At 38.2% G+C, this 57,098-nt stretch overlaps 1 protein-coding gene across 1 annotated transcript; it reads left to right on the top strand.

Annotated features, from left to right (window-relative positions):
- Positions 1–18,590: 18,590 nt before the first annotated feature.
- Positions 18,591–50,326, top strand: YAF2 (YY1 associated factor 2). The gene is made up of 4 exons (XM_036401724.2): positions 18,591–18,885; positions 19,022–19,147; positions 38,420–38,572; positions 41,152–50,326. Exons 1-4 carry the CDS (start codon positions 18,860–18,862, stop codon positions 41,387–41,389), a joined length of 543 nt encoding a protein of 180 aa, XP_036257617.1. The 5' UTR covers positions 18,591–18,859; the 3' UTR covers positions 41,390–50,326.
- Positions 50,327–57,098: the final 6,772 nt, after the last annotated feature.

Genomic DNA, 57,098 nt, shown 5'->3' with positions numbered 1-57,098 from the left:
ACAATTAAAAATTTTAATGCTGCTGATATTATGCACATGGTGCCTTCTGAAATTTACTTCAGACTCTGGAAGAAGAGAAAAAAAATAAAAGGAAAATTTAAAAAGCAAACAAAGAAAACAACAACAATAAAAAATCCTAAAGGAGTTAAGAGAGTTGGAAAATGGGCAGAATTAATACCAAAAGATGCCACTGTATGTGAGCTCTCCTCTCAGCTTTTTGCATCATCTCAGCTTTCTCAGTGTTGCATCTTCTAGAGTGCAGAAGTGGCACTTAGTGGCCTAAGCCATTCTCTTACCTTTCCACCTTTGGGACAATAACGGTTATTTGAAGGCAGCTGCCTAGATTTTCTCTCCATGTGACTGTTCACACAGTCATGTCAAGCTTGGTTATGTTTGTTTTGTATTTGCTATGATAAGTTGATGTACTGTTTTCTATATAAATTGTTCAACATGACCTTGAAAGTCTAAAGTTAACATGAATTATAGAAAGATATAAAGTCAAATTTCATCATAAATAATTTTTTTCTGTCTTTTTCAAGACATTTTTACTTTTCTTTCAGGTAAGAACTTTCTCCAAAGTATACATGTATGTTCACACATCATGTATGTACTGCATGTTACTCTCTGCATTACAGGAATGTTAATAAGGATATAAGAGCCAAGGTGAAGCTTTTGAATGTTAGAAAGTAGCAAGTTTAGGATCCCCTTGTTAATCTTTTTTCATCTGTATGCTGCACTGAAGCAGATGGAGATCCCGTGGAGGAACAATACATGCTGATCCTGCATAATGCACTTTGCACAGGGGACTGAGTCAAGGTCATGTAGTCACCTGGCATCTCATGACTTTTGGGTGGCTGACTTTGCTATCCACATAACAGACTTTCTGAGTAGGTTTCTTGCTTCTTAAAAAAAACCCCAAAAAACAACAAACATTTTAAAGAATACAACCATATATGTGTGTCCCACATTATGGACAGGTGTACTTTTCCAGATCCAGCTGTGCTGGGGTGAAGAGTAATTCTCCCTGCAGGTCATAGTCACCCACCCCTTCCCCAGGAAATGTTTGGCTGAGCCTGCTGTCCACCTCCAGGGTTGGAATGAAATCGCTCCAGGTTAGACAGGGTGAGCAGGAGGCTTCATTCACCTGCTTCATTCAGGTTGAAATGGTTAGAGGAAAGCAAGGCTTCCCAAGAGGTTCATAACTCTCTCATCAGACCCTGAGAAATGCTTCCCATGAACTGATTCTTCCTGACAGAGGAGGATAAAATTGTGCCAGTGCACTGTTTGCAGAGAGGCATTTCCAGAGTGCTCTTCTGCCAACACCTTAGCAGCCCAAACAGAAGGACAGTGGACATTTATTCTCTCCCTAAAGCTATATTAGATGCTCTTGTGACACAGAAAAGGCCTTTCCCTAGAAAATACAACAAACTTTATATAAATTGTGCATCTTCTCAAATAAAGAGAATGACTTTTGAGGGCAAGAAAGAACAAAAACCTAAACAAACCAATCTGAATTCTCTGCTTTGATCAAGAGATTGGACCAGAGACCTCTTGAGATCCTTCTAACCTGAATTATCCTGTGATTTTTAATTTTTTAAGTAAAAAATAATTAGCTATAGCTGGTCACTAATGCTATCAATTGAATGCAAATAATTAGTGCTTTGGGGGGACTTTGGGGTGGGTTCCCATTACAGCTGAGACAATAGGATGCCTAGTTGTTCACAGAAGGACGGTTTCCACTCTGTCAGTCTCTCTGGTTCTTCTAACTGCTCACATGATCCTAAAATTTTTGGGATCTGCTGGCTGAGCTGGTAGAAAACTACTTTGTGAGCTGACCTGGTTCATCCATGGATCAGACATTGAAAAAAATGGGAAAAGGTGGGGCCACCCAGCCAAAAAGAAAAACCTGCTAAAGCAGGGCCTTAGCTTCTAGCATTAGCAAGCTGTGAGTACAGTTTTATTCTTGTAAGTTAATGTGGATGTGTCTACTCACTGTCTGGGTCAGTTCTCCCATTATCATGTTTAATTATTTAATACAGCATCTGATCCTTTAGGACTGCAACCCCGTGATGTCAGCTGGTCTCTGTGCCTCTGTCTTGCAGTGTACAGGCTGAGAGCTTAGGTTATGAATGCCAGGAATCAAGTAATGTCTCTGTGAAGTACCACTTATGTCTCTGCTATTAAGTAAGTGATAAACTACAAAGAGCTTTTCACTTCCCAGTAAGTTGCCTGTTTGGAGACTTTTCTGTCTTTTGATCATAGATCAGATTCATCCTTTTTGTTGTTGGAACAATTTGGGTTTTTTGACTGATTTTCAGTGCAACCTCCAATGCTATCCTTTTGCTGAGGTTACCTATATTTATGTTGCTGACTTGTGTGCAATGAAGCCTAGAAAGAACTGAGAGCTGTTCTCTCTCCTCCCTGCCTCTGGTTGCAAGCTCCTGCTGTTTCCAATCAAGCAGCTGTGGACTGAGCTGGACTAGCTCACAGCTCAGAGCAGAGAAAATGAACTCTGCAGCAAACCCAGCAGAGGGTTTACAGTGAGCCCGGCAAGGTGATCCAGCTCCCCATGCCCTGCCCCGTCCCTAAGGCAGCCAATGCATGAGGGAGACAGGAACAGACTACTGGGCAGGGAAAGGGAATGCTCCCTTGGGCAGCAGCCTACAATTAACTTGCAAAAAGGGCTTGTGAAACAGCACGATTAGTTACCCTCTGCTCTTCAGAAGTACTTGCATTAAAATTTTTCTTCGGGTGATTTTGCACATAAAAATATTCTATGAGAAATTTCCTGTGAAGCTGCAGAGCTGGTAAGACACTCTATCATAACTTCTTCATCCAACAAATGTAACAAGAAAGAATGATTATTTAAAAATGTTATTTCATTTGGCAGAGAATAAAAGCAAGCCAGAGAATATTTTATACTTCATCAGTTAAATATTTACAATAGTAGAGTGAAGTGGTGATTTTCTTTTTAGCTTTCGGCAACAAGTGCAATGATTAGCTACACATGAAGTCAGTGTGAATGAATAACTGTTTTTAAGAAGCTGTCAGAGGCTTATCTCACAGCTGGCATCTATTAATACAGTGAGTGATTTCTAACATAGATAGACTCCAAATTTAACACTATCCATTAAGGAAGACTGTGGAGTGCTATAATTATGTCAGAATACTTTGGCTATCAATAAACAAGTCACTCTTAATGTATGTATTCATATCCATTAATACAGGTTTCTAGACAGAGAAGCTGTAAATTTGGGGAGTTTTGATACAACATAGTCTATACATCGTTTAACATAATCAAAAAAACCCCAATTTGTCTATTATATCCACATCAGCAATTTTTGTAGAAACTGACCAGTTCGATGTGGCTCTTTTTTCTAGAAAAGTTTTCATGTTAATATGTGCTTTCCCCATGACTCCTCAGGCTTCTCAGAAGTGGCACAGTTATTCCAGACTCAGCAGCAATAAATTCCAAATTATCCTCTACACACCCACAGAAAACAACTTCCCTGTGGTTATTGCCAGAAGACTTGAGATTCCATCTGCTTACTTTATTTCAGGTGGAAAAAGAAACCCAAAGAAGATAAAACTGACAAGTCTGCATCCATTTAAGTCTCTTCAAAATCCAGAGTGAGTGCTTGGATTTAAGCAGTCACTGAAGATTTACAGTGGCAGGCAGACAAGAACTCAGAGAACTCCAGGGTTGAGTTAGGAACACATGTAAACAGCCTCAAAGCAAGTTTAAAGAAGACTGAACTTGTGCCCACTCTTTATTTCAGTGTAAACACATAATGCTATCTTGAAATACAGTCTGTGGATCAATTCAGGCAGTAAATTTGACCCTGTCAGCTACCAAAAGAAGGGTTCTCAGCTGGCTCACTGAGGGAATATAGCAGACTAAGGTCCAGTGATCAGCTCCCACGTGAGTGTCAAACCAGGCTGGATGATTCTGAGAATTTATGTGTTGCAAGGACAGCTACAAAAAATTCGAACAACCTAGTGTGTTACTACTTTTACAGTTGCTCTGATTCTTACACCTCTATTTAATTTTAAACACAAAGAATGACTCTGTAATCACATCTGTCTGTATAAAATATTTCATGTGCAACAGGAAAAAAAATACAGTTGCTACCTTCTGTATAATATTCTTTGGTTTTTTTTTTTAAAGTAAGTATCTACTAAAGGAACTTAGAAGCTGGTACTTTTTTTCCAAGAAAATAAAACACTAAATTGATATACTTTGTACATAAAATATCTTTGATTATGGAAGACTTATGTAATCCCTTAATGTGTAGGATGTCTTAAACTGAGGACTCCAGTACTATAGGAGGCTGAGATTACAGACTTGTGAAGTAAGCAGTGTTGGCACAGTGCTGGGCTCTCCTTGATATGCCTTTTCCACTCCCACTGTCCCTGGAGGGGACATGAACCTATAACTCTAAACCTAAGGGAGACTTGGGGTGGAAACTGAGGTCCCAGCACCATGGGTGGCCGACATAAGAAAGATGTGGAGAGACCAATGTTAGTGCATTGCTGTGCTCCCCTTGCTATGCCTTTTACAGCCCCAGTGTCCATAGAGCCATAAACATTGAGTGTCTGTGAACCCAGACCCTACCCCTTGACCCTAATGATGGGTTTTGGTATAGGCTGAGACCCCACCTTCCGTGGATGACTGAATTAAGAAATGTGTAAGAAGCATCCATGTTGGTGCTGTCCTGTGCTCTCCTTGGCATGCCTTTTCAAGCCTCGCTGCCCCTGTTGTGGTAGGCTTTGTGGTTCTCTGAACCCTTATCCTACCTCTAATTGTGGCTTTTGGTTGAGACTGAGGTCTCAGGTGCCATGGCTGGCCCAGACCAGAAAGATACGGAGAGTAATGTTGGTGCAGTTTGTGTTCTCCTTGCCTTGACTATTTCTGACCTGGAATCCCTGGGACTGTTTTCTTTGTGGTTCTCTGAACCCTAACCCCTACCCTTTTACCCTAAAGGCAGCTTGGGGTTGAGGCCAATGTACCAGGTACTATGAGTGGTCCAGATTAGAAAATGTGGAAGGAGCAGTCTCGGTGCAGTGTCTTGGTATCGTGGTATCTCTTTTCAATTTCAGTGTCTGTGGAGCTGTATGCCTGCTGGTTGCCTGAACCCCAACCCTAAACCTAATTGTTGAGGTTAAATCTTGGAGTTTAGGATGAAGGTTCCAAGTTCCATGGGTGGCCCAAGTAAGAATGATTCCTTCAGGAAGAAGGAATATTGCTGTAATGCTGTGTTCTCCTTGGCATGCCTTTTCCAGACCCAATGTCCCTGGAGCTGTAGGCTCTGGGTCTTTCTGAACCTTCTTCATTGCTAATTAAAAATGAAACATACCATACAGTAAAAGTAAAGTTTCACCCAGACCATCTTATAGAACGTATTGTGTCTCTTGCTTTTAATTCTGTGGCTTTCCCACTGTCCAGGTACAGCTGTGACATGCTCATATGATCACTGATGTTCCTGCTGTTCATCTTTATATGGATAACATTAGCTTTACAATACTTCCCATCTTTGATAACACTGGAAACAGACATTTTAAGGTTGCTTCTGAACTCAGAGATTTTGTATAGCAATACCATTCATCAGCACATCTAAGATACTGTGATTCAACTGGCCAGAAATAATTCTTCCAAGCTTTTTACTGAGGACTTCATACTGAAATGGCAGCATGCTGTTAGAGATCATCCTAACTATGCCTACTATGACAACCCTTTCTTACAACTTTTGAACATCAGAGAAAGCTTATATAATCTGTAAAATCATCACCACAGGTGAATTTTTTTTTCTCCCAGTTCCAGACTTTCAATGTACTATAAGGAACATAGAGTACTGGTGTGATTCTAGTATGTGTCTTCATATAGAGATCTGAGAGAATGATTCAAAACTTCTTTGCTTTGTACATATCAAAGTTCAAGATCCTTTTGTATGGATTGTGGGATGCATCACCAAGGATGTGTCATAGGCTGCATCACCTATCCTTCAAGTACAGCACTGTTTCTGACAATTTGCTGACAAAATGTTTTAACTAATTTTTAATTTAATATAGAAAGCAAAAAACCTAAACCAGTTACTTCAGAAATTTGTCATTTGCCAGTCTTTTATCCCACATCTCTGCTAGAATCATACAATCATTAAGGTTGGAAAAGACGTCCAAGATCATCAAGTCCAACCATCACCTAGCACCAAAACAAATTGACCACTAACCCATGTCCTCAAGAGCTGTATCCACATGGGTTTTTTGAAAATTTTTAGGATGGTGATCCTACCACTTTCCTGAGCAGGCTGCTCCAATGCTTGACAACAACTTCTATGAAGAAATTTCTCCAAATATCTATTCTAAACCTTCCCCATTACAGGGGAGAAGTGGCTGGGCCCCTCCATATCACCACAGCCTCCTTTCAGCTAGCCGTAGAGAGCCATAAGGTTTCCCCTGAGCCTCCTTTTCTCCAGGATAAACACCCCCAGCTCCCACAGCTGCTCCTCATTTGAGTAGAGTTCCAGATTCTGCACCAGCTCCATGGACACGCTCCAGCCCCTCAATGTCCTTGTTCTAGTGAGGGGCCCAGAACTGGACACAGCGCTCAAGGTGTGACTTCACCAGTGCCAGGTACAAGGGGACAATCACTGCCCTGGTCCTGCTGGCTACACTATTCCTGATACAGGCCAGGTGCCATTGGCCTTCTTGGCCACCTGGGCACACACTGGCTCATGTTCAGCTGCTGTTGGCCAGCACTCCTAGGTCCTTTTCCAATGAGCAGCTTTCCACCCACTCTTCCCTCAGCTTGCAGCACTGTGTGAGGTTGTTGTGACCCAAGTGCAGGACCAAGCACTTTGCCTTCTGGAGTCTTATCCAGCTGGCCTTGGTCTGTTGGTCCAGCCTGTCCTGATCCCTTGGCAGGGCCTTCTTACCCTCCAGTAGATCAACACTCCCACCAAGCTTGGTGTCATCTGCAAACCGACTGAGAATGCATTTGATCCCCGTGTCCAGATCATCAACAAAGATATTAAACAGGACTGGCCAGTACTGAGCCCCGGGGAACCCCACTGGTGATTGGCCACCAGCTGGGTGTAACTCCACTCACCACCACTCTCTGGGCCCAGCCATCCAGCCAGTTTTTTTACCCAACCCCTATCCACACCATGGGAAGCCAGTTTCTCCAGGAGAATGCAGTGGAAAATGGGGTCAAATGCTTTACTAAAAGTTTAGGTAGACAACATCTGCAGCCCAAGACTTGGCTGCATATTTTTGTGGAGCTCTGTCTGGGTTGCCACATCCTTTCTGGTACATTTTGTTCAATAATAATCTGAAAACATAGGAGCATTCAAACTTTCCTTAGTGTTAAATCTCCTGAAATGTCACATGTAGGCTTCATATGGAGGACATACATTGATGGTATGGTATGGTATGATATTAACAACTGCTATGGAAGCTGCTATAAGCAATAAGCAGGTGCAGATCTATACCTTAGTGTATATATGCATCTCTATATAGATGTATCTATACACCTACACCTGGAGATAACAGTCAAGTGTCATGCTTCCTCACTCACTGATTTGCATGATGAGCTCAGCTGGGCAAAAGTAACTGGGGACACTGGCCTCATCTGTTAATAGCTCTTCCTGACAACACACATGATTACCACCTGGTCCCCATTGCCACTCTTGTAATGGTGTCTGTGCCTGCCTGCTGGTCAATTGATGATCTGTCTCTTTGACTGGTGTTCACCTAGTAATGCAAAGCAGCTGATCAGTAGACCTGGCCTAACTTCTCAAGGCCCTTTGCCTTGATATGTAGGAGCACAAAGCAGCCAGTGCCCAGTGATGAATCAAAACTTCAAGTGTTTTACAGCTGAGCCTAGATTCTGCATTTATATCTTCAGGTTTTGCAAGATATACCTTTATTGTGTCTTACTGGGTTTCCTCACAGGCTTTCTGGTTAAATATTCACATGTAAATTCTCAGACAAAAATCAATGTTAAATTGGAGGCAATATTAAGAATGTGTATCACTAATTTAACTGAAAGTAATCCTGGAAAAGATACTAGCTGCAGCTACTGATGGCTACTCTTATCAAAATCAGGCTCCAAATTTTCCCAGATTTGGTCGTATCTGCAACCAATGAACTGAATATCAGGTCCTCAATGAACCTGATTTACAAGTAAATGCATATTCTTGCACTGCAGTCTGCTAGATATTTTATTTTTTGTGAGTTGATATCTCAAATGTAAGAATGCTTTGAATTGTAAATTGAATGTAAGAATGCTTTGAATTTTATTTTTTGTAATTTGAATTTTATTTTTTGTAAATTGAATGTAAGAATGCTTTGAATTTTATTTTTTGTAACTTACAAGTAAATGCATATTCTTGCACTGCAGTCTGCTAGATATTTTATTTTTTGTGAGTTGATATCTCAAATGTAAGAATGCTTTGAATTGTAAACTGGATAGTCTGTTTTGTTTCTATACTATCCTTTGATCAATGGATTACAAAATTGTTAAGATATACAAATCTACAAACCTCTTAGATTGCATTTGTCTTTTTTATTGGTCTTAGTAAAGCAGGCAGTTTGTTGGCAATTAGAAACTGTTTATTTTAACTAAGCCTATATTCAGTCATGCACATCAAGGTAATCTGATGATTGAAGACTTCTGTATGTCCATCCCTTGTCCCAGTCAAGCCAACTGAAAAATCCCAGTGCTTTGTCCATTACCAGCATGCTAAATTGAACTTCAGCCTATGTCATACTACTCTTTGAAGTTATATCACCCTTTGATTACTACAGTGTCTAAAATAAAAATTGTAAGGATGATACTTACTGTGGAACCCAACCAATTCCATAGCTTCAAAGATTATAGATTATGTAGATTTGGTTTGGAAGATTGGCTTATCAGTAATGTTAGCATTAATGAAAATAATACCCTTCTGCCTTATAATGGGCTTTTTTCCATGTCGAGTCTGCTGTTCTTCTTCCTCATACCAAGGAAAAAGTCTCCAAACATCAAGAATTCCACATTCCAAATTCTATTTAAATAATTTATTATCAATGCTATTTTGAATGCTTGTCTTTGAAGCATTCCACATTTTCTCTGCCTTGAGTGTTACAGTGCTCTTTAGTCTTTAAGACTAGTCCAAAGAGCTCACTCAATATACTTAAGTTCTCTGCTCTGTCAGAATGATATCTCATCCTGGCAAATATGCAGCTGATATTTCATTTAAATTTACACAGCAGAAACCATTATGATTTGAACACCCTTCACTCAATTCTCATCACACAAACCCACGTTTGTACCCCAGTGCCAATACACAACCTTCTCACAACACTGTTTGAAATTAAGGGATAGTTAGCTTCAGGACATGCCATCAAACTGTAATCCATCTTAAAGCTACAACTTGAATAAAGCTCAGTTTGGCAGACCAGGGAAATTATGATTCATGCTTTAATTTTATCTGTCAGGTGCTGTTGCAGTGCTATTCTGGCTTGTGGCCCAGGCAGACTCCTAAGAAGACAGAACAAACAGCTCTTAGAATACACACAATTTTTAGACTTTGAAGCTTCACAACTTCTCTTGTATTTGACCTCCTGAAGTTACCAAATGAAGAAAAAATCAATCAATTTTTTCCTAACACTTTCTCATGGAACTGCTTCTTTCCTATGTCTGCTATACAGTTAGTTATCTTCTAGTTACACAGAGACAGTCTTACATGGAGTTACCTACAGTATTAATTACTCACATAAAGGTGTGATGCTTAACCTAAGCACAGTATCTACTGCATTCTACTGCACACACATGGCTGAAGAGTTTCAGATACGTGTCTCTCTTCTTAACCATGCAATAGCTTTTTTACAACAAATAAATCAAATTATAGGAGTTTCTTTTCTTTCAAACAATTCCAGTACATCTAAAATGCCTGAACTTGTTTAAAATCTTCTTACATGTGCAGCTAACAAATATTCTGTTGTTAATAGATGAGCTAGTATCTCACATTATTAATTACTTTATCTACTTAAGTACTTTCTCAAGGATAAGGGAAGTGCCTTTACTATATATTCTATGATATGATAAAAAGGACATTCAACTCCACATTCTTAGCAATCTTTATCATATAAGCCTTAATCTTTTAAGGCTTATATGAAAATGGTAGTTGCTATATAGATTTGGTGAGAACAAATTTGGACATTAGAGTTGTCTGGAATACTACAGAATTTGCAATTAATTAAAAATAGGAGATTCTACATAGTCTTTTCATAAATCCAATCTTCAGGAAAGAGCAGTTCTTCTCTGAAATTAATAGATTATGTATGAAGACTTTATTCTGGAAGAGATACATTAAGGCAATGAATGCCCCTATTTATTTTGCAAGTGGTAATGAACAAACTGAGACAGAGATCTGGTTGGTATGTTTGAAAATATAAATCAGAAACTGTAACTCAAAGCTGACTTAAACTTGTGCTAACACTGCCTTGATCTCAGGGTTTCTTTGAAGATTTCTTTGTAGGGCTGTAAGAGAGCATTCTGAGGGTTAGTCAAGTGTGTGCAACAGCTACAGAAGATGATAACTCTGACACAGAATTAATCATCGAATATGAGGGTTTGTAAGGGACCCATCAGGATGATTGAGTCCAACTCCTGGCCCAGCACAGGACACCCCAAGAATCACACTAGGTGTCTGAGAATGTTGCCCAAACACTTCTTGCACTCTGTCAGGCTGGTGCTGTGACCACTTCCCTGGGGAGCCTGTTCCAGTGCACGACCACCTTCTGGGTGAGAAACCTTTTCCTGATATCCAACACAAACCTACCCTGACTCAGCTTCCAGCCATTCCCTTGGGTTCTGTCGCTGGTCATGAGAGTGAAGAGATCAGTGCCTGCCCCTCCTCTTCCTCTCACGAGGAAGCTGTAATTGCAGTGAGGTCTCCCCTCAGTCTCCTCTACTCCAGGCTGAACAGACCAAGTGACCTCAGCCACTCCACAAAAGGCTTCCCCTCAAGGCCCTTTGCCATCTTTGTTGCCCTCCTTTGGACACTCTCAGATAGCTTTATATTTTTTTCACATTGTGACATCCAAAACTGCCCCCAGAACTCAAGGTGAGGCCTCCCCAGTGCAGAGCAGAGTGGGATAATCCCCTCCTTTGTCCTGACTGGTGGTGCTGCATCTCAGAACATTGTTGGCCCTCCTGGCTGCCAGGTTCCACTGTTGACTCATATTCAACTTGTAACAAAATTTGTTATTTTTCAAACTCCATTTTGTGTAATTATGTGACTTTTTTTTTTATAATAGCCAGAGGGCAGCAGTGTAGTTTGGGTGCAGAGTTTTTGCATAAATGATGTGCCTTTGTATCATTAGCCATGCAACCTCACAGTCATTTGCTGGCCTGACAGCCCTCATCAAACCCTGTGGAGTAGGGGTTTGTGAAGAAGTCATCTCATCTCAGTGTTCAGCTTCCAGTGATGGTGATCTGTGATGATCATCTTGATAATTGCAGTATTTTTTTCCATGGCATTTTTAAATGTTTGAGTCATCTTAAACATAGCAGCACTGCAAGGTTAAATAATCTTTTATTTTGATATGTTTTTCTTGAATTCTGAACAATTTGGAGAATCTTCTACTTGAGCAGTTACCTAACAGGAGGAATCAACACTGATCCGTGTCAAGTGACAGGTTCCTCTGGGAGCTTTCTGCTTCTTCCATCCCTGGATCACCTGTCAGCACAGTAGGCTCACTGTAAGCAGTGCTCTAAACCTACAGGAAAAGCCTGAGGGTACACTCCACATTAATTAAAGAACTTAATTTTTCTTTCTTTCTCTCACTAATATACTCATTTTGATATTAATATTTCAAATTTATTTTGAAAAGGAAGCTCTGTAAAACACTTTTATGCAATATTGAGTCTACACAGCTCAGCCCTGCACATGGCAACAGTACAAGTCCAAGCAAAAGGATGAGAAGAGAGGCAAAAGGATAGGAAGAGGGACAAAAGAGTGGTAAGATGCAGTGCATGGTTATTTAGGGATATTGGCATTGCAATAACCTTAGCACACTGGCAAGGAAATTGTCTTCTCCTCAGGGAAGAGGCTTCTCCACCTGGCCTTGATTTTGAAGGCCACATAGACATCTTCTATTGGCTGGATCTGATCCTTGTTATTTTTTATTCTTTTCCTTTTTTTTGATTCTGTATTTTGTATTCAATTTAATTAAAAGTTGGAGGAAAAAAAACCAACAAAGAATGGAAATGTAACACTGGAGTTGGAGGCAGAAGATACTGATAGAGATTATGTCATGAAGGGGATAAGCTTTGGCAAACTGAGACCAAGCAAATAATTCCAAGCCAAAAAAGAAAAGTGAGGTCTCTTACCAGCACTCCTGCATGCTGCACTTCTATGACATTCATCATTATCTTCCTTACCTAGAATAATATGGAAATTGGGAAAAAAGGGACTCATGAGGTTTCTCATGGAGATCTCTTACCTCAGAATATTTCATAATGAAAATGTAGTGAGCTGATATGGAATACCTTTCAAGAACAATTTGCAATTCTTCTGAATATTTAAGTACCTATGTCTCTTTGTTTGTATGTGTGTATATATAATTATAAGCAGTGAAATATGCTTTTTACTACACACAGAAAAGGTATTCTTCTCAGGGACTAATCATCTTTGTGTGTTTTTTTCCTGACAGAAGGTTGGTTTATTCATTCATTACTTCTATTGCATCTGAAAAAATCAGTACATCTGCAATATCTTTTCTTCCTACTGATCCCACAATGCAGACACATTCACCCTTTTCCCATTATTAGTCAAAGATAATGCCTGTAAGTCAAATTCTGATCTCAGAGTAAATCTGTAGGAATTCATAAAAGAGATTTACAGTGAGGAAGATTGAACAGCACATTTGATCCAAAGACAGCTTATGGCACTTGTGAATCCAGCCATTGCAGTAGGTGTTGGTGTGTTATCTTGAAACAATGTTGGAGCACTGAACTAAGCATGGAACTGGCTTAGAGGCTTTAGTTCCAGTAGTTCATTTTTTTCTGTGACAGCCTTTAAAAATGCTATGTAGGACCAAGAAGCTATGTGACTTTCAGCCATATTCCCTAATCAGATTCAGAATGCTTTAAATATTGCTGTAAACTGTGAAATCTCCTTTGGGCTGCTGCTCTTCCTTTGGCACTAATTCCGTGATAAGCCTGCCACCTGCATGACACAAAAATAGGAGAGTCAACCTCCTGTTAAACTTTAACACTTTAAAATGACTTCTAAAAGGGAGAGCATCAGTGAAACTGAAAATAAAGCAAGAGAAGAGTGAGACACAACAGAAAAGGAACCTGAAGGATGGAGCAGGCAGAATTAGTAATACAGAAGACCAGGTAGAAAGACAAATCTCAGACATAAAGACAAAGAGGAAAAGAAAACAGGAAGGAGAATGAAGGAATACATAAAGAGGAGGAGAAAAAACACAACCAGGAAGATGACAAATAGCAGAAAAGGAATGAGGGAACAGATTAAGAGGGATCAAGGCACATGATGAAATCAAGGAGCAGACATGAACAGATAGCATTGAGAGAGGGATTTTTTTCTCTCCCATAGCCCCAAGGGAGCTTGGCTTGCTAATTGAGCTATCTATGTGTTCACCCCTGTAACCAGCTAGATCTTATGCTGATGTCAGCAAGAAGTGGCAGCAGAGATTTTTTCTGTTTAAAGGAGCCTCAGCAATACATACCTCCTCAGGAAACTGGCTTTGCCCAAATAAATCCCCCCTTGGCAAGGGTGTACCCAACACTATCTCAGTTCACCTTGATGGGAGCAGATAGGGAAAGATTCAGCCCCAAATTTAAATAGTTGATAAGGGCAGCTTCACTCGAGTTTCTTTAACCCTGGAGATCCAAATTCACAGATGCTAGTGAGCCTTGTCTCCCTCTGCTTCCTTTATAGATGATTCAGAGCAAAATCTGGCTTTGCCACTTTGAACAATTATCCTGGAGGAGCCATTCTTTTACCATTTGCTGGGTTGAAAACTTCCACTGGTTCCTCAAGTCCAGACAAAGGGTGTGAACACCTTTCCAGTGTCTGAAGCAATCACCTGGCATATCTTCAATTTAGCATTCATGGGCAGTTTTTAGCAAACCCCTTCTGCATGAGGTATGATAGAATTAAGCATCAGCGTTATTTATTAACAATCTGACCTATCCAAAATAAATTTTCTTCAGTCTAAAATACTGCCATGTGTGCCACCAAATCCCAGTGAATGTTGAGAATGTTCTTTCATTCTTACCAGCGATCTTTCATATCTTGGATTACCTCAGGGAGGGAGGGGCTAAATGGAAAAAGTAGGGAAACTTCTTCTATAAGAGTTTTCTGTGATAAAGCAGAGGATTTAAAGAAACTATAAAGCAGAACAACTTTAAAACTAACTACAAAATCTGAAAGGATAAAGGCTGTGCCCAAACTAGGATGGTGAATGACAAGTAGGCAGTTACTGAAATAATTACTTGATAATTACCAAGTACCTGAAAGTAAGTGGTTTGATAATTTCATTCCAGTTCACAGAGGACAAATATAAAAAAGAAACCATTGTGATCAGATTTTTATTGATCTTACACACGCAGCTACTGCTGCTGTGCTGTAACCTGCAAGAACTCTGTGTACAATCTCCTGTTTTGTGAATTTGGAGCCAAAGTTGCATGAGCATACAGTCAAATTATGATCCTAGAAAGACTCCTGGACTTAATTACCACCATGTCACTCAAGGTTCATGACAGCATATCCCTGCTGATGTCAGGGCCACTCTGTGTGAAAGCTGAAGGATATGCTGATGAATCAACTCTCATAAGTGCTACAGTTCCCTAAAAAATATACAATATGTTTACCTCAGACTTGTACATGCAAGGAAGTGAAAACTCTTTTAAAAGAGCTTTTAGGCTCTCTGATGTTATGAAGTATTCTAGGTGTGGTCCCTCTCTGTTCTGGCCTTTTCTAAAGCAGAATTTCACTCTCCTGCCTCCACACAATAGTTAGGAGCATGAGTACTCAGTGGGCTGCTCCCGAGGCTGAGCAAACATAGGCTGGAGGGGCAGTGCTCGCTGTCACCAATCTTATTGTCTTTATTATAGAGTCTGCAAGCAGCTTTCATTTTTCACTATCTCTGAGTTTTAATTTTTCCTGACCCCAGTATTGCATAGAAATCCAGCCACGATTCAGGTCTTATTATACCTAACATGTCAAAAAAAACCCTTGCCAGTCAAATTGCCATTAATCGATTTAATTGTATTAATTTTTTTATACTGGTGCAACCCAAAAAAACCCCAGATACACTGTGCTGGAATAACATGCATTTATTCTAGTACAATTTTATACTTATGTAGTATTCATTTTCATGAATAGGGATAAAAATGTGGTTTATCTACAACATAATGATAATCATCTTTATGGAGAGTTTTTTAAGCTCAAGCAGTGACAAAGTGATTACTTAATTGCTCAAGATGCTAATAATGCAGCAACTGGCATAGGTTTGGTGTGCACAGTGATGGTTCAGGTATTGACTAAATGGCAAGTCTTTGTATGGATTTACACAGCACCAGCTTGTTCTTAATAACCTTGTATGTGAACACCTTTTTTTGGGAATAACTGTAATTTTCTCTGCAGTAAGAATTTTCACACAATAGATGCTTGAAAATTGCTACCATGCTCTTTCACATCCTCTTTATTATGAATAAACTTTTACCTCAGTAGTCATGAATGCCAGAACATTTATACCATACATTGAAATGTATAACTTCCACAAAGCTATCAGCATATATAATTTTCAATATCATAATCATACTATGAGCATTTCCTTTGTACAATGCTACAAAAAATGCCAATTTTAAGATAATAAGAGACCAAACACTAGCTAGAGAGTGATGCCTGATGTAAAAAGATACAATTATATTGCTCATCCCTTCTGTCTCAAATATGAGTTTACTTTAGCTCAGCTGAATTAAAACAGGGGGCAAATAATTGCTCTGGAACAACTGTACTAGACAAAGTCAAAATTTAAGAGTATTCAAAATGATGGTTCATTCATCCCTTTTCTTTCCCAGAAACATTTTTTAAAAGACTGCTAGTACTGATGCCATCAATTTGTCATTCAAACTTTCTAGATCATGTGCCATACAAATATTTAGCAAAGACAGGTGAGTTTTCTGGGTTCACATGAATACCACAAAATATCTGAGTATGGAATTCTTGACTTTTTCAGTTTATCAAAGTGCCTCTGGATCTCTTCAGTATCTGACTATTACACACACCTCTTACATGTGCTTTCCAGCATTGCTGCTAAATAATGCCTTCCATCACTGTTTCAGTTGCAGAGATGACATGGGATGGCTTGATGCTTTCAGTGGTCTCCTCTGGTGTTCTTATTTGAGGACAGAACAAGGATGCAAGGGAAATAGTCTTTCTTGCCTTTTCAGGATTACTGAAGAATAAGATTCGCACTTGCACTGACCCATGACCCACTCTGAGTTGCACCATCACCCATACACCTGAACTTTTGAATGGACCATCCAAATCCCATTTCAGCTCCCAAAATAAGGGTTAGTTAGAGCTCAGGGGAAAGAGGCTGAATGCTGCTGGGAAAACATGATAATTTTTAGGCATGGTCATTTAGGTGATGACCTTGAAGCAGAAGGTCTGGAATGCAACAGCCAGAAAGATTACTGTTCTGTTAGTGATAACATTTATGGCTGGCAGTTCATGTCCTCCTCCTGATTAGAAATGGTCCTCTTCAAGAATGGTTCCTGAGGGATTACAACATATCTCGGTGCTTTGTAACCATCAGTGGAAGTTCTGTTTCCCACAATCAGTTTGGAGAAAGTAGGCTGTAACAGAGGAAAGGTCAAGAGAATGCAGTAGTTTCAAAATAATTACTTTCCAAAAGTGGGAAATTAATGTTTATTTATACAGTAGAAAGAGTGTGCACACTCTTTCTCATCTTCATATGACTGCAAAATCCAGAAAAGGGCACAAGGAGACGGGTTTCTCCACTGCTTCCCATCAAGAGATTTCTACATAATGTCAGGTTCAAGCACAGGTGGGACACCTCATATAATTCTGTAATTTTAAACATCCACTTCTGGACTACTGGTGCAAAGCACTCTTTATAGTCAATGGAAAGAAATAGTGTCCATAAGTGAGAGAATTGTCTTCCTGTCTTAGCATCAGATCAATCACCTTCAGCATGAGCTTGTTTCTCCTGCTGAGAGCTGGGTCTGGGCTCCTAGTCCATGTAGATGTCTAACTAAATGCAAATGAGCCCAGGCCAGTCTGTGTGTGGCATGCCTCACCCTCAGATGTGAAATCCGTACATTTTATTCATAATTTACAGAAGACTGCATGAGAAGCATAAAGAGATAAAGAAGAAAGAAATTGCAATAGAGAAGGAAAGGGAAAGGTGAGGAAAATACAGAAAGAGAACCATAAGGTGAAGAAAATGACAATAGTGGAAGCTGAATGTGAATGCAGAAGGAATTCAGGATAAAAGGCCAGACACAAGTAAATCCTACACAGGTTTCCAATTGCTGACACACAGCATTCCTAGAGAGACAGAAAAAACTTCGAGTCTTGTAAAAGTGTTAGTTCTTTTGCATAAATACATCCCAATTAAGGGGTCTTTAATTGCTTCCCTAATGTGTCAAGTACTTTACCCACATTTTCCCTCTCTATCCCAGTATTTCTAGCTGAAATTTGTTTTGACAACTTTGCCTTCAGAATCAGAAAGTTTCTCTGTTGTCCACTTGCTTAATTTTTAAACTCGTCTATGCCTTCACACACTTCAGTAAAACTCCCCTTGGGCATATTTTGTTCTCGAAATCCCATAATTTCTTGGCAATACATCAGTAATAGCTTTGGCCACTGAGATGCTGACCGGTATAATTTCATTGTCTGCTTGCATTCTGCTCTCTACCTGTGTCTAACTGCTGTCTTTGTTATGTTCTTAGGACATGTGCTCTTTGTTCTGTTTGCACAGCATCCTGCAAAATGGCATCCTCGTCTGTGAGTAGGCTCTGGTGCACTCTGATAATAGAGGTGATAAACACCCGTGTCCTGTCTGAGGTTGCTATGATGCATGAGAAACACGCTGTACTTGCAAGCTTTTAAGTGCAAAAGTAGCACCGTGCACACAGGGACAAGGTAACACCTGGTTTTGTATTGGTACCCATTGCGTTCTCCCTTGGCCTCAGGCCAACGGGATGCTTTAGAGCAAGACTTCTAAGCAGAAGTTCGTATTCAGTTTATTCCCGTTTGTTTCTTACTGTAAATCACGGCCTGGAGCAATTTCTGTGGGAAGAAGCACAAGACAATCTAGACGCTAACGCGAGCAACCTTGGGCGATAACAAGGGCGGCTTTAAAGGAAGAGCCTGCAGGCCGGCCGCAGTCGCTCACGCTGCCGCTCTGCCCGTTCTGCCCAGCGCCGCCTCCCCGCCAGGGGCCGCCCCCCGGCGCCGGTACCGCCCCCGCTCCGCCCGCCGCCCCCAGCAGCCCCCGCGTTGCCCCGGCCCCGCCGCCGCTCGCAGCGCCCGAGCCGCCGGCGGAGCGAAGGTGCCGCCGTGCGCGGCCCGCCGGGCGCCGCGGCCTGCGGGCGCCGCTGGTTGGCGGCGGGGGGACACGTGAGCGGGGAGGCGGCGGCAGCGGCGGCGGCGGCAGCAGCAGCGGGAGTTTCCCCGACAGCTGGAGGTTGCGGCGGCGGCTCCTCCTCCCCGGGTCCCCGCTAGAGCCCAGGGACCCCCCGCGCTCCTCCTTATTGACAAACGCACAAAGGGCCGCGCCGGGGCCGGGCCGGGACGCGTCTGGAGCCGGCATGGGAGATAAGAAGAGTCCGACCAGGTAGGGGAAGCGGCGGCGCTTTCTCGTTCCCCTGGGCCCTCCGGGAGCGCGGGGCCGGCGGCGGGCGGCGGGGCGCCCTGGGGGCGGCGGGCGCGTCGCGGCTGGTGCTGCCCCTGGCGCGCGTGTGTCTCCGCAGGCCGAAGCGGCAGCCGAAACCCTCCTCGGACGAGGGGTACTGGGACTGCAGCGTCTGCACCTTCCGCAACAGCGCCGAGGCCTTCAAGTGCTTGATGTGCGACGTGAGGAAGGGCACCTCCACACGGTGGGTCGCCGGCGGAGGGGGAGCGGGGGCGGCGGGGGAGCGGCTGCGCGGCCGTGACAGGAATTGGGGCCGGGGAGCCGCGGTGCATCCCCGGGCTGTGAGGGAGGGCGGCGTGACAGGAATCGGGTCTCGTTTATCAGGGGTGGGGGCGGGAACATGCAGCCTCCCCCGGCCCGGGGCTCCTCGGTGAACCTGACCCAGCGCTGCGCCGGCGTGTGTAGAAACAGAAATAATAAATACCAGGAAGGGCATAATTGCCTGCACAGCGTAACCCTGGAGAGCTTGTGCCCTCTCACGAGAACTGTCCCCTAGGGTGTGCCTCCTAAGACACTCACCCTTTAAATTATTTTAAATTTTATTTAAATTTTTTTTCTATGAGTTTAACTTTGCCTCATACATAACCCCTTTGTTTGATTATTATTGGCAGTATTAGTATTATTTTAATTCGCTTTTCATCACAGAGCATCACTATGGAGGTTTCTGGGGCAATAGGGGGTGGATTATAACCCTTCAGTGTTTAGGGAGAAATTGTTAGCTGAATTGTGCTTTATGGAATTGTCTCCCTGTGTAACCGTGACTTGCCAGGAGGACCTTTTCTCTATACACCAGTCACAAAGCTTGCGGTGGATTAACTGGTTCCTGTGCCTGCCGGTGGCCTGAACATGTGTGCTTGGGGGATGGAGGCTTTTTACAAGCGAACCTGAGTGCACTTGTAGCCATACATGCTAATGGAAGAGAAGGTTGCTCAGGAATCCTTTCTTACCCTTACCATACCTATGGGTTAATCCCATCAGCAAGAGAAGTTTAAATGGCAATCAAGTTGCAATCCTATCAAAAGCAGCAATTACATTGTAGATATTGGTCAAAGCAGTGCTGAGTATGACTTGCAATAAATGTTACATGTTTGAAATTGTAAGTGCAAGGTTGGGTCCAATTACTTGACAAAAATGGCTATTCTTTATTTCTGGAGCTAGTTTCCCTGACTTCTGAATTACAGAATAAATATTGGAAGGACTTCTCATAACTTCAGTTGTGAACATTAGTTGAATGCTGTGGTTTGTTTTTTAACAAAGGAAATCAGTAAGGTAAATGTGACAAGAGGGAATTGCATCTGTCACATATATTATAGTTTCCAGTTATAATAATGGCATATTTATATCACAGAGAGATGTCTACAGATCGGTATTGTTCAGCAAAATAAGACTGATGAATTCATGCAAGGACTTTAAAAACATAATGAAAAAAGCCTCTTTAACATCCAGTCAGTTTGATAAGAAAAGTCAGTTTAAAATTATGTTTTATTACTTTGGAAACTCAGCTGGATAAAAGCATCGAAACTTAACAAACAAACAAAAAATGGAGCTCCTGAGATACAAATATTTTCATTGTCTTCTAGTTTCCCTACTTGAATATTTCCTCTTTAAATAATTTTGCAACAAAGTGTCTTTTTTCTTTCTTTGGTTTCCACTTTCTCCCTGACAGTGAACTGGTATGCAAGCTGTAGTTGATAAGTTGATTTTTTTTTTTCTCTACTTAAACTCAGTAACAATGTGTCCCTGAGTAGGTTCATGGGACTCTTTTTCCCCCTAAGGTTTAGAGGAGTTGCATCTTCATATGACTGCAAAATCCAGGTTTTACACATGACATGAGGTAGATAAAAGTTGAAGTTTTAGGCCAGGCAGCTTTTGTCTCCAGTTCTGATATATGATTTGAGCCATTAAGTAGACCTTTGTGTCCATGAAGAGAATCATTAGGGTGCCAAAGAAACACAAAAGGCCAGCTGGGTGTTTGTTTTTTTTTGGTTTTTTTTGTTTGTGGTTTTTTTTCCTAAGGACCTGGAGTCCAAGTGACCAAATTATTACCTTGGTAAAGTATTTGTTGGTGTTGCCTATAGGACAAAATGGTTTTCATGAACATGGGGCAGGATAACAATACTACCATGTTTTGATGACACTGAGAACACATTATTTATTTATTTTAGTCTTCCATTTTGAAGCTTGATGTTAGATTAAGGTGGTGCATCAGCATGGTTGTTGCTGTGCAATGGTTCTTACTTAAAAGTTTTAACTGTGGGGTTTTTTTTAAGGATTAGAGCTTTGTCTATAAGACATTGTAAAATGCTACTTTTTTTTTTTTTAATTCAGAGCAATCTCTTTTGTTGTGTTGAAATGTGTAATACCTGATTCTCTATGTTAAGCTTCATTTAGTGTGACCAAAATTGCAGGTGGAAAACCAGGCAATTGTAGTGAAGCTAAGTGGGTTTTAAGGCCACTGGAAATTAGGCGCAAAGTTGATTAAAACTTTTTTTTTAATACTTATTATGCACGTTTACCTTTACAGAAATATTTTCAGGTACAGGTAGGGTTTGTGGGTGTTTTCACTGTTGAATCATTTCTTCTCTCTGAAAGAGTTTTCTTTAGTGCCAGAGGCTAGAAGTGGGTTATGTTCTTTAGTAATTGATAGAATTGTTAAGACTAGTGCAAATTTTTACTATTTCTTTATTGTATTTTATTTCTAGACTGAATTTTCAAAGCAGATTAGATCATGGAGTTAAATTTACTTTTTGTCTATGGCAGTATTGCATTGAATGGTTAAACTGGGCTGTCCTTGGAGAGGGATGTCCCAAGGGAATTCCTGGATGCTGCAGGAAGTGGTGTGACTGTTCCCACCTAGTACTAAAGCAGTGTCCCAGCATGGTGCCAGTTAGATGTGCCCCAAGTCAGATGGAAACCTAAGATCCTATCTGCCAGATGGATATCCCTCTACCTTCTACTCTACAGCTCTTGCCAGGCATTAGTTTGGTCGTGCCACTGAGGATCTAAACTCTCCGTGTACACATGGCTTTAGCATTTACTTTCTAACCTAAATTGTTCTGGTTTGTTGCTTGGGAACTGAGAAATTACTGTGTTCCTCTTGATGGGAGAGGAACTGAGTATAGTAATTTTCTACATGTGACCTTTAAGACATTTTGAAATCTTTCTAGATGAAAGATGTTATATAAATGTAAGGAACATAGGACTGTAATAAGTACTCCTTTCTTGAACAAATCTCCTGCTGAAGTTCATTAGAAGCACAAGTAAGGAGTACTGAATAGAACCCTAATGTACTGTATTATAGAGGGAACTAGTAGTGACTGCTATATTTATATTGCCTAATAGTTTCCATTATAAAGAAGCTGTATGACCTTTTTGAGAAGGTTTGTTGTTTGCAAAAGCCATTGTAGTTTGGCAAGAGGAAAAGTCTTTAGGCTAAATAAGTGGTTTGATTTCCTTGCCCCATGAAATTAAGTTTTGCTGTGACTAAATCACTTGAAAATCTTCATTCCCTCTCTGTCACTCATGCTGTACAGAAAAGTCTATACTAGAGCACTAAAAAAGCCCAGACTGGAACTGTGTAAAAGCAACAGAGGGAATGATGGTATGCTGAGAACACAGAATTATATGGCTCCTGGGGAGGTTATAATGGGGTTGCTGAATTTGGGTTGGCTCTCACAATTACTGCTTTGTCAAAAGACAGTTGCCTCCACTGCCAAGCTACCATTTCTTCTTCTGTTCTCATGGCACTGTCTGAATCAGGAGTGTACCAATATGGGTTGACCTTCAAGAATTGGGCTGGATCCTTGGACAGACCTTATTGCAGCAAGTATTTGCTCCCAGTTTGTCTGTCTTTCAGTAGATGTTTGGATTTTGCTTTCCTTGCCAGCTAACACCATTAGTCACTGTAATTTAGATGTGTTGTAAAGCTGAAGATTAAGAGTTTGTGTTGCTGGGAAGAAGTACACAAGAGGATTGCCATTCCTTCTAAAGGAGTGCATGTTTCCTACTCTCTGCTGCCTTCTAGGAGGCTACATTACTGCCCTATTGTCACCTCTCTGCTTCAACTTCCTCAGAAGCGTTATTAAAGCTCTTGTTATTCAGTTAGCAATAGCATCCAGATTGAAAATTACCTGTCACTTTGCTTTCCTTCATGTGTTTTTTATGCATGTGGTCTGATCTCTAGTTGCAGGATCCTATTCTTTTTTCCATGCTGTTACAAACCACTTCTCCTTTCAGTGTGAATGATGAGTATCCAGGGCAGTGTAGTGAGAGCTACAGGAGGAACTGCAAATACTGGCTTTTTAAACTTTGAAGTGCTTGTAATGATATTCTGCTGTGTAAACAAAGCAAAAAAAGGATGCGGGGACATGCGATCAATTTCTCCTTTTCTGACTAGATAAATATTCTCTGATTCTTAAATTACAGAAAGGGGCCACAAGTGTGGCTTTAAGTATAAAGGATGTTTTTACTAATAGTGAAAACTCTCTTGGCTAGTAGTAGGGGAAGATTTGTTTATACAAACATATTTTATGATTGTTATGGTTTTATTTTCTAGAACTATTTCATTACTTGTTTTGAATTAAAACAAACCAACTTAATCTTGTCAATGAATCTGAGTCTTAGTGCCTGCTGTTAAAGCTCTTTTTCTTTTGTTTGACTGGGGAAAGAGGAGTGTAAGGAGATGAGAAAGGTACAAATGACTTCTGTGAAGTTTTGTGGGGTTTTCCTTTTTTTTTTTTTTTTTTTTTTTAATTTGGCTTTAGGGTGGTTTTATAAGAGGTTCCTATTTGTTACACATGTTGAGTGAGCTCTTATATGCAATATCATTGATAAAATAGTCCCTGAAATTTGTAGCCAGAGTGAGAAAGTCTTGTTGAGTAAGGATGAATTTTTGTGGATTTGGGATCTATACCTCTTAATGTCCTTTACTGTTGAAGTAGAGATAATACATAACCAGCCAAATGGGGGCATGGCTTCTGCATCCTATGATCTATTGATCTTCCTCACTGAATCATTCCTTTTCTCACAGCCTGAAGTATGAAAAGCCAAATTTAAATCCCACCAGAAACCTAAGAGTGTGATATATAAGGAACTGGGATAAAATCTTTCTATATTTCCTTGGTATTTGGTCGATGTTCCTTGACTGTGCCTGAGAGTTTGGCCCTCTAATGTATTTTATTATCATGTCTGATGATCTCCTAAATATGAGATACAGGTCTCTGCTTGGAACTGCCGTGAGTTTGTTTTGTGCTTTGAGACTCATAAATAAAATGTTTAATTTTTTAACTTGGATATCAAGGTCATTTTTCTTCAGAAAACATGTGCAATGTGTTTAGTCATGTACCATCTGGATGTTTATAAGCACAAATCAGTTACATTTAATCAAATCTGGTATTTGTATTTCTGTTGAAATGCAGTACGGCTGAGGACAGAGAGTTGGTACTTCTCTTGTATATCTGGTTTAACATGTCTGTTTCACAACAGCTTGTTAAGGACTCTCCTGCCTTCCAGAAGCAGCCTCTGTGTGTGCACATGCGCCTGCGTGTCGGGGGGAAGGTTGGGAAGGAGAAAAAGAGGAAGAGCTGCCTGTCATGCTGATTTCACAAATACATGACTGAATCAAGCTCAACAGACTCAAGAGCTGTTCATTGCTTGTGGTAGTTCAGAGAAGGAAATATTTGTAGGAATGAAGTGAGTGGAAAAGTCATACAGAGCTTGGTAAAATATGGGTTGTATATTACAAGTTTTATGGTTTAGTGTTAATATTAAATTATGAAGAGAAGTAAGAATAAATAGTTCTCTTTTGCTCTCTCGATAGCCGTTGAGTAATCCAGTAATTCTGGACTTCCAGTTTTCTTTTTAAAGAGAGTTTTTAAAACTAACCTTTGAAATTGTTTAGGAATTTATTTTCCCTGAAAAATATAGTGAAACTTAAGAATTCTGCACACATCATTTTCAATGTTGTTATAAAACAATGAATTAATTTTTATTGATTGGGTGGCTCCGTTAGATGTTCCTTGTAGGTGGAGCTTGTATGGGCAATAGAGAACGCAATGGGCAGCCAACCAAAAGAAAATCAAGTCTGTATTTTAGAAAGGAGTAGGGAGAGTACTGTTGACTTTTTTTGAGATTAAATCTCATGTTAAATCTTTGTAGTTTTGAACCTGACAGGTATTTTAATTTGTTGCTCTAAGAAGCTCATAAAAATCGCAATCTACTTGATTCACTACAGTCTGGTATCCTTTTGTATCTTGTTACTTAAGTAGGGCTTTTTTTCATGTCGTTGTGCGGCCTGCTGTGCTTTGTGCAGTCTTTTTTGGAATTCATAATTTTTAGTTTGAGTCACCTTCATGCAGGATTATCTTGTCAGATAGTTCTCACCACCTCTCAGCTGGATTCTTGTTCTATTCCTTATTCTTTTTCCAAATTAGAATTAAAAATATTAAATAGTATCCCTGTAGAACCTCACTATAAATGCTACCCCATAGATACATGTAAATATATCTACAGCTGGTTGTTGGGAACTATTAAGCAAGCAGACTCAAATTTTGAACTACATTCTGCACGACTTTGTCCTCATCATAATTTAGCTTAAGTGGGAGAATATATTTTTACTATGTTTCAAGTCAAGACTGGCAATGTGTATTTCTTTTCTCCTGGTCACCAGGGCTACTAGTCCATTAAAGAAAGAGACTACACTGCCAAGCCATTTGGCTTTATTCTTTAATGCTCCAAATTCTTAAATAATTTCTTTCTGGTATCTTTCTGAAATTGAATTAGATTGAAATTTTTATTTGCCCATCGTAGGATTTTTTCCCCCTTTTTTTTCTTCTGCGGTACTTGATGACTTCTTTCACCTTTCCTGTATTCTCTAAACATCTTTTTCTGAGGGTGAATTTCATTAGAGGCTGTTGACTGCCATAAATAACATTCAGTGGTCTGTTTCTTTTATTCTAGCTTGAACTCATACTCCCTTGTTTAATTTGGTTATATGGAATTAAACTTTTGTGTGGGTACTGAAGCAAAGAAGACTTTATGCCATCTGGTATTTGCTTTCTTTCCATGATTAAGTACTTTCCTTTGGGGCATAAGTAGTGTGTGTTTTGATATGTGTCGCTTTGCTTGCTGGTTTTTGTTTTTGTTTTTTGGGTTTTCTTTTTTTGGTGGAAATGTCATCTTTGTTTTTAATGCCACCAGTTTCTATGTAATGCCACCAAGATTCTATGTATCTTTTATACGGAAAATGGTCTGTCCTAGACTAAAAGCTACTAGGATTTGAATAAACACCTAAATTAAGATTAGGTATGTTAAAAGAGAAGATTAGCTGGCAAAACGAAAGCTCTTGTATGACTTGTTAAGTGATGAGAATTTGCATTTTCTGCCCCTAAGTTTTTATCCAATTTTTCCTTGATTGCTGTGACAGCCCACTCTGCCTGTTCCTGTTTAAAACTTGATAGAAATATCTGTACTTTTCATCTTGAAAGTCAGGTTAGAATGAACAGTATGCTTTGCAGAACATCCTCGGAGTATCAAATGATGTCTTTTCTTGGCTCATACCATCAGCTACAAGATACTTTTGAAGTAGGCGAGTTAGAACAAAATACTGTGTTCAATTTTTATACTTTCACGCAGTGGCTTATCCTGGTTTAAGTAGGACAGAGAGATCCTGAGGATTGTCTGCTCTCTGAAGTGCATTCCACTGGTATGCAGTATGCTGATGTAGAGCAGGCTTGAACTTGGAGAGTTCAGCTGCATAATGTTGTTGGGAGGCTTTTGGCTGGCAAACTTTCCATCAAAAGTCAGATTGAAGGCTAGAAGATATGACCTTGATGTCTATTACAAGTTTTTTCTTGTTTTCTTAGGAATTGAGGAGTGTGGAGGAAACAAGCAATTGAAAATTTTCCTATTCTGACTAACTGAAGATTTGGAACCTATCTTTAAACTTTTCCAAAATGCTTGACTATTTTCAAGCATTCATATATATGACTAGCATTCATATACTTTCACTGTACCGTATAGCTCATATGACACTGCCTAGTAGAAAAAAATTGTGTGAATGAGTAGGGGTTTGAAAAAATGGAAATAGAGTTCCCAACTCTAAAAGCTGAAAAAAGTTGGTTTGGCACATGCTGTGAAAGAAAAGTTATTTGTTATAGCTATCATTGAAATCTGTGGTTAGGGTCATGCACTAGAAATTCTGTAATTGAATAAGAAGGATAAAAGAGAATGTGACAACTCATTCTGTGGCATCTTTTTAGATTAATATTCATCTTATTCATGAAGAACATTATGGAGACTTAATTTTTTTAGGGAAAGCGTGTAGCCTTTTCCTCTACTTAAGGTAGTGGAAATTTACCTCTTGTAAATCTACTTCAAAAAAATCTTTGTGGAGCTGGCTCTGAGTGGAAGAAGTTTCTAGATTGCTGCCAGCTTCTGGGAAGATGACCCTTGCAGTGCAGAACGAATACAATAGGTCAGAAGCAAGCTCCTTCCAGTTTGAAGACAAAACTAGCTGTACCAAGTATTGGCCCTGTTCAGTGCAGCAATGACTATGCTGCTGCATCAGTGTGAACCTCATATTTTGCATGTCTTTTTGCATAGGTGCAAGGTTTCACAGTTTCTGCAGAAAAGGGACAGAGGAGCAGCATGAAGGATCCAATCCTTTGTGGGATCAACATTTGGAAGAGGTCACTTCCCCATGTATCCCAAGGATCTAGGGGTTTAGGAGACTGTAACCACTCCTTTTTCTGTAGGCTCCCAAATACTGCCTCCTCAGAGGATATTGTTAGAGGACATTGAGCTTCCTGACCCCTGCTCATATGTAGCTCATTGTCACCTAGGAAATGTAAATTAGTTGATACCAATATGTTTCTCAAGCAGGGTATTTTCAATGTTGCTGTCACACTGAGCATTGGTGCACCACAGCTTGTGGCATATGGGGAAGAATTCTAATAACAGCGTGCAAGAGGTTGGAGCCTTTTAACTGGTTGTTGGAGAAGTAACATTTGATGGCAGCTTTGAAAACTATCCATGAAGATGAACTTTGTATTTCTAAAGGTCCTGATACAAATAGTTCTTAGAGCAGGCTGTTGTGCACTGTACCAGTTGTCTTCAGGAGACTTGCTGGCCTCATCTGTTAAATGTCATCTGGAAATAGGGCATTCCCTTTAAGGCAATGATTAAATAGGGACACTGCCTCAAGGGGTAGTTTTCTGCACATTTTTACAGTGACTGATAAAACCATATGGGTCATGTGAGTCTATTCTAATTGAATCAGCTTCTATTGGATGATGGAGTTGCTAGAAATGCACTGAATGGATGAATTCCAAGTAAATGATTCATACTGTAAAACAGCTAGGAATATGAAAGCACAAATCAGAGCTGTCTGAAAGTTAGAATTCAAATATACATAGGGTGTGTAGAAATTGCATTGCTACTCTGCTATATGCAGATGGATCTATATCATGTCTTTTCCTACAGACCACTGGCTCCATTGTTGGCACCGTCATAATTATTCACTTGCATTATTTGCTGAGGCAGTGAAATGGCCTGTTACACTCTAGCATATGACAGAAGTAATGGTAATGAGGAAAAATAATTTTGGATAGCAAAGTGTTGAAGATGCATTTAATCATGAACTGCTTCAATGCAGCAATAAAGACTAGTTTCTCACAAGATGGCTTTGTGGGGTGATTAGTGAGGTCATATTCATATGACACAGCAGGCTAAGTGTAGTTTAATCTGATAGTTTTTATTCTATGAATAGCTTAATAGAGTACTGATGACTAAAAGAGAGTGAGCTGATCTGTGTCAGAACCCAAAGACTGCTGTTTCTGGTAGTGATTTAATTTAATTGCTAGCAACTTGTACTTGCATTACAAGAACTTGGCAGTAGGAAATATTTTTTACTTTCCACAGGACTTAAACTGTTAGAAATCAGGAATGGCATCACAACATGAGCTGCTTCCTTCTGTGTAGAACGCAGTTTCCAAGATCCAACTGGCCACAGCATTTGCAATACTACTTAGTATACACATTGTCCCTGATGATTTCCTGTTTGCTTTAAATAATATCAATGAGCTGCTTAATAGTCACTGATGTGAGCCTTTTCTATTAGGAGGTAAGTTGTGGCTTACTGGAACTTGATCTCAAAAACCAGTAATGGAACAAAGGTTTGTGCTGGATTTGTAGTGAAGTTGAAAAAGCAACTTCCTTTGTTATGGAATAGTTTGGCAGAACCTAAAAGCTCTTGTACAAGGTGCTGCAGAAAGAGATTGTGGACTAGATATGATAGTCAATAAAAAGTTACATGTAATTTTAAAAAGCAAATTTTTGCTTTTGTGTCATTTTTTTTTTTTGCTTATGTGTCAAATCTAGAAGAAAAAGTTAAGTTAGTTGAAAAATTGCCTGATAGAAGAAAATAGAGTCTGAAATGCTGTAGCTGCTAGTCTGCAGATATATGGAAGGATATTTTAAAAGCTGTAGTACATTTTGTGTGTACAAATGCTTAACAATTCTCTATTTATTTGGGAATTAGTGTTTTACATTTGACAAAAATCGTCCCTCTACTACTGAAGTTTAAAAAACATTGCATGCTTTTAAGTGTTTACTGTCAAACTAACACTGGAAAATTTCATTGTCCTGAAGCACAAAGAAAGATCAGTAAAAAAGGTAGGGAATTGTTTGCTTGGTTTCTGTGCCAGACTTCATACATTTACACCTTAATGGTACAGATATAAGCATAAACTGGAATAAATGGCCTAAAATGTAACAGTTAAACTTTTCCCTTCTTACTTGGAAGTTTAATAAGACTCTGCCACTCTCTATATGTCAAATTGGTTGTTGATTGCCAGCATTTTTACTTTAGGACATCCACTGAAGTGCCTGAATACATGTATGCATGTCTTGGTTGTAGTTATTTTTTTTTCTGTATTATAAAGAATTCAGGTAACAATTTCTTGACTTCTAGGAAATTCTTTTGCATTTTAAGCCTTGCTAAGATTATGATGCAAAATTTAATTTGGTCCTGTTTATTTTACTTAACACTGACAATACCATTTCAATGTCTATTCAAATGTAGGCCTCAGCCTTCCAACATTTTTTGTGAATTCCTGGTATTGAAAAGAAGAGCAGTCTCTTTGAAGTTAAGCTCTTCAGAGGCAGAAGTTAGCTCAAAGCAGGGAAGAGTCAGATAGCTGTGTATATGCTTAATTTTTAGCTGAATGTTTAGGTGAAGTTGTTTACATTTTTGTCCTTGAAACCAGTTACATTGGGAGGGAAAAGAGACTCTGGAAGAGACATAGATACAAAAATCACTAGTGTTAGTGTACCTGTTTTGCAGAAAGACTTTTTCACTCTGATAAAGAGTGAAGACTTGCCTGAGGAATTGGAAATGTTAATTGCTTGCTTGACACAGTAACTTGTTATCAGTATATGGGGGTGGGAGAAGGGAGGTAACCCTGAAAAAAACACGGCTAAAGGGTGGGAGGAAAGTTTATTGACTTCTTAGTAAGGTTTACTTCAGGGTAACGTGTGACTTGTTGCAGAAACTGAATTTGAAGTATCTTTCTTTCGTTCTGGAGCTATCTAGATGTTCTGCCATCTAAATCTACATCATTGATCCATCATGGCAAGTCACATTCCAAAGCTGCTGGTTGCAAACTGTTCTGTGATATGCTGAGTGAAAAACTGTCTAAGCTGTATTACAAAGTTAGAGTTAGATCTTTGTATAATTAATGTCTTTTTGAAAATGTACAGGAAGCTTCATACTCTAAAATTGCTGCAATATTCAACTATAGATGTGCCCTGTAAACGTTACTGAAATAAATACTGTAAGAATTGCTCAAAACATTCATATCTATGTGAAGGTATTCTAATATGTTACAGGAGTATTCATACCTTAGAAAATCTTCTACTTAAAACCACTTCTTCACATCCGTCAATTTGTTTAAAAAGCTGCTTACTGTACAATCATGCCTCTTGCCATTTGTCTCCCTGTATATGTCTGCTTGCTTTCAAGATTAGGAACAACCTTTTACTTTTTAATTAATTGCTCTAGTTACTGTGTTAAGAGGTATTTGAGAATGTGGCCCTTAGAGAAATGAGGACGTGCTAGAGGAGTTTTTAGCAGAGACTAGCTAGAATATGATGAGGAAGTAGAAAGTATGTGAAGATAAGCTTTTCTTGACATTCCAGTAATGACTGGAAAAATGGAGATTAGAGTATTACTGTGGATATCAGATTTCTATTAGCCTCTTGAGACATTAATATTTAGGATAGATGTGAGTGGAAAATGATCTTCAAATAAATTATAAGATATTTAAAGTCTGTACATTTGTATTGCAAGATGACCCAGTGTAGTAATGAAAGAACAGAGTAGAATTTGAATGATCAACTTTGTTCTCAACAAGATTTTAATGCCCTTAACTGTATTCTGTTTAGACTTTAAAAGACATGTATGAAACAAACATCAGAAAATCAGGATTTTTATCAGGGTTTAGAATGTTTACAAAGCATTTCTGAAATCATTGCTAGATGAGGGAGTTACAAAAGCTGGTGGAGGAAGAATACTAGTATAAGAATCATGCTGGAATTCCATTTAAAAAAATATTAGCTGAGTCAGCTCAGTTAGAAACAAAGGAGCAGATAGAAAGGAGATAGACAAATCTGCAGGGCATGAGTGAGAGAGGGATACAATCATCTCTTCTATCTACAGAAGGCTGCTTTTTAAGCAATTTGCCTTCATAAGTAGTAAATGAAGAGGAAGGTGGGATTCAGGAACACTTTAGTGGTTAGGAGCTGACTGACTTTCTCTAGGCCCAGTGAATAGTTCTAGGTATTTTTTCCTACAAGCTGGTTGAACTTGTTCTTTTATGCTTTGCACAAAGATACTGAATTGGGAATGCTTGATTGATTTTAGAGTTTCTACTACATTAGTCATAACTATGACGAGTGTTCTAGGTTTAATCCATAATGCATCAGCATACCCTGTCTACAATGCAGTTTTTGGAATGATCTCCAAGACTTTCCCAAGGAGGCACCATAGAAAAAGCCATATGTGGAAGCTCTAAAGGCAAAAGCATTTCTTTTTTGTACTGATTCTATTTGTTAGCAGTCAGCTTCATGAGTTTGACCAAAGATGGCATATATAAATAGATTATTTACTACTTGTGAGACCTCTTGACTGCAGCAATTTTGCTAATTCCTGTAAAATCCTGGAGAGTAAAATTCAGGGTGCTAATTGACTAGACTCCAGGTTTCCCAAGAATAAGTCCTGTCATGCCATGCTGGTGGGAGAGAAAGACCCTGATGTTCAGAAACATGCTGAATTCACTGCCTAAGCCCTGTGCAGTGAGGGCCTAAAGGCAGCAAGAAGTTGAGGAAAAGATGTGGGAATTTGCATTTGCTTGGAAACATTTATTCTGTCCTCATGAATCTCCTGAAAGGGAAGAAAACTGTAAATATAAAGATTTCTCATTTTTGAGGAAATGAGTCCATGACCAAGGGTAAGATGAAATCAGTCAGGTTTCTGTTCCAAAAAGTCCATGTCTTCTTGCAGGGAAGATAAGTGTAGATAAATGGTACTGCTTAAGGATTAGGAGTGTCTTTGAATAAAACCTCTTTAAGTCTCTGAAGCCAGATTTGTTTGGTGGTAGGGTTTTTTTTTCTAAGAAATGGAGAAAAGGATGACATTCATTTGCAAAGTTGGAACTTTGAAATGTATATGATACCACATAGAGATTCTACATTAAAAAATGTGAAAACCTATGAAGAAATATCACAGGCTTTGTTTTTCTTGGGAGTTTTTCTGGGAGGGAAAACAAGGTAGGAGATAAGTTACTGCTGATCAATCTTAAACTGTTCTGATGAATAGACAATTCCAGGTATATAGTAGTTACTCCTTCTGTTTGATAGTATCATCCTGATCATAGAGGTCTTTTCCAACCTAAAGAATTCTTTGATTCCATGGTATTACCTCTCCCGTTGAATCCTGGTGTCATCCAAAAGGTAACTGATTAATATTTGGAAGAGAAATTTGAGTCCATGAATCCAGAATAAATCCATACCATCTTGGGCAGCTAGGACATAACATCCTTCTGTAGGAACAGTGTTTCACAGACAATTTCTTCCTGATTTTTAAGATAGGACAAGTTTAATATGAAACCAGGAAGTAAGAGGAATTAAAATTCTATCAGATTTTTGATAGCTAAGTAAAACTGGACTGGGTTATTCTCTAGTTATTGGAGGAAAAGTTGGGCAAGTAAGTTGACCAGAGCCCAGTAGCAGACTTAAATATCAGGCTTAATGTACTGTTTTAAGTTTTTAGATAAATTGTGTGTGTCTCTAGAAAACAGATAATTTGCCACTTGAGTCAGGATAAGCCTCTGGCAAGAGGTATTGGCCTGAATTGAAGCCAGGGGATTGTTGGACTTGAGGAAAGGGAAGGAAAGGATCAGATTAAAATGGAAGCTCTTCCATTTTAAGCAGAATTGAAGGATCCAGGTTTCCTGTTGAAGAACATCTTTCAGCTTGATTGAATGCTGCGGTGACAGCATTTTCTTAATCTAGACCCATTGTGTTTCAATTGGGAAATTGTAATTTTAATATTTCTGCAGTAGTAAAATATACAAAACAGGAGATAGAGCTTCAGGAAAGAGTGTGCCTTTGAATAAGTTGCCCGCTCTTCAGGATGTCTGAAGCCTCTAAGCTGCACATTATAGATGACAATACACTTCCCTCAACAGGTTGGAAAAAGCACTGGGATTTAATTATAACATCTAGATTTCTGTATAGAAAAGTATGGGTTATGTGGACCACTTCAAGTCCAGGATGGCTCCCCCTAAATCAAAGCGAATGTGTTGGCTGCTCTGTTGGACTGTTGGTGTCTCTGTGCTCTCTGCAGCCTCACTTGCTTGGCAGGACTCTGTGCTGCTTGGCAGTCTTATTTGGCTGGCTCTGGCCATTCAGGATTTGTGGCACCAAATGGACAAATCAACTCCCAACTTTACATGCAGGGCTACCTCATGCTAACACAGTACTCTCTTGAGATGTAGGTAGATTTGGGGAGGGTTCATGGAAAAATTATCACAGTTGGCACCATCATGCTCCTTGTTTCCAGACGGTGGCACATGAACCCTAAAGCTGATTGACAGATAAGTAGTTCAGGTCTGTCAGAATTGGAGCTTGTACTCTGAATAGTGCAGAAGACATTAGGTGCTTTGTGGACTTGTAATCGCTGCAGAAGCAGAATTGTGCAAATGTAGTTGTGTTCTATATAAATTAAATTCAGCTAAACACCAAGATGCTTCAGCATTAAGCCAGTTTGGTTGTCTGCATGTTTGATGCACAACTTGGGCAACTGAGAGTTTACTGTACTTTCTGGTGTCTGTGTTGGTCATCAGTATTGTATAGATATTTTTTGTTTACTTTGGTTCTCAAAATGGATCTGCTTTGCTGTGATGAGACCAAGTTACTCACCATATCAAATTAGTCAAAATCCTATTAACGCAGGCTATTGGTGAATAGTAGGTGAGGGAAGTCAAGGAAGCATGTACTGCTGTGAGAGGTCCAAAGTTTTTTATGTGCATCACAGGTATTGTGTTGAGCTCTGGGTAATGGAAATTACTCAGGGCAACAGTTCCAGATATCATGTGGTCTTCTTGAGAATTTTTCATCTCTAGGCATGTAAATTTCTGTGCTACAAAGATTTTTTTTTAAGAATGTCAGCAATGAAAACCAGTTCATCCTTCTCAGTATTAAATATTTTAGAGTGTCAGTACTGAATGAGTTTCTGCATGCAAATGCTAAAGCAAAGACAAGTTTCTGCAGCCTCTGTAAGTATGCTTTCTAAACCAGCAGCTAGATCAAACCTGGTAAGATAAAATGTAGTTACATCCTGCAACAAGAAGACTAGAGTTAAAATGATGATGACATCCTTGTTTTTGAGCATTTATGGGAATTTAGGGGAAGACAAAAACTTTATCCTCATATGTTTGTCTTAATGACTGTTGGCTGTTAAAGGACCAAAAATGTTAATTTTTCTAATTTTTTAAAGGAGACTATGAAGAGCCTATCAAGTAGGACCTTGATATAAAACAGCATTGGAATTAGATAATTAAAAAAAGTGTAATGGATGAGATTGGGATAGAAGTGTAGGTAGAAGTATGGCTGATGTCAACTTAGAAGAAAGGTAACACTGTCTAAAAAGGAAAACTAGATGGAGGAGTGCAGTATTCAGAGATGTGATGTTTAGAGATCTCTTGGAGCTCAGTAAATCAGTTTCTTGATATGGCTACAGTGCTTAAACCATGAAGTTCACCTCTGGAAAGAATTGCTAGCGCTTATCTTCTGTAATAGTCTATGCCTTTCTCTGTGTTCTGCTTTGAATGACTAAAGTGGAATTACTAGGCAAAAATACAAAGCTTTTAGGGGCTGGCTAAATAATAGGTATTGTTTTTATGAATATTTCTGCTTGTAGTTCTGAATTGTTCAGTTGTGGTGGTCCAATAGTGGTCCAGTGATAGAGGCAAAAATGCTTGTAATCTTAATGCAAAAGATTATAGAACTTCTTTCTAAACACCAATTAGCTCAGGTGCTCTTGAATATTCTTAAAGAGCAAATTACCATAAATATAAACAAAAGGCCATGTTAACATCATATCTACTTAATCTGTAGCAGCGTATTGCAAGGAGTCTTTAACTGGCTTCAAAAATGACTAATTTAAAATGTTGTTTTTTGGCAAATCATCAAAATCAATTTCCTGTTACAGGGATAGTTTCTCTTATTTTTATCTTCTCTAAAATAGCCTTTTCTCTATGAATTTATTCATGCTTAAATGACATGATTCAGCTACCACTAAGCAGGAACAATTCTATCAGGTTCAAGCTTCATGAATGTAGTAGAGTTATCTCCTGACACCTGCATGGCTTGTGAAGTGCTTGGTTACAGTTCATTAGCCCCTTTTGAGTACCTGGGGAAAAATTGAGCACTTGAAAGGCATTCCTAGTGTTGAGAGATGAATTACTTTTTTTCCTCAATGTTTTTAATATAGGAACCTTGAATGCCTCATTTAATAAATCAGAACTTGAGAAAGCAGATAAAATTTAGAACAGAGATGTAACTGAGAGCTGTAGAAAAGATTGACAACAAAAATATGGCTCTTTAATGGAAAGAATCTCCTGTCACAGCAATGCCATATATAACTTCTTGATTAACTTTTAGTGCATCTTCCAAAATATGATTTCTCTCTGTTTTTTTGGGTTTTTTTTGTCTTTACTGACTTCTGCTCCTTGTTGCAAAGATTTTTTTTCAGTCCCACTCATTTTATGGTATTAGGAAAAAAGTTCTTAGACAAGGACTTAGAACTAAGCTTAATTTCCCATCTGTACTCTAACAGAAATTATCTAGTTTGCCCTCAGGAACTGAAATGGTTATAAATTCAGATCTTACTTGGCTAAGATTGTTTTTTCCCCTCTCTACCCCTTTCTAACAAGTTTCCATAATCATGGTGTTGCCCATGCTCCTGGGAAACAATTCCTTGTGTGTCAAGTTCACTAGTGTCTTAGTTCATAAGTAACATGTCTGATCATTCTCTCAGGTCACTGTGTAGTAATGATGGGATTGTCACCTGACTGTCATGACAAACTGTATCCCTGTCTCCTGGAGCAATCTTCAATTAAAGGCAGATCATCAGTTTTCTGTATATGTCACAACTGTGTTCCACCAATTATAAGCTTGTGCATCAATTACACCTTGGTGGTTTTGCTCTGTTATGAAATACTGTGAAAAAAGGTTGAAAAAATTCTGAGGCAAGTTTTCTTAAAAATGTCTTATGTACTCTGTTAAGCTGCACATTTGTAGTCTTGGGCCCATTTGAGTTGTTCACTGTGGGCTCAGTACAGTGTGTGCTTTGCAAGGTTCTAGTGCTTTAAACTGGGGAGTTTTCACTAAAGGGATTTGTTCCTGTTCTTCCTCCCTCCAGGAGTCAATGTAGGCTCAGTTCATGAGTGAGTAAGGGGTAGTTTAGTTTTTATCCCAAAGTTCTGTTGTGTTGACAATTTATTAATAGTCATTCTTTAATTTATTTTAATTCATTAAGAACTTACTGTGAAGACTCATGAAATCTCAACTGATTAATATTAACTCTCTTTCCTACACTTTGAGTTCTTGTAATTTGGCTTTCAGTCTGTAACTTGGAACTATTGCAGTCATTACTGAAAATATAACTTGTTAATGCGAGCTGCCTTGATTTCCTGCACTTGTTATTTTTCTCATCTCTTCACCCAAGCAAGAAGTGCCAGTAGTGTGATCCTGTGAGTTGGGATAACTAAGTATGTGTGTAAGCTGATGGCTTCTGTTGCTTTGATAACGGTTTTGTATTTTCAGAGTATCACAGTGCATATAATTTGTGCTTTTTCTATTTTTAAAAGACCTAACATCACAATCCAACTAACAAAACCCAAGAGCTTGGCAGGGTAAGCATTCTTTTGGAGAAGAAATTTACACCTTCAAAGTGTTAATAACAGAAACTTTTTATATATCATGACTTGAAATTTCTTAATTCCGAAACTGCAGAACAAGTAAATACACTTGCAATGTAATGAGTAAAATGTTTCATTTCAAATTAGGATCATTGAATTCCAATACAAAACAGAATAAAAAAATTAATCCACTTCAAAATAATATTTTGGAAAATGTAAAACTAATAAACTGTTGAAATTCTTTTGCCTGCTGTTGCTCTTTTCACACTGGTTTTTAGTTTGGATCAAAACTCAGAAATGAAACCTGCACTGTGTATACTGATGGAATGTGGTCTTATGTTTCTGTTGCCAGCTTCCAAAGTGTATGTGTTCTGACAGCTATAGCCTACATATTAATTAGCAGTGTATATTTTTCCAGTGAACAACATGATAAAAATTACACAAAACAGGATTTATTTATTGCCTCCAATAAATTTGTTTGAGCTGAAAACACTTGAATTTTATTCTATAAGGCCAACAATGGCTTTAGCTCTGATACCTCAAAGGTCAGCTTTTTCCTTTTTGTGATAAGGATTGTCTGCTTCTGTACTGGAGTAGACTCAAACCAGACCATTCCAACATTTGAAGGGGCTGGGAGTGAGTGGTAATGTAATTTCTGGAAGAATTGTCTTTTGGAGCTCACTCTGAGCTCTCTGTCTAGATATGACAGCTGCAAGAAGACGGCTTATTGCAAATATTGTCTCTAAATGCTGTAAAATAAAAAAAAAGAATCTCATTTGTTGATAATGCAAGTAAGTGAAACAAAAGGCTATAATGGGTTTAAATTTTTTATGCTGTCTTAATGAAGTATTAGCAGCAAGATATGTTTAAACAATATTTCTTCTTACAGTGATGGTTAATGTTAATAACTGAAGTGTAGACAGTTTGAGACTTGAAAAGTCTAAGCATTATGCATGTCTATATATATGTGCACACAGGAAACCTCGACCTGTCTCTCAGCTGGTTGCACAACAGGTTCCTCAGCAATTTGTGCCCCCTACACAATCAAAGAAAGAGAAAAAAGACAAAGTAGAAAAGGAAAAAAGTGAAAAGGAAACAACAAGCAAAAAGAACAGTCATAAGAAAACCAGGTAAAAAATTTAGAAACTTTTGCGGTATTCATAAAATGTCATTTATGAACAAAAATAAGAAAGTGTTCTTTGATTTTACTGGTTTCTAAGTGCTGTGGCAAACAGCTAGGCTATATATTGGTGTGAAGTTTTTTGGTTTAGGCTGTCTATAAAATACGAAGAAGACCTGCAGTATGTACTTGTGGCCAGAAGATGGAGATCAGCTGAACAGAGAAAGAAAGAAAGACTTTTTAAGGGTTATTTAGTGTATTGTTTTAAGAATTTATAGAAGTGTTTTTCATACCATACAAAACTGTTGATAGGCAAATTGATGATATTAATATCTGGAAAAAAGAGGGGATGGGAGTGATTAGTTTTCATGCAAAATAGTAGTGGGAGGAGAGAGAACCAGTACCAGACTAGAGATGAGTAGGGAAAATAACTTGGTTATTGATAGCCTTGTAGAACCCTTCAGCTTTGAAGGGCTGAACTAGGACATAAATTAATGTGACAGGATAAGGTATGTCAATTACCTAGTGACAGAACTCTCTATGCCACATCTGGAATGCTGAAGGACTCTTAGAAGTGAAAAAATGAAATATTGCAGTACAGACAAGCAGTTGTAAAAGCCTTGATCTTGCTGTAAGGAAGGAGGGTGCAAACTGCTAAACAAAAGCAGCAGGTTTAATCTCCAATTCATCATAATCTAAGCATAAATTTATTGTGGCAAGAATGCTGTGTCAAAAAAGCTGAAAAGTGTATAAGACATGTAGTCTAAGCAAATGTGGGAGGAACTATTGATTTTTTTCTTTTTTTTTGGAAGCACTCCAAAATAGCCCAGCCAAGAAATATCCTTTGGGATTAGTTATGCAGAGAAGTAGCAGATGCTTCTGTTGTGCCTGAAATAGGATCATTAGGATCAGAACAAGGAAGAGACTGAGTCAGTAGAGAGCAGTCATTAGGAAAGTCATGGTTAGGATTAAGGACACTGAGGTGTTATTTCCTTTCATTTTTCTCTTTTAAATACTCAAATCTACAAGCTTACCTCATGCAGCTGAAGTACTTCAGTTATGAAGCATTTGATGTTAGCGTAGTTAGCTTTAGTTAAGCCAATTATAAATTGAAATATTGAGTAAATTGCAATAATACAGTAAAAATGCAAAAAGTGAGACAGGGAAAGATTAAGGAAATTTGAAAAAGACCTAAAATAAAATCTTGGGCCAAAATACCAGTATGATCTTGCATTAAGAATTGATTCTTTTTTTTTTTTTAATGCTTCAAACAGTTAATTTTTTCCAAGAATTGTTTCACTAGGTACAATAGTAAGTTAAGAATGCCTGATTAGTTTAGGCGGATTTCTTCAGTATTTTTTAAAAAAGGATATCCTTTTCTTTTTGCCTTAAAATGTATATATTATTGCTGGAAACAACTACAAAAATCTTCATGCACACTCAGTATAAGTAATAATCTCCAGGTACACAGCACTTGCACATGTTGATAATTCTGAATTTTTCACTCTATTCCCATGATGCACATCAGCAGATTTTCAATTTTTTCTGAGTTACTTCAGTCATGCTGCTTCAGCCTCAGGGGAGCATGATGTCAAAGCCTATCTCAGTTGTAGTGGAGAAAGACACGAGTTGTTTCAGCTGAAGTGAATGGGAACAAATTCTACTTCAAACAAAGTTGATGATAGGGTAGAGGTTAGAGCTGTGCTGTTATCACACCTGCAAACATGTGGTGTCATTATTTTATTGCAGCTTGAGCCAATGGTAGCTGTGGAGTCAGTAAAATGCACAGATTGTGCTGTTCATAGCTGCTTGTGTAAATTCAGCTGTCTGGTATCAGTTTTTCATGGTGATCATGGGAAAGGACTAAATTGAAAGTATTTTATGCATGTCACCAGCAAAAATATGATGTCAAAACAGGAGTCAAATTATTCTTTAGTTCTTTTTGTTGTGAAAAATTAAACAGTTGAAAGATTGAATGAAGATACTTAGTCTGTCAACACTATGTATCATTCATCTCTGCATACTTTAAAACAGACGATACCAGGAATAACAGTTATACTGTGAACACAAAGTCCAATTCAAATTGTATACTAGAGGTCCTAGTGAGGTTTTGAAATAAGGTAACACCTGCTGCAAGTTAACACTGTCTGTGCTGTTGAATTCAAAAGACAGACACCAACATCTTCATTACTGAACCTAATTTTCTACTTAGAATTGTTGCTTCAGGCTGCTGCAGGGATGGATGTTTCCCTGGATCAAATTTATAACTTTGCACAGTCACAATAAAGAAAGAATTGGGTTTTAAAAGTAAAAACCTTCACAGATTGCTGGATAGTGACATTATTAAAAATGTCAAGTTATAAATAGTTTTACGAGATGGTAATGTGTTATATTCAACTATTTCAATGTAAAACATACTAGGAAACACTCCACTGTTAACACTTCTGGTACTTTGTTTTCCTACATATTACATGTTGCAAAAAGAAGTCTTATATACACATTTGTTCTCCTGAGCTCCTAAAAAGTAAGAGGGAGACAAGATAATAAGATGGTATGTGTACTTTTAATATGATTATTTCCTTTATTTAGGCCAAGGTTGAAAAATGTGGATCGAAGTAGTGCTCAGCATTTGGAAGTTACCGTTGGAGATCTGACAGTCATTATTACAGACTTTAAGGAGAAAACTAAGTCACCACCTGCTTCCAGTGCTGCTTCTGCAGATCAACACAGTCAGAGTGGTTCTAGCTCTGACAACACAGAGAGGGGAATGTCCAGGTCATCTTCACCCAGAGGAGAAGCGTCGTCACTGAACGGGGAATCTCATTAAAGTTTATTTCCTCCAATTTCATTAGTGTCTTCAAAACATGCAAATACGTAAGTTCTGTCACCACATTTTCATGACAAATTAGTCATGCATAATTGATATGTTGACTGGAACATAATGCAGTTTAAAAAAAAGAAAGAAAAAAAGTGCAGTGATAGTAACAACATGAAGCTGAGTCAGGGGAGGTTTAGGTTAGATACCACGAAAGGTTTCTCACCCAGAGGGTGGCTGGGCACTGGAACAGGCTCCCCAGGGAAATGGTCACAGCACCAGCCTGACAGAGTTCAAGAAGAGTTTGGACAACACTCTCAGGCACATGGTGTGACTCTTGGGGCTGTCTTGTGCAGGGCCAGAATTTGGACTCGATGATCCTTTTTGGTCCCTTCCAACTCAGCTTAGTTTGTGATTCTATAGTAATTTAAATGCTATCAACGAATGCTTATGAAGCATCTTCAGACCAACTTTTTAATCTACATGTGTAAGGGTGCCATGAAAATGTGGTTTGAATGTTCATTATGCAGTGTTATCGGTATGTCCATTTTCACTTTTAGTTTAGTGAATTCTAACACAACTCTTGGAATCTCTACTATTGGCATGTACTGAATTTAAATTTTTATAACATAGTTCAAGCTGCCTAAATATGTATTATTTGAGAATTGTGAAACATAGTTATATGTATGCAAGTCAAAGATCAACTTAATCAATTATTGCTGCAACAGAATTTTCATAATAATTATCTTCTTAAAAACACCTGCTGGTACTTGGTGTGGTTAAATAGGAAAAATGTTATTAAAGAAAACATTTGTATGGATTTTTGCCAATGTTTGACACATTTTACTAGATTACTGTTACTGAATTATGTTGATGGTTTTACCAATATTTTTTGACACTTAAAACACTTATTGTAATGTTTACAAGCAAAATAGAAAACACATTCTAAGCATTGATTAGTTAACCTTTCAATTCAGGTGAAGTACTGCATTGTCGCTGTACACTGGTATTTTGTGTTGTGTAACAAATATTGAACCTCAGATGGTGATGCATTTGGCAAAAACTATTTGGAAATATGAAAGTTTGGAAAAGCTTTAAAAAGAACAGATCTGCAGTTCTCATTTCTGCTTAGTGCTGTTTCCTTGCCCAGATTTTTCTAGTGTCACATAGTCACTTATCATTTAGTACAGGAATATCAGATGTTGCACAAGAAAAAGGAAATAATAATTCTATTATTTTTTTGTTCCTGAATAAATTTCTTTAATATTGAATTGGCCTGTTAGAATATATTATGTCATAAATCATTGGAAAAAGACTCAGTCTCCTACTTTATGGCATAAGCTGTCAACATTCACGCACTTAGCAATATACTGATAAAGAGCAAAACTATTTACAATACCACCTGGTATTATGTAAAATTACCAATAAAATATTTTTGTGAATACAGATTTTGCATTTTTGTTTACAACCAATAAGTGTTTTCATACATACATACATACAATTCATGTATAGATTTTAAATTATATAATCTGGTTCAGTACAAAAGTTCATTTAGCTCCTTTTAGTGAGGTAGGGCACTTACACTCCCGTGAGCCTTTTCTTTTTCATTCAAAGTAAATATATTTTTAAGCCTATGTGAAAGTTGGATGGACCTTCTTGGTAGTGAATCCAGCCCCAAATAATTACCTACATATGATATGTCTTCTTAACGGCTTAAAATAATTTTTGTAGCCCCTGACAATTGTGATGTTTGGTGGTTTCTTGTAGTAATGTATTTTTCTGTTTTTAATGCAGTACTTCTACAGGCACAATGGTACTGTTCTATTTTGTAAGATGCTAGTTGTGAAATACAGTTAGTTGCATAAAATGAGAGTCTGATGTGATATCTGAGAACATACATACCTCATTCCTTGGTGTTGCTGTTTAAACTTTTTAGACATCAAATGTTAATTATAGGCTGTTTCAGATGGTTAACTACTGACCTGTTTATTATGTATTCTGCTTTATCTTACTAAAAATAGGATGTCTGTTCATTGCTGTTACCTGGCCAAATTTAGTATCTGTAAAACATGCTTTTTAAGGTTCTTAAATGTTTTTTGGGGCCGGGCTAGTGTTCAGAATAGCATACACTAGTTTTTAAAAGAAAAAATACATGCTTTGCATCTTTATTTTTTTATATTTTATTTTTAGGTGGGACTATTTGCAGAATATACTGATGTAATGGATTACAAAAGAGCTGAAACTGTTTAAGCAGTTTAAGGATAGTAAATCTCATTGCAAGAAGTTTTATGAAATGTGTTTCTAATTTGAAATGTAATGAATTCTAACACATTTCAGAATTCTTTGCAAAGAAATAGTAATCTATTACCAGTATTTCACTAAATGGGAAATGTATTTTTATTTAAGTTTATGTGAATAAACCACCCAGCACTGCCAACAAAAGGACTCTATCTTCAGAATTAAGTAGCTATTTGGTTTGAAGGGAAGGATGGAGTGGATTTTACTATGATTCAACTGTCTCTAGAGAATAATCTCAACAATGTGTTACAAGTATGGTTATCAAAAATAATGTAGAAAGTCTCCATGTTCATTATGGAACAAGACATTGAAGAGCAATTTCTACAACAGGTGCTACAGAAGTCAGCTAGGTTCTTAAAAGCTGTGGTGGTTTTAACTGAACAATTAGGTTGCCAGAGTTTTATTGCAATGATGCTTGTTTTAGCATTAAGCAAAGTTGAATTTTTTGCCTGTTGGTGATTAAAAGAATGTGACAATACTGACAGCAGAGTAGACAAATTCTAAGCAAAATACTGCATTTGAGTCTGTTCATAATATAATTTAAATGAACTTCACTTTCATAATTTCTAAATAATTTTGACTTGTAGTAATCCTAAATCCTTTTTTCTAACTGTAAATATATTTAAAAGCATCTTTACTCCATTTATAAAAAGTGAAAATTTAATGTTGTAATGTGTTCTGATTAGGTATTTTTCTCTGTGATTGCTCTTTGCATAAGAACTGTTATTTGTTAAATCTATATATGCATCAGTCTTCAACAGCCATACATCCTGGGATGTTCATGAAATGGTGGCCCCACAAGGACAAGTGTGATAGTGTTCCATGTAAATGAGTTCCTTTATGTGCTGATTGATTGTCTGGTTTCAGAAAGGAAAAGGGGGGAGAAATGGGGGAAAATAAGTATAAATAGTTCATTGATAAAGTGTACAGTAATTCAGTCTCTTATCTTCCTAACTTTGCTATTAATTATCCGTGGTGTAAGAAAAAGAACAATTATACAGTTGACTGATCTCTTTTTTTCATGAATTTAAATCTACGTATTGGAGATAAAAATTCTTCTACTCAGTAGCAGGTCGAATTATACCATATAAAATCTTCATTCCAACAAAGGAGGTAGTAATAAATAAATTACATTTCAAAATTTAATAATCTTGCTATTAAGAGTCAATAATTAAGAATATGACTGAAGTTTTAACCTATTATGTGTTTATCTAGATATTTATGTTTTGGGGCATAGATTGTAAAATCTCAAAAATAGTTTGATTTTATAATTTGTGCACTTTACATTTTTTTAATATTATGAATAGCACATTTTAAGTAGCCATGTGAGTCAGTACTTTCTATAATTTGTTCAATTGGTTCACTGTAGTGTTTAGGCAGGTCTTCTAAACTTCAGATGTTGCATCTTAAATTCTTTACTTTTTTCTTCTCTTGTCTCAGAAGCGTGACAGTTTCCTATGTTTTGCTGATTGATTTTACTTTGTTAACAGGACTGATTTGCCATGAAACTGTCTATTGTGTAATTTTTATCCAGGGTTCTTTAACTGTATCTGTTCGGGGTTTTTTTTCTGTAACATGCCTTTATTTGGCTCTTCTCCCTCCTAGGGAGTATGGGTATAATTCATTCAAAATCAGAAACTGTAGGGAAATAGAAAGGCATTTACATTTAATTTCTCCAAAGGTAACAGCAGGTGCTATACTTACAGTAAATTTAGCCTGTGCTTACTCAGGAATAAGATAGAAAAGATAAAAAGTTAATGCTGGTTTTGGCTAGTGGATCAGTCAGTCAAATATGGCATTTTGAAAATGCATACTTCTATCTCAATGTTAAGATTTGGGTGTGCTGGAAATACAGCTTGAGCTTTCAGAGGTTTTCTTAACCTGAAATCATGCCCCAGCTTATGTCAGAGTAGTCTCAGTTTGAAAGGTTATAACTTCAAACTAGCAAAAACTGTACATAAACTGTACAAACTGTAAAATCAGTCAAACTGTAGAAGCTCAGATGGTTTTCTTTTGTACTGTTAAAGTTTTAAAACGAGGAGAAACTGTTAAAAGAGACTTAGGAGACTTTTCTAAGACCACAATCATATTGAGCTTCGCTTGACATCTAAAGAACCTGTGTTTTAACAAGAATTAACTGGATTTAACCACTAATTAAACTTTGAAAATTACTTCACAAGTTAATTACAAATCAGTGCTCTATAGAATGTCTAGAATGGAGTAAATGGTACAACAGCAATGGAAAACTGCATGCTTGCTGGAAAATACTATTATCCACCAGCAAGTCATGTTTACATGACTTTCCTAAGACATTATGCCGAAAGATTGTGATACGTCTGTGAACAAGGCTTAAACTGTACCATGAGATGCAAACAGTGAGAAAAAATGCAGTGAAAAACAAATTTGTTTCAGAACCTAGAATCTATGTAATGCAGGAGCTTATTACAGCCTCTCTTTAACTGTGTTGGTAATAAAAACAAACTACCACTGAATCACTCTGATGTATTCAATCCTAATCTTGCCCCTTTTATTATGGGAGACAATTAAAAGTCATCAGAATGAACTTGCTGTGCCTGCTAATGGCAGATTTTAAAAGCAGACAGTTTAATAGGCACAGGAAGTTTTAGGTGTACTTTTAAGAAGTTAAACATGGAAGATAAAAGGCAAAAGCATATTCCATAGCTCTTAATGATTATTATTAAGAATAATTACAAGAGATTGCTGTCCCATTTGGGGTTTTCTAAAAGACAAAATTGTAACCTTATCTAATTGCTCTTTGTCCCATATGCTTAAAAAGAAAATTGCCACCAAAAATATTGTTCAGTAACAATATTCTAAAAAGTAGTTCTAAAATTTTAATTATTTTCTAGAAAGTATGGCATATCTTGGCAGATGGAGGACTATTTGAGCAGGACTATGTTTTCAGGATCTAGGCCACCTGGAAAAGTGTAGTCTTTGGTTACACTGTTTCCTGTCATGGTTTAACCCCAGCTGGCAAGTAGGTACCTGACAGCCTTGTGTGCATTCTCCCTCTCTGCACTGAGGGAGAGAATTCAAAGACTAAATCAGAAAACTCATGGGTTGGGATAAGGACCCAATTTAACAGGAAAAGCAAAAGCTGCACCTGTAAGCAAAGCAAAACATTCACCACTTCCCATGAGCAGGCAGGTGTTCAGCCATCCCCAGGAAAGCAGAGCTCCATCACAGGTAACAGTGACTGGAGTAGACAAACACCATCCCTCCAAACATTCTCCTCTCCCTTCTCCTTCCCTTGGCTCTATGTGCTGAGCACAGCACCACATGGTCTGGGACATCCCTGTGGGCAGCTGGGGTCACAATTCCTTGTGCACCCCCTGCCTCCTCACTGGTGTGACAGTAGAAGCAGAAAAGGCCTTGACTCTGTGTAACCTCTGCTCAGCAACAGCTGAACTATCTCTGTGTTATCAACAGTGTTTCCAGCACAAATCTAAAACATAGCCCCATGCCAGCTACTGTGAAGAAAATTAACTATCCTAGCCAAAACCAGCACATCTGTGTATAAATAATGATCTTGGTTAAAGCAAAGTGAACATGCTTCCTCAGGCTTTTAATACATGTAGCTGTAGACCAATGGAGCTCTAATTTACAGTGAAGTTACTGAGAAGATAGCTGAGGAAAGGAGACTATTAATGTATTTTTTTGATAACTTGCTAACCACATGCATGTAATTTTCCTCTTCTGTATGAAGAAGCAAAAGGATGCAGAAAAAGGAACGAAATGTGACCAAGGCAAATGAAATGTGGCTCATTACCTCTTCCCAAGATCATTAGATTCTACAAACTGCAAATTCTGTTTGGTTCACAGACAGTCCCAGGTATTTGTCACCAAAGAAGGATGGAGTTGTTCAATCACTTTTCATCTGTTAAGACAAGTGAGGGGTAAGGCCAGTTCTACTTTCTGAATACCCACTTGTGAACACGGAGATCTAATTTGCCATTTAGATGCATCTAATATATAGCTGTCATCCATGAATAATCTATTTCAAGCTGATTCTTCTTTGCACAGAATAAATAAAAATACTTCAATGTCAAGCCCTGTTCCTGATGGCACAGATCTCTGAGCAGGAAAGTCTGGCATCTGACTGATCATCGTTCTGTAACAGCCTTCAGCTATGAATTTATCTAGGCAAGGGAAATCTCTTCAGGTTACATGTATTATCATTACTCCCACCTCTGAAGGAAACACATTCTGATTCCTGATACCTTCTTCTCTTTTCTTTTATTTCTCTTAAGCACATTTATAGTGTAAGTGGATGCAGTGAGTTTGAAATAATTTATTATGCCTGCTTTTTAAGTGGGGAATTTGACTGCTGTTCCCAGTTCTTGAACTATATTTTGGTTTCTTTAAGATCAGCATAGTCATACAGAATAATGGTATGTGGGAGCTTAGAGGTCAGTATCAATTTTGTCACTGTTGCTTTTGTTTCTATATAATTGACTACCTGAAGAGATTCTTGCTGAGCAAACTTAGTTACACTGATTCTGTACCATTCAAGCACTCTGTCTGAGGTACCTGGCATTCTATGATGCCAATTATCTGCATTTCTGCAAATGGTATTATTCTATGCTGGGAGGCTTCCAAATGTGGCAAAATAAGCAAAATTCTTTCCAGCTGATGGAGGCAAATGTTGTCAAGTAAAATGCTTTTAGTCCCCACTGGAGAAGGAGATCTGAGGAGCATGCGCAGATACTGAGTGCTTTCTTTGCTTTCCTACAGAAATTCCAAGTAGGAAGCTTCTGTTTCTAAAATGTCAAACACCTTCAAAAACCCTCAGTCCAACAAAATAAAACAGAGTAATAAGGAGGGGGAAAAGAAGAACAAAGAAAATGTATTCTCAGAATAATCGCTAGAAGAACCATATAATGGCTTCTTTGTCTTTTTTGTCTGTTTAGTGTTCCTTTCTCTGTGTAGTGTATTGGAAGTAGGCAACACACACTTCTTAGAGGTGTGTCTTGCTTTATAATTCTTGATGGCTGTTGGTTGAATGACATTTGGCCTAAAGAAGTAGGGTTTTGTGAATTAAAAAGTAAATACCATGAATATTTCACTCTTGCATACAAGTTATTTATTGAAAGGGTGGAAGCTTAGATGAAAGAGTTAGGAACAAAATTAATTCCTCTCATACAATTAGCTACTACACAATTTAAAGGGTCTAATTCCTGGACTGCTAAGAAAAGGATAGCTTTATGTTGCAAGGGTGATATGAACCTAGACTAGAATGGATGTGGCTTCTGAAGAGTTTTGTGGCCAGTAATTCATATGGCTGTTTTCAGTGATTATTCCACACCTTAACCTGTTAATCTTGAAGCATTGTTAGAGCATCCTCACAAACAAATCAAAACTACCAACAGTACTGTCAGATGCTCTTAAAATTTACTAAGTGCCTTACACAGAGCATCACTGAGGCAATGATTCAATTGCATGAAGTTTGATAAAAGATTTACTCCTGTAGTTGAAATCAGAGGTTGTTGGTTGTAACCAAGGTTATGTTCCTGGTTATACACATTAGAATCTTACATTTTATTGCTGATATGAGTACCTAATGAAAAACAGTCCAGAAATTTTTAGGCTTTCAATTTGTAAAACACCCATTGTTTGGAGGAGATTTTTTCTTCTAGCCAATTGTGATGGTCTAATGGAATATCACAGAAGTGAATAAAACTTGTATTTCTGGATGCTTTCACATTTCTCAGTTTCTCAGTCAAGGACAGTATTACCTTTCTTGGGAAGGGGGTACCTAAGTTGGTTTTGTTCATAGGCATTATGTTTATCCAACTAGTTTTTTAAGGATTTTATTATTAGAAAAAGGGCTTGTTATTTTGAAAACAAAAATCTTACCTGCCAGGTGTCTTCCCCAAAATGAGTAAGTGCCTTTTCTGTTCTGACTCTTAGAAGTATTTACTTTGACAAGATTGAATCTGAATGTCCTGGATGAACCAACTATTAAGTACCAAGTGTTACCAATGGCTTGAAATCCTTTCACTGAAACAACAAGAGACAGATTGTAAGCCACTTGAATTGTTTTGAGAACTGATGTTATCAGAAGTTTTATAACTGCTATGAGTAGTATACTTCTAAGAAATGTAACTTTTCAGGAACTTGATATTGATAGGAAATAAATATTTATTAGAAGGAGTATATTAAATAAATATTTATTTACCAATTTGAGTAAGAGAAAATGTTACACCATGGGGGCAACAGTCTTGCTGTTAGCAGTCCTGACTACTTAATGGAAAGTAAAACTGAGGCCCTGGACTCGAACTATAAAAAAAAGGGTAGTATTTGGTGAGAGATTGGGACTGTGAATCTTGTGTCCACATTCTAATAAAGTAATTTTTCCTACCTTAAGTTTTTACTAATTGTCAAGCAGAAAAGAAAGCATGAGCAGATATCAGTAAGAGGCCCTCTGGTTTAATTGGTGCTGCTTCCTATCTCTAGTGGATTTTTTTTAATTTTTTTTTAAACTTTGCTCAGGACTGGTACAGCTGAAAGTATATTTTCCCTTCATTCTTAAGCCTAGACTTTGAATGGAGTTTCTCTGAGACACTTTTGTAGTGAAATCGTATTCCCTACAAACATTGAAGACAAAAATAAACGTCTCTGTGAATGAAAGATCTTGTGTGGTTGTAATTTTTTAATATACACAAATTTAATTAAAAAAATCTAAAGGTACTCTAAGAAAAGCATAGTATATTGGTCTACTTAAAAGGTCTCTGTAACACTCAGAAAGTACAGTTTGCATCATGAGATGCTACAAATTTTCTGTCTGATAAACTATGTTCAATTCTATCATAGCACTCCTTTAAAGATGACCATACATTAACCCATTGGGATACTGCCTCCAACTGACCTCTTCCTGACCTCAGTTCAAAGACTATTTTAAACAATTTAAAATTCTGAAAGCTCGCCAGGAAATCTGAGGGGAAGTGTCTGGAAAGAAAGAAACAGAAGGAATCACAGTGCAAAGACTTTTTTTTTACTATGATAAATAGTACACAATTAATGATAATGGAATTGTTTAAAAACTTACATCCCTATAGTTATTTCACACTGATGACATTGTTGGTTTCAGAGGAGCATAAACAGATGTTTTTGATGCCTAGAATAGTGACACACATTAAAATGCCTTTCCCAGGAATAAATTAATACTTCTTGCCTGGGAACAATTTGACAAGGAAATATTTTTGATGAAAACTAATGTGAGTGGACTACAATCTTGACTGGCATTGGTGATGCTTAGGGTGTGTTATGATAAAATGGTAAATAAAATTATTAAGACGTTCAGAACCCCTCTCTGAATGTATTATTTGTACTGTCTAGGAGAAAGTGCAAGAAGTACAAGTGGGGAATTTGGAGATAAACAGCAGACTTTGGGAATTTGATCTCAAAAATGCCAAGAAGCCTCTGCTAATTTATTAGCAGAGATGATTCATTACCACTTTTGGTTATGATGGAAGTTGAGATATTCCTGGGAGTACTTCTGAAGCAAGAAACTATGAAAGCATCAATGCTTGCAAATTAAAGTAACCAATGAGGTAAGAAACTTGAGGAGGCTTTGTCTAAGGCTTCATCTCATTCATCTCATGTGCTTTGCTACTGAAGCAGATTATAAAACAGTGGTCTGAGTGGGTTCTCTCAATTTGTCTTCAATTCTACAGCTCCCATGTTCAGTTCTCTGAATTGTTGCTTTGCAGTATGAGGCAAAGGTCCTACAGGGCATTCTTGAAAGAAGCTGATTCTTTTGTAAAGACCATTGGAGTTTCCCATTTGTGTAGCAGGTAACTGAAGTGTCGGCCAGGAGTACAGGAGCTCATCCCTGCTCCAAGGAGGCAGCATGTGAGGCTGGTACCTCCTTGGGTGCAGAATGCTTTAAATGACACCCTGTCATTATTGGGCATAGATCCCCAAGTGCAGGCAGCAAGTGTTGGGAAACTGTTGACGTAACGACCAAATTTGGTACTAGCAAAAGTAATGAGTAAATTGGCATCAGATACCAGAATAGGGCTATTGTCACTAATTAAAGGGGTCCAATTTAGTCTTACTTACTCATCTGTTTTGCAAGAACAGGAGGGATTCAAAAGAGGGGAGAGCAAGTTGTTAAGGCCTTCTATCACCCTTTTATTTATTGCTTTCAGCTATTGATTGTTCAGCCAGACTGCTACACAATTATGGGTCTGAAGATCAAAACAAATTTCTTAAATTCCACACAAATGTTTTGGCAGCCATGGGAGATCACAGCATTCCCCTGCAGATATGGGCCTGGTGCCTGGAGATAGTTTAGGACAGTGTCCAATTTTATTTTACCCTTTCTTGTCCTGAAAAAAAAAAAAAGAGTAAAAACTAAATTTGTAAAGCTACAGATTAAAGATGGGCAAAGGAAGGCTGAGTTATGTGTACATACAGTCCTGAGTTAGCAAAACTTCAAATTATTTTGGGTGTTTCAGGCTCGAAGTTCAGCACTACACAATATCCCAGCTCCTTGCTGGCTCTGCAGCAGAAGGGTCTGAGAGCAATGTAATTGACACCACAGATAAGGCAGTGTGATGGCTGCACACTCCAGGCAGCCAGGCAGGCTGGCTGCTCACAGCAGGGACTTGTGTGAGCTTCGGTCATGGCAGAGACTGCCACCAAGTGTGAGGGTGCTGGGTACCTTAGGTACTTGTCTCTGATTTGGCTGTTCTTTTCAGTGTTAAAAGAAGCAGCCAGTAAAATGGACAAATATTAGTGTCTTATCTCTTTCTGATAATTGAAGTACTAAGTGCTTTAAACAATTACCACTTCTGACTGCTTTTGAAGCAGTCATGGTTTTGAATTCGTATTTATGAAAATTGAGCAACCCTTAGAGTAAAAGATGTAGAGAGACAAACATTAGGATGTTATTTCTCTATCTCTGACATTGTCTCTACATTGGTTTACATTTAAAATTCTACTTGAAGGGGGAGTAAAACCAGGGTACAGATGAACAAAATATAAAGGTAAATAAATTGGCAAAGTCAGTCAACACTTTACTGGGTTTGACTGACTGACCACTTTCCAAAACACCTCCTTACTGAATGACCATCTGTTGTCCTTTCCATTCGAAATAGGAGCTACTGGCTCCAGTGTATCATCTGGCTTGCAGTGCTAAATGGCTCTCAGAGACCTGACAACTCTCCTGTACCTCTGTTTCCACTTATAAGGACAGCTGGCAGTTGTCATCTAATTTTTTTTTTTCATTTTAGCTGTTTGCTAGGTGTAGTTTCGCTTTCCAAGACATGTAGCCTTTTTTATTGGAAATAAAATAATAAAATGCATAAAATTTTTACATCAAATATGAAATTAACCCCACCCCTAAAATAAAAGGATTTTTTTTGTTTATGGTCTGAATATTTCCTGGCCTAATGCATTCATTTTAAAGATCTTAAAAAAAGTGAATAGGATAACATACTTAGTCAAGTAGTATAAATTCACTGTGTGGAATCAGCACTCTTACTGTGAAATGGAAAAGGTAAAAAATACTTTAGATTACTTTCAGATTATTTCATATATTTCATCTTAAAAATTGAACTTTCAAGGCATAATGTAAAGTTACTGTTGTGCAGGGTTACGGCTAGTAAATATTTGTTCTATTAGAGATAAAAAAATATAAAAATTTAAAAACCCTGATCTGAGTTTCAGGACTCAAAACACCTGATGCTGTAGCAAACAACAGCAGGACACAATAAGGACTTTTAAACTTAAATATAGTTATGTATAAATAAACAAACAAGTAAACACCAGCCCTTCATGCCTTATTTCTATATTTATTGTATATGGTACATATTTGCAGAAGTAAGTATGTTTGCTTTGACTCTTTGCAAAAGTATTTTAAACACAAATCATAGAATCACAGAATGGTTTGGGTTGGAAGGGACATTAAAGGTCACCCAGTTCCAACCCCCCTGCCATGGGCAGGGACACCCTCTAGACCAGGTTGCTCAAAGCCCCATCCAACCTGGCTTTGAAAACTTCTAGGGATGGGGCATCCACAGCTGCTCTGGGCAACTTGTTCTGGTGTTCCACATCTTCATAGCCAATTTTTTCTTATAACTAACCTAAACCTACCTTCTTTTAGATTAAGGCCATTTCCCCTTATCTTACCAATTACATATCCTTGTAAGAAGTCCTCTCCAGCTCTCTTTTTGGCCCCTTTAGGTACTGGGGGGCTGCAGTTAGGTCTCCCCAGAGCCTTCTCTTCTCCCAGCTGAACAAGCCCAGCTCTCTTCACAGGAGAGATCCTCCAGCCCTCAGTCATCTTCACGGCTCTCCTCTGGACTCTCTCAGCAGGTCCATGGCCTTCTTATGTTGGGGACCCTAGAGCTGGGCACACTAATATAGGTGCGCTCTAATGAGAGTGGAGTAGAGGGGCAGAATCCCCCCCCCTCGCTCTGCTGGCCACGCTGCTTTCACGCAGCTCAGGACCCGTTTGGCTTTCGGGGCTGCGAGCACACATTGCTGCGTCATGTTGAGCTTCTCATCAACCTCTGGTTTAGAGACAAGGATATTGCATGGGATGTTTCAAATGTTTTGCACAAGTGCAGGTATATGGCATCTCTGCACTTCCCTCATCCAACAACATTCCAAGCCCACTGCAGAAGGCCACCAAATTTGTCAGGCACAATTTGCCCTTAGTAAAGCCATACTGGCTGTCACCTATCTTCTCTTTATTATACCCATGCCAGGTATGGTCTTTGGAAAGTTTTAGATGACGCAAAGAAACAAAAGTCCAGCATTAAGAATCCCTTCTGGACTGATGTTCGGGAGCTCCAAATGTAGAAATCTTTTCAGAAAAAAAGGACTTGACACAAAAACATTGAAAAAAAGCTAAAAAGAAAATTATCTTTGTGCTCCTAGAAAGTATTCATTCTGCTTTTTTTAATGTAGTAAACTATTAAATACTGTGCAAGTCTACATATATAGATGCTTATTGATTTAGACCATGAAATTTGAACTTTCTTAAGAGGAATGCTACAAATATTTTGACTAATATTCAATAACTTACAATTGTTCACAAAGGATCTATTAAATAAATTTTGAAGTGTACTATTGATAAAGAAATAATTGATTCAAATTAGAAGAAATTGGGAAATTTGCAAAGTATCACACCACTTCCTAAGCAGTTTACGAGGCAGCTTACTTAATTTTGTGCACTATTGTCCTCGATGTTTTTCCTGTTGTCTTTGGGTGCTATTGTGATTATCAACAATAATTGCAAAATATTTTAAGCTCCTGCTTGAAGTAGGTTGAACACACTACAATGCTAAACAATGAGAGCTAAATAGGAAAGTAATGGGGGAAGGTAATAATATTTTGGTTGTCAATGAAAATTGATTTTGAGAATTTTGGTTAATATTTATATACATTAGGAAATTTGAAGGGGTAGATGCAATAAGAGTGGAAGGCAGTTGCACCAAACTAAGTCTTTTTTCTTAAAAGTTAATAGGCAGGGAAAAAAGTGATTTCTGGCAGCAAGAGAACAGGGTCATTGCCCCAAGAAGTCTGATGATACCATATGTACAACACATGGCAGCAAAGCAGTTTCTTCCTACTTACCCAACCTTGCAATCTACCATAGCCAAGTGCTGACACCGCAGCTTGTATGAAAGGGCACGTGAACATCAAAGGAAGTGTCTTTGCCTTTGAAAAACCCTTAACTGGTCTGCATACAGGGCAGTGTTGACACAAATCTATCAGCACAAAATCTTATTGCTTTACCAACTCAATTAATGGTTTAATTTGTGAAAGAACAAAACCAGGGGGAATGATACAAATGCATCTGATTAGGACTGATTTTTTTTTTTTTAATTTAAGTTGATCTGATTTATCTCTTTATCTAATGTGTTGTTAGAATGTTGGTTTCCTTTTCTGGCTCACAGTGACTGCTCTTATGACCCTTATGAACCCACTTACAGAAATATCAGATGCTGATTCTTTAAAAAAATTGTCACCTGTAGTTTATTAAGATAGTTTTTTTCTGGATTTGAGCTGTTTTCTGGAGGCAGTAAATAGAATTGAATACTAAAGATACAAAAGATACATAGTTAAATAACTAAATTCTAGTCAAGAAAAGGATTAAAGATTTAGAATCAATAAAAGCAGATAATCTTGCATCTGATTGTAACTCTTCATGTTTTAAGTTAATTAAAGACTAGCAGACCTTGTAGCATAAAATGTTACATATTGTTCATAAACTTTTCATGGTAAGTAATAAAGACATATAATTATTAATCTTTAAAGAATTTATAAACTTAATTGTGTAATTATATAACATCTGATAATGGTTTGTTCCTCAGTGATACAATTTAGGTATAGCATTTCAGTAACTTTTGCTTATTTTCCTTATTCACAAGGCCAAGTTTGTAGTAAGAAGCATTTTTATCAGACCAACTGATACTTAGATTAAATGGACAGATTTTGCAGTTTGACAAAAAGCCTTGTGTGTGTATGGTTTTTTTCTCCCCAATAGCAACAGAGGGCTTAACAAAGATGCTTTCTTTCTGACCTTGCCTTAGTTATATTCTTAGAACACTGCAGATATATTCTCATTCATTAATTATTCACATATTATTGAACAGCACTGAATGAAGTCCTTAAATTCATACTTGGGTAATGACATGGTTGATAATAATAAAAAAAAATTATCCCTCTGTCACCTCTCTTTAGCACTCCTTATTTATTTTCTCCTCTTAAAAATATAATTTCTTCTTCTCTGCCACATTTATTCTTGGTGCCACTATAACACTCTTCAGACCTCATTTTCCCTAGCTGGAACACTCTTCCATATAAAAGACAAGTGTAACACCTCAGCAGGGAATAAGTGGTCTCTGCTTTTAAGCTTGCTGTCAGTAAATACTTCATTATATCTCTCTGCTCTGCTTCTCATGTCTGTGTTACTCACACACTCACTCCCTGCCATATGGACTTGACAGTGTGTGCAAAGGGCTGTGAAGTGGGAGAGTGCAAGAATTCGTGACACTGGGTCAGCACGTGCAATGAGAGCCATGGAGCCGATTTTGAGCACAAACACAAAATCAGGGAAGCTGAATGGCAGCCTGTGGCAGAAAGCACTAAGAAACACAGAACAGAGGGACAGAAGGTCCAGCTAAGACCTTGAGCGGTGCTTTCAGAGCTAGTTTTTCCTGCAATGCAAGCCAGTAGCCTCCTTCCAGAGTTCTTTTTCCTAATCCTCTCCCATTTCACCTATGACTCTCCCATCACCACCCTGCCATCTTTGGCCCTGATTTCATCCTCCCTAGTTCCTTATTTCCTCTTGAATTCTATGTTTTGTTTTTTTCTCAGCCTCAATTTCCCTGCTTATGTCTTTTGATAATCATCCCAGTATCTTCACTGCAAACAGAGTGGAGTA

This window comes from Molothrus ater, chromosome 5 (genome assembly GCF_012460135.2).
Source record: "Molothrus ater isolate BHLD 08-10-18 breed brown headed cowbird chromosome 5, BPBGC_Mater_1.1, whole genome shotgun sequence".
NCBI classification, from domain to species: Eukaryota; Metazoa; Chordata; class Aves; order Passeriformes; family Icteridae; genus Molothrus; species Molothrus ater.
Note: the sequence above shows the minus strand (reverse complement) of the source record. Positions and strands in the feature narration are given on the sequence as shown.

Excerpts from the sequence above, each read along its gene's own strand:
- YAF2 (XM_036401724.2), top strand. The coding sequence starts at position 18,860 with ATGGGAGATAAGAAGAGTCCGACCAG. Across the intron at positions 18,886-19,021 it reads GATAAGAAGAGTCCGACCAG|GCCGAAGCGGCAGCCGAAAC; the intron begins GTAGGGGAAGCG and ends GTGTCTCCGCAG. Across the intron at positions 19,148-38,419 it reads AGGAAGGGCACCTCCACACG|GAAACCTCGACCTGTCTCTC; the intron begins GTGGGTCGCCGG and ends ATGTGCACACAG.